At 51.8% G+C, this 70138-nt stretch overlaps 1 protein-coding gene across 1 annotated transcript; it reads left to right on the plus strand.

The window, feature by feature from the left end:
* Positions 1-1075: 1075 nt before the first annotated feature.
* Positions 1076-49723, plus strand: TNFRSF8 (TNF receptor superfamily member 8). Its single transcript, XM_032594570.1, has 16 exons — positions 1076-1349; positions 4925-5018; positions 5381-5544; positions 7809-7925; positions 15448-15600; positions 19176-19269; positions 19632-19795; positions 22065-22181; positions 24729-24881; positions 32435-32531; positions 32733-32878; positions 34746-34847; positions 34975-35028; positions 41656-41681; positions 44258-44462; positions 47555-49723. Exons 1-16 carry the CDS (start codon positions 1214-1216, stop codon positions 47800-47802), a joined length of 2070 nt encoding a protein of 689 aa, XP_032450461.1. The 5' UTR covers positions 1076-1213; the 3' UTR covers positions 47803-49723.
* The last annotated feature ends 20415 nt before the right edge of the window (positions 49724-70138 follow it).

A 70138-nucleotide genomic window follows, 5' to 3' on the forward strand; every position in this document is an offset into this window, starting at 1 on the left:
AAGTTCTACGCCAAACATGGGTCTTGAACTCATGACCCTGAGATAAATAGTCACATGACCTGCCAACTGAGCCAGCCAGGAGTTGGTAAAATTCACCATTTTAAAGTGTGCAATACAGTATTTATTTATTTTTTTAAATTCACAATGTGACACCACCACCACTATCTGATTTCAGAGCATTTTCGCCTCCCCCAAAAGAAACCCCTTCTCTCCCAATTCACTCCTTCTTCCATGCCCTTACAGTGACTCATCTAGGTTGTGTCTCTATGGATTTGCCTACTCTGGGCATTTCATCGAAATGGAATCATGCAATATGTAGGTTTTCATGACTGGCTTCTTTCACTTTGCAGTGCTTTCAAGGTTCATTATGTTGTAGTACCAGTCATTCCTTCTTTTCTTTTCTTTTCTTATTGTAGTGCTCATTTATTTATTTGAGAGAGAGCGAGAGAGAGAGAGAGAGAGAGCGAGCGAGCAGGGGTGGGGTAGAGAGACAGGGAGAGAGAATCCAGAGCAGGCTCTTTGCTGACTCAGTGCCCAGTCCCACAAACCTGTGAGATCCTGACCTGAGCCAAAATCAAGAGTCTGATGCTTAAGTGACTGAGCCACGCAGGCACCCCTTGGGTCATTGCTTTTCACAGCTGAATAACATTCCTTTGTATGGACACACCACGTTTTGTTTATCCATTCATCGGTTCATGGACATTTGGGTTATATCTACTTTGTGGCTGTTATAAACAATACTGCTGTGATCATTGGATTTAGGGCTCTCCTCCCTAACCGTGACAAGCACTGATCTTTCTAGTGTCTTTGTAGTTTGTTTTTTCCTGAACGTCGTGGAGTTGGAATCACACAGCATGTAGCCTTTTCAGATTGACTTCTTTCACTTAGCAATATGCACTCAAGGTTTCTCCGTGTCTTTTTTGCCCATTTTAATGGGGTCATGAATTTGTTTTTAATATGATGGTAATGACGTCTGGGGATATGAGCGGGGAGTGGAGGCTGCCTCGTAGGCCCCACCTGCCATCTTGCCTTTGTCGCAGGAACCCTCTGGAAAGAAGGGCCGGGTGTGCGGGCTCCCTGCCCGAGGGGAGGCCAGAATGATGTCTTGTCTCACGTGCCAGGCTGTCCCTGAGGGGTCCCTGGATCCCTTCCCCGGTCCTCCCTCTGCCTCCCATGCCCGTCTCTGTGTCCCTTAGACGATCTTGTGGAGAAGATGCCGTGCTCGGGGAACTCCTCCCGCGTCTGTGAGTGCCGCACGGGCACGTTCTGTGCCACATCAGCCACCAACTCCTGTGCCCGCTGCATCCCCCACACCGTCTGCCCGAAAGGGATGATTGTCAAGGTCCAGGGTAAGTATCCCCACCCTCAGCCCAGCACCAAGACCTGTGCCAAGCTGTACCCCGCCTCCACCACCGTCCCAGATCTCCAGATGACCTCTGACCTTCTCCTTCCTCCTTCCTGTTGGACTGACATGTCTCCTTTCGAGATGCTGTGGGTGTACCATTTACTCAGAGCCCCCCAGCCTCTCCCCTGCACTTTGGGTCCCAGGCTCAGAGAGACCCTGATGGCCTGAGACACAGGCCTGGCTGGAGGAGTGTTGGGTTAGTGGAGACTCGGGGCAGAAGTTCTCTGATGCCTGAAAAACAAGAGCAAAACTCCAGTCTTCTGTCCCGGGACTTTCCCAGGGTATTGGGGCTGTTTTTCCCAACTCACAGTCGAGACATTGGGAGTTAGAGGAGCGGAGAAACTCGGGTTTCTTTTCCAACTTGCCGTGTGAGTTCAGGCACATGCTTTACCCTCTCTGAGCTTCTGATTTTGTGACAGTACAAGGGGCCAGAAAAGAGGCCAGAAAAGAGGTAAGGGCCACAGATCCGGTGCAGGTGGTATTGAGAGCACGTTTCAGAGGGAGGTTGGAGAGTGGGTGGGCTTTGGACCATGGCCCACTAGTGGTGCCACAGCCACACGGGCTGGGAGGCTGCAGGGTGGAATCAGAGAGCTACACCCATTAGGGAGAAAAGTGCCAACACTGAGCCCATGGCGCTCCTTCTCCTCAGCTGGTCCTTTTCCAAAGCCCAGGCCTAGATTTTGCCCAGATTTTGCTCCCCAATTCTGTCTCCCGTTCCCACCCCCATTGCCTCCTGTCATTCCTTGCCCATGGCTGACAGGCAGAGCCACTCTGCTTAACCAAATCTGATTTCTCTCTGCCTGTCTCTCTCACCCCCACACACCTGCCATAAAAACACTTCAGTATTTTCTCATTTCTACAGCGATAATGACATGATCCTTTGGCAAAAGAGAACAGGTGTTTGGAGGGATTTCTTTAATTCTGCTCCCGTTGGCATTTCTGGGCTGCTGGTTTATCGGGCTCCATGTCTGGGATCTATGAACAAAGAGAAACCCCAGGGGACTTGCCACTGTGTCCTTCCTAGGGTTCCAAGGGCTACCCTCTCCTCTCCACTGTTCAGAGCCTTCTTTGTTTCATACATATTTTTATCTGTATAAAGCACGTATATGCATGTTTTATACATGTGCCCGGGCGTTTAGCTGTCCTTAGTGGGAGGACTAGGGAAAAGGGCACCCAGTCCAGGTTCGCACGAGCAGTCTCCAGGACGTGACCCTGCACGCGACCCCGCGCCGGGTCCCCCTCCCTCCTCCAGGTCAGACTCCCGCCGGCCCCCTCCTTTCTTGGCCCCACTGGTCTGCTCACTTTCGGCTCCGTGGATGTGCGGTGCTTCTCACTCCTACCAGGCGTTTGTGCGTGGTGTCCCCTCAGCACATCCTCTCCTCCTGCTCACTCGGTCACCTCCTGCTCAGCCTGGCCTCTCTGTCCACACCTCACTTCCTCAAGAGGAAGTGCCATGACTTGTGACAGGTCACATCTCCGTTGTGATCTCTCATCACACGGAGTCCTTTTCCAACACGGATGTGAACACCGGTGTCTGTCTTGGTTCGATCAACGCTGGCCTCCCTCCCTGGGCCGTAGATTGCGTGAGGGCCGAGGTCATCTATCTCCCCATTGCCTGCTCAAGGCCAGGCACAGAATCTTCTCTGCAGAGATCTATGCAGAAGGACGTGGGGGCCCCGGACAGTTCAGTGCTGCGGGTGGGTGGGGCTCAAATCTGGCCCAGTTCTCCCCGGGTCACACAAATGCTGTGCTGAGGGGCTTGCGGCAGCGCGCCACCTGCGAACAGGGCCGGGGTGGGTGGAGTGGAAAATGCTCTGGGCTGGGTCCCCGGGGTATTGTTCGCCTGCAGCCGTGGGGCATGTTCCCACCCCATCCTGGGCTTCAGTGTCCCATCTGGGAAATGTAAAGTTGCCACTAGACGGCCCTGGGGGACCTTCCAGCTCTGAAACAATTGCATCTCTGCTAGCATCGGTTTAGAGTTCTGTTCCAGCCAGGGCCCGTGGACCCGCTCCAGAAAGGAGGCCCTGTTTTGGTGGTGTTCCTGCGACTGCCGCATGGTGGCGCCCGAGCCCCCCCCTTTGCTGCCCCTAGACCGCTGCTGCCCCTAGCGGTACCATTGGCCACATGCCTCCACGGAGCGTTTAAAAGGTGGCCAGTTGCAGGCGTACAAAAATGTAAAACATCTCATTAATTATCGTTATGTTGCTCGTCTACCTCTGTAGTTTAGATATATTGGGTCACATACATTAAATTAATTTCACGTGTTTCTTTTTACTTTTTTAAAAATTTATCTTTCTTTTTACTTTTTAAAAAGGGGTTACTTGGAAATTTAAAATGACAGCGTGATTCACATCATATTTCTGTGGGACAGCGCTGCTGGCTGACTTCTGGGCTCCCACGTGGACGCTCCCAAGGGCAACTCTCCAGCTGCAAGATGGACAGTAGTTTCGGCTTTAGCGTCAGCCGGTAGCTAAGCCGCATGGGGCAGCTTACATAGGTGTTCCCTCCTGAAATTTTCAAAACTCCGGAAAGTAGACGGAAGTATCCCCATTTTAGAACGGGGGAAATTGAGGTCCAGGGATGGCAGGTAAATCGCTCAAGACCACAGAGCAGGGAATGTCTGGGCTAGACTTTGAATGTCACACCCAGGCCTCGTCACGCCAGGGCACTCGGAAATACGAGACACATGAGCATTGTTCAGGCCCCCTCCACTGAAGCCTTCAGATCATAATCGCACACGTGGGACTGTTTCCAAGCAATGGGACGGAGATCTAGAAGGGGAAAAGGACACGCTGTTCATGGGGCGTTTACTCTGTATCGCGCAGTGTGATGGGCACAGTGAGGACATGTTAGAGGTGGCAGGCAAACTCAGATCCACCTGATGGAAAGTGCTACGTGTTTTTCCTCTTTACCGTGTTTGCACCCAGGATTCTTCAGGAGTCTTTGGGTTGCACGTAACAAAATCTCAAATTTTTTGGCTGATGTAACTGCAAAGTCTGGGGCTGGCTCTGGGTAGTATCAGGCATGGCTGGATCCAGGAGCCCTGTCTTTACCTATTTGTCACCTCTGCTCCCCCAGATCCAAGCTTGCTTCCTACCCGAACCCAGTAGAAAGACGGTTTCTCCTTCCTGCAATTTCAACAGCCATGATTGAAACCATGATATTGTACCTCATGGGCGTGGCTGGGGTCACGTGCCCACCGCTGAACCAGCTCCTCGGGGTCAGAGGAATCAAAGGGATTGATTGGTCCAAAGTCGTCTGGGTTTACTCCTGGGAGGGTGGGGTGGTGAGTCGGCCTCAGCCCCGTGCACAGATACTGAGACTGGGGAGAGTGTTCCGGGGAGAATCGGGATGGCTTAGCCCGAGGGGGAAGGGGTGCTGGGCAGGCACAAACACCAGATGGCCGCTGCGTTTTCCAAGCACCTCATTCCGAACTGTGGGTCGTGGTGGGAAAGAATCTGTTCCTAGAGCCTCCAAGCTCCTCGGTAGCACATCTGTCCACCTTGTGATCCCCTGCAGGCACAGCGCAGATGGATACTGTGTGTGAGCGGCCTTCCCCGGTGACCAGCCCTGACCTCGGCACGGGCCCAGAAGACTGCCAGGCGCCCACCAGGTGACTCCCGGCCCTCTCCCTTCCAGCTGAATGTGGCATGGGGCTGTCCCAGCCCCCAGGATGCCCAGAGCACAGCTGGGCTGTGGTGTGGGTGGGGTTTGGCCCAGGGTATCAGGACTCCAGGGTGCCTCTCTGTCAACCCCACAGTCGCTTGACCCCCACCGTGTGCCGCGTGTTGCCCGAGCGCACGAGAGAAGGTCTAGACAGCACAGCCGTGGCTCCCAGGAGCGGACGGTGGGGCTGCCAGAGGCTGTGGGCTGAGGGGCTGGGAACCCCTCTGCTGTGGAAGCGGTTACCCCCGAGCACAGACCTCCCTGCGTCATCAGGAGGGTTGGCAGTGCCCTTTCCGGCTTCTTTCTCAGCGACACCAGCGCCCAGGCCGGGCCCCTGGTGACCTCCTCAGTGAGCTCCGGTGCCAGGACCACGCTCCTTGGAGGGGGCACTGCCATCACCCCCGAAGATGATTCCAAAAAGACGGGGGCCCCCGGCTCTCCGTCCTCTGTGAGGAAGCCCAGTCCAGATCCAGGTAATTTCTCGAGAGGCTTTGGGTTGTTTCCCAGGGCAACGGCGTCTCACTGGCAGGCGACCTGTGTGTGGCGTTCCCCTGGGCAGGTGGGTCTCTCCTGGTCCAGGGAGAAGAGGGTCTCTAGGTCCCTTGGGGCTGCAGGCTTCGAGGGCCAGAGGGGATAAAGGAAGAAGTCATTCATTTGACAGCTTAGTGCCTGCTGTGTGCCAGACACCGAGGTCCTGGCAAAGGAGCAGGTGTGGATATGACGCCCTCCTGGTTCCTGTGGTGACGGATTGGGGTCCTCAGTTCCCTCCTGTTTATCGCTGACCAGCCTTCTGTTGTATGGGTGTATACACCGTGTATATCCAGTAGTGTTTGGATTTGGGTTGTTTCCACTTTTGGCTACAGTTAACAGTGATAAACAAGTCTTTGTTTTCATGTCTCTAGGGTTTGTTCAGTTTTAATTGAAAAATTTTTTTAAGTGCATTGATTTATTTTGAGAGAGAGCACGGGGGAGGGGCATAGAGAGTGGGAGACAGACAATCCCAAGCAGGCTCTATGCTGTCAGTATAGATCCCGATGTGGGGCTCCATCCCAAGAACCATGAGATCAGGACCTGAGCCAAAACCAATAGTCTCTGCTCAACCAACAGAGCCACCCAGGTGCCCCGCTAAAGAGGTGTCCCTAATTTTAAAGTCATCACGTGGGTCCATCTTTTCTCTTTATGTCCTGCCTTGCGTTCGCTGAAGTCTCCACTGAAGTCTCAAAGACATCCTGCATTACTCTCTAGGATCATTGCTGTTTTGCCTTTCACGTTTAGATCCGCTGTCTGCCTACCTTTTGTTTGTGGCGGAGGCAGCGGTCATGTTGCAAGAGGCCACATGGATATGCAGTTGAACCAACGCCTTTTATCGAACAAATTGTCCTTTCCCCGCTGATTTGCATGCCTTGTTGGGGTAAATCTAAGGTCCGTAGGTGCCTGGCTGTGATGCGGACTTCATATTCCTTTCCGTTCGTTGTCTTTTTGTCTGGTCTGTGTGGATGCCATGCGGTCTCGACTCCAGGAGATTTTCTGTATATGGTGGAACAACTTCCCCATCTCTGTTCTCCAGCCCTGCCCTGGCTCTTCTTGGTAATTTGCACCTCTGCATCGACTTTAGAATCAGCCTTTCACATTCCACAAAACGTCCCGTTGGGATTTTGATCGGGATTGCACTGAATCTGTGGATCAGGTTAGAGAGAATCCGTATTTTTATAGCATCAAGTACACGGGAAAGCCGTATGTTTATTCAGGCCGTCTGTCTGTCTGTCTGTCTGTCTGTCTTTATTTATTTATTTATTTATTTGTTTGTTTGTTTGTTTGTTTGTTTATTTATTTATATGAGGCCCCGCTTTCACGGTCTGTATTTGTACTGGAAATCAAGATCGGCCGTCTTTATTTTTATGTATTTAATTTTACTTAGGGCAGCTGAACTTCTCTCTCCCAATGATGTTTTATTAGTTTCCATGTAGAACGATTTACATCTTTGTGTTAGATTTCTAGGTATTTGATGTTTCTGATGATGATGACAGTGGTGTTGTATTTTTCCGTATTGCGGGTTGTAAGTCTTCATTTTTAGTATTGTTTTGAACCGTGTGAGTAGTCAGTATGTGACAGCCTAACCTGTCACAATAGCAGTCTCATAGGGTTCAACCCAAATGTATAGACACTCAGCTGAGTTTGATGTAATAACATTATATCCAGTTACCTTGCTAAACTCACTGTGAGTCCTAATAACGTATCTGCCGATTCTTTTGTGTAATCTGTGCACCTAATGATGTCATCTGTCCCTGGCAGCCTGGTGTCTTCCTCTCCTGGCCTCACTTCTTGTCTCTCCTTTCCTTACTGCCTCGCCTGGGACCCCAGGGCCACACTGAGCGGAAGCTGTGGTAGTCGGCATCCTTGCCTCGTGGCTGATCTCAGAGGGAAGTGGCCCCAGGGTTTTGAGGAGGGTGGTGACATGGTGGGGCTGGGGAGAGGGCCCTAGCGTAGTGGCAATGACGGATCTCAGAGGGAAGGGCCTGGAAGCAGAGGGGCAGTTCAGAGGGAGTCAGTGCTCTTTTCCTGTGTGGCTGTAGACACATTCCTTCCCTCTCTGGGCTTCAGGACTCCCTCTGCAGATTGATCTGACACGTGAGGAGTCTGCCTTGGAGCTGGTGGTGGTGACTGGGTGAAGAGGTGGTGGTGAATGGGGCCTCTGCCAAGGTGGCCTGGGCTGGAGCTTGTCTGCTTCTTTCCCCAGGGCTGACCCTGCAGCCGCCGTGTCCCCAGGGGTCACCTGACTGTAGGAAGCAGTGTGAGCCCGACTACTACCTGGACAGGGACGGCCGCTGCACGGCCTGTGTGAGCTGTGCTCGAGGTAAGGGCTGTGTTCTCCTCTCCAGGGGCTACTTCTCAGGACGGGGTCCGTGGCTGGCGGGGGGTAGCAGAGAAGGTAGGGAGCATCAAGATTTGCTGCCTGGACTCTAGGTTGGCCCCTTGGTGCCTCAGTTTACCCCTCTGGATTTGTGAGTTGGTATCATCATGATGGTTTGCATCCGTTTTTAGAGAGACTTAGTTAACCTGTTTCCTCAAGGGAGGGACTCACATTCATTGAGTTCAATCTTCACAAGACTCCTAGGAGAAGAGTTTATGTTTCTTTTTTTAAGTAATCTCTGCCCAATGTGGGTCTCAAACTCATGACCCTGAGATCAAGGGTTGCACGCTCTACAGACTGAGCCAGCCAGGCACCCCGAAGGTTCTTTTCTCATCCCCGCTTTCCAGTGAGGTAGGCTTAGGGAGGTTAAGGGCCTTTGCAAAGTTACAGAAGTCCGGTAAGTGGCAGATCTGGAGTTTGAGCTGTGGTCTGACACCAGGAGCTGTGTTCTTTGCCTGCGACCACAAGTGCTTCCAGGAGATTCTTCCAATGAGCACTTTCATTGTTAATTTCTTATTATGGTGAGTGAATGTGGTTTGTGAGCTCTCTGGTGTTGGTTTTGTTTTGTGCGGGTTTTTTGTGAGGTGGGGCTGGGAAATTTGTTGAGATTTCTTGTGCCCTAATAAATGTGGATATTTTTAAAGCCTATTTTTAGTGTGTTTGGAGAAAAATATGTTTTGTGTACAAAATTCTCTACATACCTATTGGATCAAGCTTGTTAATTGTGTTTTCAAATAATATGCATTCTTTTCAACAATTTGTTTTTGAGTTTATTTTTTTCAGTAACCCCTACACCCAACGTGGGGCTTGAACTCACGACCCCCGAGATCAAGAGTCTCATGCTCTTCCAGCCAAGCCAGCCAAGCATGCCCCTAGATAATATGCTTTTTTTTTTTATTCTTAATTATATTTGTCTCCTTCCCAAAGGTTGATGTCAGAGATAGATGTGTTAAAATCCATCTTGCCTATACTTTCTTTCATCAGATTTTCATTGTGTTCCATTTATTTTTTCTCTCTATATGTCAAAGCTATGTTATTAGGTACAGTGTTTATGAATATTGTGTTTTCTTGGTGGGTTGGACCTTTTGTCAGCGTGAAATATACCTCTTTAATCCTTATAAAGAATGCCTTAATTCCATTTTCATTTGATATTAATATTGCCATTCTTCTTTGCGTTAGCATTTCTCTGATGTATCTTTTGAGTTTTTAAAATTAATGAGTGTTGTATGAAATGAAAGTTACAGGCATTCATTATAAAAAATTCGAGCAATACAGAAGTGTAAGGAAGAAGGCCAACTCTGCCCATTCCCCATCATTGGATGTCTGACTGACACGTCTCTGTGTATATATAGGGAGAGACGGAGAATGGGAAGATTCATAGCCAGCCAGACTGTACACACATGGAGAATAGGGATTTAAAAAAATATTTTTTTAATATTTTATGTTTTTTTTTTGAGAGAGAGAGCGCAAGTGGGGGAGGGACAGAGAGTGAGACACAGAATCCAAAGCAGGCTCCAGGCTTAGTGTCAGCACAGAGCCTGAGGTGGGGCTCAAACCCACAAGCCGTGAGATCATGACCTGAGCAGAAGTCAGACGCCCAACCCACTGAGTCACCCAGGCATCCTGAGAATAGGGATTTTTAAGAAGTTGGGATCATACTGTTTATGACATTCAAGTGATTGATTACATTTTCTTTTATTTAAACGTATCAGAGAAAGAAGAAAGTAAAACAAAATGATCACAAGAGACAGCACCTTGTAAATAAAACCCTCTAGGGTCCCTGGGGGGCTCAGTTGGTTAAGCATCCGACTTGATTTCAGCTCAGGTCATGATCTCTTTGTCTGTGAGATTGAGCCCTGCGTCGGCCTCTGCGCTGACAGCATGGAGCCTGCTTGGGATTCTTTCTCTCCCTCTCTCTCTGCCCCTCCCCTGCTTATGCTCTCTCTCTCCAAATAAATAAACATTAAAAAAGAAAAAACACCTCTAACATTAAGAAGAGGTGTTAAAAATCAAGAAGCAGTTAGGAATCATTTAAGGAACAACTATGTCTTATGGTAAAGTCATGTTCTGTTTGTTTCAGATTTTCTTTTTTTTTTTTTTAATTTTTTTTTTCAACGTTTATTTGTTTTTGAGCCAGAGAGAGACAGAGCATGAACAGGGGAGGCGCAGAGAGAGAGGGAGACACAGAATCTGAAACAGGCTGCAGGCTCTGAGCGGTCAGCACAGAGCCCGACGTGGGGCTCAAACTCACGGGCCGTGAGATCATGACCTGAGCCGAAGTTGGACGCTTAAGCGACCAAGCCACCCAGGCGCCCCTGTTTCAGATTTTCGATGGGATATTGTAGATTGGCTCCTGTCACAAAAAATGAAGTAATTAGCTTGTCACCTCCTTGTCCTCTTCCTGACTTTTATTACTTACGTATTTTTTTTACATTGTTACTTCCTGTGGCATTTATATTCTTTTTCTGTAACCCTCAGTCCCTTGGCATGTTAGTATTAGTTTGCTATTTAAACTTATTCACTGTGCATTATGAGCACATTGACCACAGCTTCTCCATTCCTGATTTTCTCATTTTGATTTATTGATTGGTTAGTTAGATTTCACTGACCTTGGGATTTATTAGTAAGGACTCATCTTTGCACATCCCTCAGAGGATTCTTTTATGTTTGAGAATGTTTCTTGCCTTTATATTCCAATGACAACCTGGGCAGATATATGATTATTCCTGGGACCTGTGTTCTCCAGAACTTTGTAGACATTGGTGCATTGTCTTCTCATGGTGAATATTGCTGGCGAGGGGTCTGCTCTCTGCCTTCTTTCTCCTTTGTAGGCGACTGCAAGAACAATTCTTTCTTTATCCTTAATGATAAAAAACTTTGAACCAGACTGTGCCTTGATATTAATTGTTTGGAAATAATTCTGGAATGTCTTTTTTTTTTAAGTTTTTACTTATTTAAATAATCTCTACACCCAACCCGCAGCACCTGTAGCCCTAAGATCAAGAGTTGTATGCTTCACCGACTGAGCCAGACAGGCACCCCTGGAATGTCTTTTTTCTGTCTGCACGTTTAGTTCTTCCTTCATTTCAGGGAAATTGACCTGGAATTTAATTTCTTTTTTTTAATATTTATTTTTTTATTTTGAGAGAGAGAGAGAGAGCAAGTGGGGGAGGGACAGAGGGTAAGGGAGGGGAGAATTCCAAGCAAGCTCTACCCCAGTGCAGAACTCGAACCCATGAACTGTGACTTCATGACCTGAGCCAAAATCAAGAGTTGGACTCTCAACCGAGTGAGGCACCCAGGCGCCCCTGGATTTTTATTTCTGCTAAATACATATCTCAATGTCAACTTAATGGACTCTAGTTATCCTTCTGTTTGATTGTGTTTGCCTTTCCTCCCTGTTTTATTTCATTGCATTAGTATCTTTGTCTCTTCACCTTGCATTCACAGATATTTTCTTGATCCTTTCTCCATGCTGTGAACTCTATTTTGTTTCTCATGTCTTCTGCTGCTTGCCTCCCAGCTGTCGCCAGGGCTCCTAAGACACTGCTAATTTATTTATCGGATATCTGTGCGGTACATCTCAGTTTGCTTTCTTTAGCTCTCTAGTCTTCCTTCTTAGCCCGTCCTTTTTGAAGATCAGCTTTTCTTTGAGCTTTTCCTTTGCCAAACTTTTATTCTTCTTAAGTTCCTTTATAGTGGGGAGCATGCTTGGGATGGCTTCTGTTTGTTTTAGACTGGGTTCTTTGTCTTTCCAAAATATATTTCTGTTTCTTTTAGATTTTCTATTTCTTTTCCTGTCTCCCTGTCCTGGTACAGTGTGACTTCTCCTTACATTCCCCCCACCTCCCCACCTACCTCACCGGGCTCTACTTGGTCCTTTCTGCTCAGAGCTTCACTGGGGACCGAGTGTTACTTAAAAAAAAAAATGGTGTAGTAAAATATACAGAACATAAAATTTAGTGGCACTTAATACTGTGGTAAAATATACGTATATAAAATGTATCATTTTGGCATTTTTAAGTGTCCTGTTTAGTGGCTTTAAGTGCATTCCCATTTTAGGGCAACAACCAACAATGTCTAGCTCCAACACTTGTTCTTTTGCCCCAACTGAAACTCGGTTCCCATTAAACACCGGCTCCTTAATGCCCCCTCCCCCACCAGCCTTTGGCAGCTCCCAGGCTACTCTCTGTCTCTGTGAATTTGACTACTCCAGGAAGTTCATAGGAGTAGAATCATAACATATTTATCCTTTGTGACGGCCTCATTTCACTTAGCATAATGTCTTCAAGGCACTGTATCATGTGTCCGAAGCTCCTTCCTTTCCAAGGTTGACTAATATTCCGTTGGATGGATCTACCCCATTTGGTTTATCCATTCGTGCCGATGAACACTTGGGGTGCTTCTGCCCGTCAGCTATTGTGAATACGGCTGCTGTATACCTGAGTCTACAAATGTCTGTTCAGGTCTCTGGCTTCAGTTCTTTTGGGTATACTTAGCAGTGGAACGGCTGGATCATGTGGTAATCCTGAGTGTTACTTTTGAAACTGATTTTAGGAGTCTGAGGACCTGGGTGGGAGGCCGAGTGCAGCCAGAGATGGGTGGCGTCCTTGCTGGAGCAGAGATCTGCCTTCCCTTCTGTGAGATGGTCATTACCAGAGCTCCTGTGGCTGCAGAGAGGTGTATCCACTTCCGGGGTCTCTACCGATTTCCACTGGGCCTGCCTGCCCAGAAGTTAGCCAGTCCAGCACCTTTCCCCCCTTTGTTCAGGCTTGTGATAATTATGTTTGGCTACTACTCTGGGGTTTAAAACCCTTTTTTTTTTTTTTTTTTAATTTTTTTTAAACGTTTATTTACTTTTGACACAGAGAGAGACAGAGCATGAATGGGGGAGGGTCAGAGAGAGAGAGGGAGACACAGAATCCGAAACAGGCTCCAGGCTCTGAACTGTCAGCACAGAGCCCGACGCGGGGCTCAAACTCACGAACCGTGAGATCATGACCTGAGCCAAAGTCAGACGCTTAACCGACTGAGCCACCCAGGCGCCCCAAAACCTTTTTTTAAAGTAGGCTAACGCCAAGCGCAGAGCCCAGTGCGGGGCTTGAGCTCATGATCCTGAGACCAGGACCTGAGCTGAGATCAAAATCAACCAAGCCACCCACGTTTTTACATGAATTTAACAGGGGTGTCCACTGTTTGTCCTCAGCCGGCCTGCCTCTCTCTTAGATTTTCTACACTTCTCAGGATTTTATTCTCTCCTCAGTACTGCTTCTGGGGTGCAGGCGAGAGTTAGGGGCTGCAACAGTGCAACCACAGCAAGGAAGAGAGAGATGATAGAGCCTCCTGCGATGGTTTTAGGGGCCAGGCCTGGGAGAAGCCCTTATCATTTCTGTCCACGTCCCATTGCCAGAATGCCATCATATGACCCAAACCAAACTGCGAGGGAGGCTGGGAAATGTAGTCTTTCTGTGAGCCCACTTGCATTGGTGAACACAACGTTGTGCCCAGGGGGTTTCTTTTTATGGCTTTTGTTTCCTTTGTGCCCTTCCTTGAGCTCCAGGGGATTCTGTTTTATAGCTGCCGATTCCTGAGAATATTAATTGTACTGATTCTAACAGCTCGTTCTGTTTTTGTTGTTGTTGCTTTGTTTTTTGTTTTCGATTACCTGCTTTCTCAAGAGTTTTTTTGAGTTTGGAGGTCTTTTTGCTTGGTGCTGGTTTTCTCTCATGGGTGGTGGCCTCTAGTTCTGCACATCCTATCTGATGACCACTGGGAGGGGTTCTGTTAAGTGGCTGATCTTCTGGGTCTGCAGGCTCCCTTCTTCCCAGGTATGACCAGCCAGGGCACTGTCCCGATACCTCCCCTGAGAGTCTCCTGGGGGAGATGCTTGGCTTCTGGGTCTGTGGCATCAGTGGATGAGAAGTGTGGGGAGACCCCCTGGGGCACTCCCCATCGGCTTCCCTGGGGCCTGCCCCTGCCCTCACCCACTTGGAGACTGGAGTACCCCACCCCAGAGCCGCTCCCAGAGTAATCCTCTTGGGTATATTCTGGGCTTTGGTCTCCTTCCATGCCATCCTATCTGCCTTCCACATTCTAGGAAGTCTTCATTGCTGCTTGACCAAGGGTGCCCTGTGTTGCTTTGCAGGGATGTGTGCATTTGTTAATTACTCATACCGGTGATTTTTTTTTCTCTTGAGATCAAATTCACCATTGTTTTCTTTTAAATTCATTTTAATTACACTCTTTGCTTATTTATTAGTTTCTGAAATAAGTTCTACGCCAAACATGGGTCTTGAACTCATGACCCTGAGATAAATAGTCACATGACCTGCCAACTGAGCCAGCCAGGAGTTGGTAAAATTCACCATTTTAAAGTGTGCAATACAGTATTTATTTATTTTTTTAAATTCACAATGTGACACCACCACCACTATCTGATTTCAGAGCATTTTCGCCTCCCCCAAAAGAAACCCCTTCTCTCCCAATTCACTCCTTCTTCCATGCCCTTACAGTGACTCATCTAGGTTGTGTCTCTATGGATTTGCCTACTCTGGGCATTTCATCGAAATGGAATCATGCAATATGTAGGTTTTCATGACTGGCTTCTTTCACTTTGCAGTGCTTTCAAGGTTCATTATGTTGTAGTACCAGTCATTCCTTCTTTTCTTTTCTTTTCTTATTGTAGTGCTCATTTATTTATTTGAGAGAGAGCGAGAGAGAGAGAGAGAGAGAGCGAGCGAGCAGGGGTGGGGTAGAGAGACAGGGAGAGAGAATCCAGAGCAGGCTCTTTGCTGACTCAGTGCCCAGTCCCACAAACCTGTGAGATCCTGACCTGAGCCAAAATCAAGAGTCTGATGCTTAAGTGACTGAGCCACGCAGGCACCCCTTGGGTCATTGCTTTTCACAGCTGAATAACATTCCTTTGTATGGACACACCACGTTTTGTTTATCCATTCATCGGTTCATGGACATTTGGGTTATATCTACTTTGTGGCTGTTATAAACAATACTGCTGTGATCATTGGATTTAGGGCTCTCCTCCCTAACCGTGACAAGCACTGATCTTTCTAGTGTCTTTGTAGTTTGTTTTTTCCTGAACGTCGTGGAGTTGGAATCACACAGCATGTAGCCTTTTCAGATTGACTTCTTTCACTTAGCAATATGCACTCAAGGTTTCTCCGTGTCTTTTTTGCCCATTTTAATGGGGTCATGAATTTGTTTTTAATATGATGGTAATGACGTCTGGGGATATGAGCGGGGAGTGGAGGCTGCCTCGTAGGCCCCACCTGCCATCTTGCCTTTGTCGCAGGAACCCTCTGGAAAGAAGGGCCGGGTGTGCGGGCTCCCTGCCCGAGGGGAGGCCAGAATGATGTCTTGTCTCACGTGCCAGGCTGTCCCTGAGGGGTCCCTGGATCCCTTCCCCGGTCCTCCCTCTGCCTCCCATGCCCGTCTCTGTGTCCCTTAGACGATCTTGTGGAGAAGATGCCGTGCTCGGGGAACTCCTCCCGCGTCTGTGAGTGCCGCACGGGCACGTTCTGTGCCACATCAGCCACCAACTCCTGTGCCCGCTGCATCCCCCACACCGTCTGCCCGAAAGGGATGATTGTCAAGGTCCAGGGTAAGTATCCCCACCCTCAGCCCAGCACCAAGACCTGTGCCAAGCTGTACCCCGCCTCCACCACCGTCCCAGATCTCCAGATGACCTCTGACCTTCTCCTTCCTCCTTCCTGTTGGACTGACATGTCTCCTTTCGAGATGCTGTGGGTGTACCATTTACTCAGAGCCCCCCAGCCTCTCCCCTGCACTTTGGGTCCCAGGCTCAGAGAGACCCTGATGGCCTGAGACACAGGCCTGGCTGGAGGAGTGTTGGGTTAGTGGAGACTCGGGGCAGAAGTTCTCTGATGCCTGAAAAACAAGAGCAAAACTCCAGTCTTCTGTCCCGGGACTTTCCCAGGGTATTGGGGCTGTTTTTCCCAACTCACAGTCGAGACATTGGGAGTTAGAGGAGCGGAGAAACTCGGGTTTCTTTTCCAACTTGCCGTGTGAGTTCAGGCACATGCTTTACCCTCTCTGAGCTTCTGATTTTGTGACAGTACAAGGGGCCAGAAAAGAGGCCAGAAAAGAGGTAAGGGCCACAGATCCGGTGCAGGTGGTATTGAGAGCACGTTTCAGAGGGAGGTTGGAGAGTGGGTGGGCTTTGGACCATGGCCCACTAGTGGTGCCACAGCCACACGGGCTGGGAGGCTGCAGGGTGGAATCAGAGAGCTACACCCATTAGGGAGAAAAGTGCCAACACTGAGCCCATGGCGCTCCTTCTCCTCAGCTGGTCCTTTTCCAAAGCCCAGGCCTAGATTTTGCCCAGATTTTGCTCCCCAATTCTGTCTCCCGTTCCCACCCCCATTGCCTCCTGTCATTCCTTGCCCATGGCTGACAGGCAGAGCCACTCTGCTTAACCAAATCTGATTTCTCTCTGCCTGTCTCTCTCACCCCCACACACCTGCCATAAAAACACTTCAGTATTTTCTCATTTCTACAGCGATAATGACATGATCCTTTGGCAAAAGAGAACAGGTGTTTGGAGGGATTTCTTTAATTCTGCTCCCGTTGGCATTTCTGGGCTGCTGGTTTATCGGGCTCCATGTCTGGGATCTATGAACAAAGAGAAACCCCAGGGGACTTGCCACTGTGTCCTTCCTAGGGTTCCAAGGGCTACCCTCTCCTCTCCACTGTTCAGAGCCTTCTTTGTTTCATACATATTTTTATCTGTATAAAGCACGTATATGCATGTTTTATACATGTGCCCGGGCGTTTAGCTGTCCTTAGTGGGAGGACTAGGGAAAAGGGCACCCAGTCCAGGTTCGCACGAGCAGTCTCCAGGACGTGACCCTGCACGCGACCCCGCGCCGGGTCCCCCTCCCTCCTCCAGGTCAGACTCCCGCCGGCCCCCTCCTTTCTTGGCCCCACTGGTCTGCTCACTTTCGGCTCCGTGGATGTGCGGTGCTTCTCACTCCTACCAGGCGTTTGTGCGTGGTGTCCCCTCAGCACATCCTCTCCTCCTGCTCACTCGGTCACCTCCTGCTCAGCCTGGCCTCTCTGTCCACACCTCACTTCCTCAAGAGGAAGTGCCATGACTTGTGACAGGTCACATCTCCGTTGTGATCTCTCATCACACGGAGTCCTTTTCCAACACGGATGTGAACACCGGTGTCTGTCTTGGTTCGATCAACGCTGGCCTCCCTCCCTGGGCCGTAGATTGCGTGAGGGCCGAGGTCATCTATCTCCCCATTGCCTGCTCAAGGCCAGGCACAGAATCTTCTCTGCAGAGATCTATGCAGAAGGACGTGGGGGCCCCGGACAGTTCAGTGCTGCGGGTGGGTGGGGCTCAAATCTGGCCCAGTTCTCCCCGGGTCACACAAATGCTGTGCTGAGGGGCTTGCGGCAGCGCGCCACCTGCGAACAGGGCCGGGGTGGGTGGAGTGGAAAATGCTCTGGGCTGGGTCCCCGGGGTATTGTTCGCCTGCAGCCGTGGGGCATGTTCCCACCCCATCCTGGGCTTCAGTGTCCCATCTGGGAAATGTAAAGTTGCCACTAGACGGCCCTGGGGGACCTTCCAGCTCTGAAACAATTGCATCTCTGCTAGCATCGGTTTAGAGTTCTGTTCCAGCCAGGGCCCGTGGACCCGCTCCAGAAAGGAGGCCCTGTTTTGGTGGTGTTCCTGCGACTGCCGCATGGTGGCGCCCGAGCCCCCCCCTTTGCTGCCCCTAGACCGCTGCTGCCCCTAGCGGTACCATTGGCCACATGCCTCCACGGAGCGTTTAAAAGGTGGCCAGTTGCAGGCGTACAAAAATGTAAAACATCTCATTAATTATCGTTATGTTGCTCGTCTACCTCTGTAGTTTAGATATATTGGGTCACATACATTAAATTAATTTCACGTGTTTCTTTTTACTTTTTTAAAAATTTATCTTTCTTTTTACTTTTTAAAAAGGGGTTACTTGGAAATTTAAAATGACAGCGTGATTCACATCATATTTCTGTGGGACAGCGCTGCTGGCTGACTTCTGGGCTCCCACGTGGACGCTCCCAAGGGCAACTCTCCAGCTGCAAGATGGACAGTAGTTTCGGCTTTAGCGTCAGCCGGTAGCTAAGCCGCATGGGGCAGCTTACATAGGTGTTCCCTCCTGAAATTTTCAAAACTCCGGAAAGTAGACGGAAGTATCCCCATTTTAGAACGGGGGAAATTGAGGTCCAGGGATGGCAGGTAAATCGCTCAAGACCACAGAGCAGGGAATGTCTGGGCTAGACTTTGAATGTCACACCCAGGCCTCGTCACGCCAGGGCACTCGGAAATACGAGACACATGAGCATTGTTCAGGCCCCCTCCACTGAAGCCTTCAGATCATAATCGCACACGTGGGACTGTTTCCAAGCAATGGGACGGAGATCTAGAAGGGGAAAAGGACACGCTGTTCATGGGGCGTTTACTCTGTATCGCGCAGTGTGATGGGCACAGTGAGGACATGTTAGAGGTGGCAGGCAAACTCAGATCCACCTGATGGAAAGTGCTACGTGTTTTTCCTCTTTACCGTGTTTGCACCCAGGATTCTTCAGGAGTCTTTGGGTTGCACGTAACAAAATCTCAAATTTTTTGGCTGATGTAACTGCAAAGTCTGGGGCTGGCTCTGGGTAGTATCAGGCATGGCTGGATCCAGGAGCCCTGTCTTTACCTATTTGTCACCTCTGCTCCCCCAGATCCAAGCTTGCTTCCTACCCGAACCCAGTAGAAAGACGGTTTCTCCTTCCTGCAATTTCAACAGCCATGATTGAAACCATGATATTGTACCTCATGGGCGTGGCTGGGGTCACGTGCCCACCGCTGAACCAGCTCCTCGGGGTCAGAGGAATCAAAGGGATTGATTGGTCCAAAGTCGTCTGGGTTTACTCCTGGGAGGGTGGGGTGGTGAGTCGGCCTCAGCCCCGTGCACAGATACTGAGACTGGGGAGAGTGTTCCGGGGAGAATCGGGATGGCTTAGCCCGAGGGGGAAGGGGTGCTGGGCAGGCACAAACACCAGATGGCCGCTGCGTTTTCCAAGCACCTCATTCCGAACTGTGGGTCGTGGTGGGAAAGAATCTGTTCCTAGAGCCTCCAAGCTCCTCGGTAGCACATCTGTCCACCTTGTGATCCCCTGCAGGCACAGCGCAGATGGATACTGTGTGTGAGCGGCCTTCCCCGGTGACCAGCCCTGACCTCGGCACGGGCCCAGAAGACTGCCAGGCGCCCACCAGGTGACTCCCGGCCCTCTCCCTTCCAGCTGAATGTGGCATGGGGCTGTCCCAGCCCCCAGGATGCCCAGAGCACAGCTGGGCTGTGGTGTGGGTGGGGTTTGGCCCAGGGTATCAGGACTCCAGGGTGCCTCTCTGTCAACCCCACAGTCGCTTGACCCCCACCGTGTGCCGCGTGTTGCCCGAGCGCACGAGAGAAGGTCTAGACAGCACAGCCGTGGCTCCCAGGAGCGGACGGTGGGGCTGCCAGAGGCTGTGGGCTGAGGGGCTGGGAACCCCTCTGCTGTGGAAGCGGTTACCCCCGAGCACAGACCTCCCTGCGTCATCAGGAGGGTTGGCAGTGCCCTTTCCGGCTTCTTTCTCAGCGACACCAGCGCCCAGGCCGGGCCCCTGGTGACCTCCTCAGTGAGCTCCGGTGCCAGGACCACGCTCCTTGGAGGGGGCACTGCCATCACCCCCGAAGATGATTCCAAAAAGACGGGGGCCCCCGGCTCTCCGTCCTCTGTGAGGAAGCCCAGTCCAGATCCAGGTAATTTCTCGAGAGGCTTTGGGTTGTTTCCCAGGGCAACGGCGTCTCACTGGCAGGCGACCTGTGTGTGGCGTTCCCCTGGGCAGGTGGGTCTCTCCTGGTCCAGGGAGAAGAGGGTCTCTAGGTCCCTTGGGGCTGCAGGCTTCGAGGGCCAGAGGGGATAAAGGAAGAAGTCATTCATTTGACAGCTTAGTGCCTGCTGTGTGCCAGACACCGAGGTCCTGGCAAAGGAGCAGGTGTGGATATGACGCCCTCCTGGTTCCTGTGGTGACGGATTGGGGTCCTCAGTTCCCTCCTGTTTATCGCTGACCAGCCTTCTGTTGTATGGGTGTATACACCGTGTATATCCAGTAGTGTTTGGATTTGGGTTGTTTCCACTTTTGGCTACAGTTAACAGTGATAAACAAGTCTTTGTTTTCATGTCTCTAGGGTTTGTTCAGTTTTAATTGAAAAATTTTTTTAAGTGCATTGATTTATTTTGAGAGAGAGCACGGGGGAGGGGCATAGAGAGTGGGAGACAGACAATCCCAAGCAGGCTCTATGCTGTCAGTATAGATCCCGATGTGGGGCTCCATCCCAAGAACCATGAGATCAGGACCTGAGCCTAAAACCAATAGTCTCTGCTCAACCAACAGAGCCACCCAGGTGCCCCGCTAAAGAGGTGTCCCTAATTTTAAAGTCATCACGTGGGTCCATCTTTTCTCTTTATGTCCTGCCTTGCGTTCGCTGAAGTCTCCACTGAAGTCTCAAAGACATCCTGCATTACTCTCTAGGATCATTGCTGTTTTGCCTTTCACGTTTAGATCCGCTGTCTGCCTACCTTTTGTTTGTGGCGGAGGCAGCGGTCATGTTGCAAGAGGCCACATGGATATGCAGTTGAACCAACGCCTTTTATCGAACAAATTGTCCTTTCCCCGCTGATTTGCATGCCTTGTTGGGGTAAATCTAAGGTCCGTAGGTGCCTGGCTGTGATGCGGACTTCATATTCCTTTCCGTTCGTTGTCTTTTTGTCTGGTCTGTGTGGATGCCATGCGGTCTCGACTCCAGGAGATTTTCTGTATATGGTGGAACAACTTCCCCATCTCTGTTCTCCAGCCCTGCCCTGGCTCTTCTTGGTAATTTGCACCTCTGCATCGACTTTAGAATCAGCCTTTCACATTCCACAAAACGTCCCGTTGGGATTTTGATCGGGATTGCACTGAATCTGTGGATCAGGTTAGAGAGAATCCGTATTTTTATAGCATCAAGTACACGGGAAAGCCGTATGTTTATTCAGGCCGTCTGTCTGTCTGTCTGTCTGTCTGTCTGTCTTTATTTATTTATTTATTTATTTGTTTGTTTGTTTGTTTGTTTGTTTATTTATATGAGGCCCCGCTTTCACGGTCTGTATTTGTACTGGAAATCAAGATCGGCCGTCTTTATTTTTATGTATTTAATTTTACTTAGGGCAGCTGAACTTCTCTCTCCCAATGATGTTTTATTAGTTTCCATGTAGAACGATTTACATCTTTGTGTTAGATTTCTAGGTATTTGATGTTTCTGATGATGATGACAGTGGTGTTGTATTTTTCCGTATTGCGGGTTGTAAGTCTTCATTTTTAGTATTGTTTTGAACCGTGTGAGTAGTCAGTATGTGACAGCCTAACCTGTCACAATTGCAGTCTCATAGGGTTTAACCCAAATGTATAGACACTCAGCTGAGTTTGATGTAATAACATTATATCCAGTTACCTTGCTAAACTCACCGTGAGTCCTAATAACGTATCTGCCGATTCTTTTGTGTAATCTGTGCACCTAATGATGTCATCTGTCCCTGGCAGCCTGGTGTCTTCCTCTCCTGGCCTCACTTCTTGTCTCTCCTTTCCTTGCCTTACTGCCTCGCCTGGGACCCCAGGGCCACACTGAGCGGAAGCTGTGGTAGTCGGCATCCTTGCCTCGTGGCTGATCTCAGAGGGAAGTGGCCCCAGGGTTTTGAGGAGGGTGGTGACATGGTGGGGCTGGGGAGAGGGCCCTAGCGTAGTGGCAATGACGGATCTCAGAGGGAAGGGCCTGGAAGCAGAGGGGCAGTTCAGAGGGAGTCAGTGCTCTTTTCCTGTGTGGCTGTAGACACATTCCTTCCCTCTCTGGGCTTCAGGACTCCCTCTGCAGATTGATCTGACATGTGAGGAGTCTGCCTTGGAGCTGGTGGTGTGACTGGGTGAAGAGGTGGTGGTGAATGGGGCCTCTGCCAAGGTGGCCTGGGCTGGAGCTTGTCTGCTTCTTTCCCCAGGGCTGACCCCGCAGCCGCCGTGTCCCCAGGGGTCACCTGACTGTAGGAAGCAGTGTGAGCCCGACTACTACCTGGACAGGGACGGCCGCTGCACGGCCTGTGTGAGCTGTGCTCGAGGTAAGGGCCACGTTCTCCCCTCCTGGGGCTCCCTCTGGGTGCAGGGGGTCTTGGCCGAGAATCTGGGATGGAAAACCTTGAGTTTGTTCTGGGACTGGTGAGTCCTCAGGAGCCTAGCTCTCCATTCTAGCATTTTTGAGCAGTTAGATTTTCTGAGTCCAGTTGTGATTATAGGGTTTTAATGGCAGTGATCCCTTTTCAGAGAGCTTCCGTTTTCTCACTCCTGCAAGGAAGCATTTGTCATAACCTACCCTGTTCTAAACTTGTCTCGTTATTTTTGGTAGCTACCTTATGGTGCATGGATTACAAATATCCCTGTTTTACAGAAGAGAAAACTGAGGCTTTGGGAACTGAGGCGTTACAAAGGCCACACATCCTTGTGAGAGCCAGAGCTAGAGTTTGAACTTTGAGGTTCTCAGTTGTGGTCATTCCCTGTGCTGTCCCTTAGCGCATGCCCTGGACCGGCACTTGCTGGGTGCCTGCTGTGTAGACAGTCAGCTCACTTACGGCAATACCAGCTGCCCCATGATGTCTGTGAGGGCCACAGAGGGCAGAGGAAGCTGCCCAGGACCCGAGGAATGTGTGATTATGTCTCCTTGTCCAGAGTTTCTTTCACACAACAATGCAGCCTGAAGTCCAGGGAGGCCTGAAGAGGAAAGAACACTGTTTGTGGTCACCAGGGGCCACTGTTCCAGTTATGAGGCCACATAGCAAGTTTTGTCAAAGCTTGTGTTAATAAACAAACCATTCTTTGTACTCGTGAATTCTGTGGGTCAGAATTCAGACAGGGCACTATGGGGACAGCTGGCCTCTGCTACACGAGGTCTAGGGTTTCCATTGGAAACTGTGAAGGCTGGAGGTTGGAATCATCTGGAAGCATTTTCATTCATGGGTCCGGGTTTGATGCCAACTGCAGGCTGGGGCCTCGATGCTCTCTGTGTTGGCCTGTATATGGCTGACTTTGGGCTTCCTCAAGGCCTGGTGGCTGGACTCCAAGGAAGGGGGAGGGGTGGGCACAAGCCATATCCCTTTTGTTGACGTTACCTCAGAAATCACACGTCGTAACTTCTGCCGGTTTCTACCTGTTGAGGCAGTCGCAAATCGCACTGAGTCATTGGAAGGAAAAGAAATCAGGCTTCTTGATGGCTAAGTGGCAGAGGCGTAGACGAGCAGATGGGGCCAAAATGTTGCTCTGGCCGTTTTGGACAAATGTAACCTGTCATAGCCACCATGTCAGATAGAGAAGCAGGAGGTGGCTGTGGGTCTGAGAATTCCTTTAGCTCTAAGGCTGAAGCCCTGCAAAGCAGTGGGTGCAATACAGGGGCTAAGAGCACAGACTCTGGAGCTCAAGTGGCTGGGTTCAAATCTTGGCTCCACCCCTTTCCACTCTTAAACACAAGCACGTTTCTTAATTTCTTGTGCCTCAGTTTCCTCATCTGTAAAATGGGTATAATAATAGTACTCTCCCAGAGAGCTGTTGCAGGAATGAAATAGGTTAAACCAGGTTAATCTGAGCAGAGTGCTAAGAGTACTACCCCCCTCACCTCGATTGTATTAATGCTGCCTCACAGGCACTCAAAGGTATCAATAGCTATAATCATGAGAATAGCTATTACTGTCCTGTCTCACCTCTCTCACTGCTGAGCTCACTCTTGCCCTCCACACAAATTCTCCAGAGCCTCTCTGCTTCCCACTCTCTCTGGAGGTTTCAGGAAGAAAGTGTGAGGTCCTTTATCATTAGAGGTCTTTTCAGTATCCTGCTGACTGAGAAAAGCCCTTAATGACCAAGTCATATTTGTCTAATCTAATAACGCCGTAATTCTGTTTTCACCCACGTACAGCACACAAACTATTTCTGAACATATGTAAATGCATTATTATATGTTTTCTGTTCACAAAACCTCTAATATTTTAATTTTGGGGGAAAACCCCTTTCTGTCATTGAAAACGTCAGACCTGTTGAGAAGCAGAAAGAGTCAGGAACGGTTATGGAATATTCCCCAGTTTTAAAGAATGATCAAGGCGTGGCCAGTGTGGGTCCACCTATGTGCACGCCCACTCACCCTGTCCTCTAGATTATTTTCTTTTAACAGCTCTATTGAGGTATGATTGACAGGCAATGCAATGCGATGTCTAAAGTGTGCCATTTGATACGTTTTGACATATGCACGTAGTGGTGAAACCATCACTACAGTCGAGGTAGATGAACTCTCCATCCCCCCAGAAAGTTTCCTTGTGCTTCTTATCATCCCTCCCACGACTGTTCACCCCACGTCCTTTCCCAGGTCACCATTCTGCTTTCTGTTACTGTGGAAGAGTTTGCATTTTCTAGCATTTTCCATAAACATAATCACATAGTATGTACTCTTTTTTCCTGCCTTCTTTCACTTAGCATAACTATTTTGAGCATGCCAAGAGATCCGCTCAACGGAAGAGTCATATGAGCATTTGCTTCTGGACAAAGGAATTCTCTGCCCTCCTGGGTTCTCTGGAGCCCCTGCCCTTGCCATCCCAGATCCTTCCCCGTGACCCTTCTGTGTCCCTTAGGTGACCTGGTGGAGAAGACACCCTGTACCTGGAACTCCTCTCGTGTCTGCGAATGTCAACCTGGCATGTTCTGTGTCACACCAGTCACCAACTCCTGTGCCCACTGTGTCACCCGCCCCGTCTGCCCACCAGGTATGGCCACCAAACCCCAGGGTAAGCAGTCTGTACCCCCAGCCAAGGGGCTGAGGTCTGTGCCCTTATAGCTCTACTTTTCCCTACCCCCAGCTGGGCAAATGACCTTCAACCCTAGCTGTTAACTAGGTCAGGTTTGGGCTTTGGTTTTTCTTTTAATAGCTAGATCCAGTAAGTAGTAAAATCTGGATTTGGGGGCGCCTGGCTGGCTGAGTTGGAAGAGCATGTGACTCTTGATCTCGGGGTTGTGAGTTCAGGCCCTGAGTTGGGTGTAGAGATTACTAAAAGATAAATCAATTTTAAAAAATGTTTATGTATTTGTGGGGGGGGGCGGTGGAAGAGAGGGAGAGAGGGAGAGAGAGAATCCCAAGCAGGCTCTGTACTGTCAGCTCAGAGCCCAACGCAAGGCTCGATTTAATCTCGTGAACTGTGAGATCATAACCTGAGCAGAAACCAGGAGTCGGATGCTTGACCGACTGAGCCACCCAGGCACTTCAAAACATAAATAAACTTAAGAAAAGTCTAGATTTGGCATTTTGGTAAGAGATTCTGATAATATTTTTTAAAATTCTTCCTTCTGAAGGTGTTGGGTTTGTAAAATTTTGACTTGTTTTTAAAAGGCTGTTTGATGACTCAAGACAGATAAATGAAATTTTTGAAGATGGTTCCAACTCAGATGGTAGACATTTGGGGTGCCTGGCTGTCTCATTCAGTAGAGCATGGTGCTCATGATCTCAGGGTTGTGAGTTCAAGCCCTATGTTCGGTGTAGAGCTTACTTAAAAAAAAGAAGAAAGAAAAAAGAGAAAAGGAAAAAGAAAAGATGGTAGACATTTGCCAGAGTGCAGAAAATTATAAATTCTTGATGGTGGGGGGAAAAACCCAAAACACGGTTCATCAGTAGATGAGATTTCAGCAAATTTCTAGAAGGTAGAAAACAGAGGGAAGGGTGGTGATGGATGAAACCAGGGGGAGGAAAGCTCCCCCCAGGATTCAGTGTTGCAGGAAATGTGAGAGGTAACTTGCTTTGAAGACCCCACAGAAGCTCTGCGCTCAGAGCAGGCAAGTAAAAGGAAGGATGGGATGGGAGCAAGATGGAGAATTGAAAGGTACAGAGGGTTGCAACTTCAGCTTGAAAACAAAAATTAAAGCCTGTAACAGAGGCCTACCACGGACACTGACCAGTCTGAACAGACGGTACCTGAGTTTTCATCCTCTGGTGAAAATTGTCAACTTTTTGGCTAAACATACTGAAGGAGTATCTAGGGAAACATAGGGCTACTGGTGGGGGTACTGCCACCCTGCTGTAAAGCCCTCTTTGGTTGTGTATTTGGGAGTACGCCCTGTCGATAGGCTACCCCTGCCGAGTCACCCTGGAGTGAAAACTGCTAGCCTGCACTCCCCCCATGGGCCCAGAGTTCCTGGGTGGATCTCCTACTCAGGGAAGAGACCCACTTTGAAAAGGACATGCTGGAATATTCAGCATCATTCTTTTTATTATTATTATTTTTTTTATTTTTTAAATTTATTTTTCAGAGACAGAGGGCGAGAGACAGAGCACAAGTGGGGGAGGGGCAGAGAGAGGGAGACACAGGCTCCAAAGCAGGCCCCAGGCCCTGAGCTGTCAGCACAGAGCCCGATATGGGGCTCAAACTCAAGAACTGCGAGGTCATGACCTGAGCTGAAGTTAGAAGCTCAACCAACTGAGCCACCCAGGAGCCCCTCAGTGTAGTTCTTTTTAAGTAAATATGAGTGAGCAGTAAAGATATCCAGACTGGTAAGGAAAACCAGCAGCATGAAAGAGAATAGCAAGATACATTGACAGAAACATTTACTATGGATGGAGCAATAGGAATTGCTTCAGGAATAGCAATAGAAGTTTAAAAATTTAAATTAGTGTCCACAGGGGGTGCCTGGGTGGCTCAGTCCGTTGAGTGTCTCTTGATCTCTGCTCAGGTCATGATCCAGAGGTTCATGGGATAGAGCCCTGCGTCGGGCTCTGTGCTGACAGCGTGGAGCCTACTTGGGATTCTCTCTCTTTCCCTCCCTCCCTCCCTCTCTCTCTCTCTCTCTCTCTCTCTCTGCCCCTCCCCCACTCACTCTCTCAAAAGAAATAAACTTAATATAAATAAATAAGTAAACTAGTGTCCACAGAAAAATTCAAGTTGCTACATCCATAAAGTGAGAACAGAACGCAATGAAAAAGAAATAGTAAGAAAATAGAGGACCAAAAAAAAAGGCTTTTAGAAAGTGTGCCTGTTACCAATGGTGGCCTCTCAACTCTCATTGCACCCTCAGCTCCTGCTGTGCAGTAAAGGGCTGGACTCTTTCCGCATTTCTCCTCGTGAACGTGATGTTAAGCTTTGCCCGTAGAGGGTGCTGGGGAGCCACTGCAGGAAGAAGGAGGCTTTTCTTGGCTGCATTTACTTTTTCTTGCTCTTGCTGCATACTCTCTCAGCAGGGCGCATGTGTGGGGTCATCTGGTCCCAGTCATGCTCCCAGAGTCGACGGTCCCTTGCAACCTCATAGCCCCAGCCTAGGTCTGGTGACCACCTTGGCATGGCCCTTCCAGTGGGGACACTGGTACATCCCAGGCCTCATGTCAGCAGAAGTGCCATAATTCCCTCGGTGCACTCCCAACCCCAAGTCTTAGGTCTTCTGCATTCCCATTTCTCATGGCCCTCTTGACTTGGTCACTGTGTGCTCTGGGCCTTGTACCCACAGCGGTGCCCCAACTTTCCTTGCATACTTGACCTGAAAAATACAAGATTTCAGACTGAAAGGACTTACCAAGAGCAAAGCAGGATGAATGAAGATTACCCACACCTAGACATAATAGACGTATTTATTTATTCATTCACTAGTTGACAGACACTTGGATTATTTCCAGTTTGGAGCTATTTTTTAAATTTTATTTATTTTTGAGAGAGAGAGAGAGAGAGAGAGAGAGAAGGAGGGAGGGGTGCAGAGAGAAAATCCCAAGCAGGCTGTAGGCACAGAGCTTGACGTGGGGCTAGAACCCACAAAACATGAGATCATGACCTGAACCAAGACCAAGAGTCAGATGCTTAACCAACTGAGCCACCCAGGCAACCCTCCAGTTTGGAGCTATTATGAATACAGCAGTTACAAACATTCTTGTACAACTCTGTGTGAATATATATTTTTGTCTCTCATGAGTAAATACCCAGGAGAGGGATGACTGGGTCACTGTGCTGGCCACACAGAATGTCTTTAAGGGTCAATTTAGAACCTGCCACCACCTGTGATCTGATCTCACAACCTAGTTTTACAGATGGAGAGAATCATAGGGCCAGAGCTAGAGCTGGAACACAAGGATACTGAGTTTTAGCCCCGAGTACTCTCCACCAGACCACATCAGCTCCTTCTTAGTTCTGAACCTAGAATTTTCAGTTAAGATACAATTAAGTTTGAGAGCAGAACAAAAACATTTCAGACATAAAAGGGTAGAAAGATTTTCCCTCGTGTCCTCTTTTAGAAAGTACTTGAAAACGTAATCCAGCTAAATGAGGGACAAGAAACAAAAATCCATGAATCTAGAAAACAGTGACTCTGTCCCAGGGGAGCAAGAAAGGGAAGTCCCAGAATGATAGCTGTGTTGCAGACCAATTGAACCAGATAAGAGGGGTAAAATGAAAGAGGGCTCCAGTGAATTGTCTTGTCTGCAGGAATGAAAGAAAGAATTGCAGTGAACTTTATGAGTAGTACCTTTGAAAAACTTCATATGGTGAAGGCACATTATTCTTTTATCAACAAGAAAAAGAAAGGCAATTGAAAACTCCAGGGAAAATAGAAAGCTGACAAGAAATTTACACTCCGAATATGAAGATGAAAATTTCATCTGACTTTAAGCACTTGTTGGATATACAAAAAGATAATCCATTTTATCTTGATGCTAAGACCATTCTCCTTCAAATGGCCCAAGGATCAGGTGTTTGGATTTAAAGAGAAATATTTCAATCTGGTAAATAATATCCTTTTTAGTTCTAAATTGGGACAAAGAGTAGGTAGGTTCTTTTTTTTTTTTTTTTTTTCTCTTTCAGTGGGTCCTTACCAGAGAACACAGACAGGCAAAGTAGTGGCTAAACAATACCTTCTGTTTACCTCCAGATTGAAAGAAGGAAGAAAAGGGGAGGGTCACTAACCCAGGGAGGAAGGAGGAAGGTATGGTACACATAGAGAGGTTGAGAAGCATCCAAAGACCACTGGGTCCATCTTCTCCACTTAGAGAAGTTCTATTGCTGGATTCCAGCAGGTATTCTAGTGGGAGCTCAGACTGAGGCTGCCTTAGAGAGACACCAGAGGGCTCTCTGCTCATGGTGCTACCTGCGTGTATCCATACATGGTATATTTGAACACAAGAATTTCTCCAATCCTCTCAAAGTCAACTCTTGTTGAAACCAATGACATCTTAAATGTAATTCAAATACTGATTTACAAATAAATAGAAATTATAATAACAAATTGCATCATGTTCCTCATAGGCTAAAGCCTCCAGGCTTCAGCTAATTCAGGTAATAGTCTGGTGGCCATGTGGAAAGACATAGCATCTATTTGGAGACCGCCAAAAGAGGAGAGTTCCTCAGGACCCTACTAATCCAAAAAGGAAATTAATCCTTGCTTCGCTTTCTCTTCAAGGTATTTCAGGAAAAATCTGAGAGGCAGCACGAGAGCTTTTTAGAAGGGAAATGAATGTGGGTGGGGGATTTGCTTTGTACCCCATCAGAGGAGGGGTGCTGTCACCAGGAACATGGGGGTAAAGAGGGATAGTGATCAGCTTCAAATGTGGGCCAGTTTTTTTAGCCCTACAAAAGCAGTTAATTATAAACTTGTAAGAAAGTGCTCATTCCCAAGGCAGGAGGTGTGCTCTGGGCTGGGACTAAGGAGCCCTGCCTTCTGGCTCTAGCTCTGGCTCTATGATTCTCTCCATCTGTAAAAAAGAGGTGGCTGGGTCAGATCAGAGGAGATCATCTCTGAATGGTCCTTAAAGACATTCTGTCTGGTCAGCAAAGTGACACAACCTTCTCCCTCCAAGGTACTCAACAGGAATGAAATTCTATGTCCTCACAAAGACTTGTACGAGAACATTCAGAGCTACCTTATTTATAATAGCTTCAACCTGGAAACAACCCAAATGTCCATCAGCTGGTGAATGAGTAGGTAAATGGTGGTACATCTCTACCATGGAACATTGTTCCATGGAACATGTTGCTCTGTGCAACATTAATGAATCTCAGAAATATTATGCTGAGTGAAAGAAGCCAGACGCCAGAAAGTACATACTGCCTGATTCCATCCTGTGCAGTTCTAGAACAGGCAAACCAATCTACAGTGACATAAAGCAGACCAGTGGTTTCCTGAATGTGAGGGGAGGATTTATGGCAGAAAGGCACTAGGGAACTTTCTGGAATGATGGGAATGTTGTAGATCTTAAATGGAGTTAGAGTTACATGGATGTATACGTTCTTCAAAACTCATCAAACTGTACACTTAGAGGTCATTTTCTTCTATATAAATTATGCCTTAATGAAGTTGATTTCAAAAGAAAGACTTTAAAAATTGAGGCTACATTTAAATATCAGGGGATAGTATTTAAATTTATTCATTTATATGTATTTATCCGTTATTTATATAAAAGAGTGAGCGAAGGTAAGCAGGGGAGGGACAGAGAGAGAGGGAGAGAATCTCAAGCAGGCTCCTCACTGTCAGTGCAGAGCCTGACATGGGGCTCGGACTCATAAACTGTGAGATCGTGATCTGAGCTGAAATCAAGAGTCAGATGCTTAACCGACTGAGCCCCCCCAGGCGCCCCCAGGTTTCTCTTTTAAATAAAGTCAGAAGACCTAGAGCCACCAAGCCACCTTCCTATGTGACCACAGTTGGCTGGAGATAAGGAGCAGCCTTTTCACTTTGATCTTTTGAGACACGAACCAGACCGTCTCAGCCAGCTCTAGCTGCAGGAATAGCGGCTGACAAACAACGTTGACGTTTCAGTGTTCAGCTCCTGCTCCTCCGTGGGTCAGCTGGGCACTCTGTTGACTTGCCTGGGCTTACTGGTTTGGTGTGGGTTTGCTTCCAGCGTTTCTCATACTTCTGGGGCCAGCGGGGGCCCCTCCCTGCCCAGAGCACCATCTCCTTATGGCAGCGGTGGAAGTGCAGAAATGCCCAGGCTGGAAACAGGCACTCTCTTACTTCCGTCCTGCTCCCCTGACCGTCAGAGTCGCATGGCGTTGGTGAGGCAGAAACACAGGCCCCTCCTCCACCCGAGGAGTGGACCCTTGATTCAACCTACCACACGGATCCCATCCTATATCGCTAATTAAATCGTTGCTTTGGGGAGAAAGACAATTTTTTTTTAAATTTATTGATTTATTGAGAGAGAGAAAGCTAGAGAGTGGGGGAGGGGCAGAGAGAGAGAGAGAGAGAGAGAGAGAGAGAGAGAGAGGGAGAGAGAATATCCCAGGCAGGCTCCGTGCTGTCAGCACATAGCCCAACCAGGGGCTCCAACTCACAAACTGTGAGATTATGACCTGAGCTGAAATCAAGAGTCAGATGCTTAACCGACTGAACCCCAGGCGCCCTGAAAAAGCCCCACTTTTTAAGAACAGCTTTATTGCAGTATACTTTACATACCACAAGATCTGCTGGTTTTAGGTGCGTATAATTCAATGATCGTAAAGAAATTTACAAAGTTGCAAAACCATCACCACGATCTAAGAGACCTCACACCTTTAGTGGTCAATCCCCATGTCCCTCCCCAGCTTGGACAAGCACTGATCTACTCTCTGTCCCTCTAGATAAGCCTTATCTAGACATTTCCAGAATATGTGTTCTCTATCGGGGTTCTTTCACTCAGACTAATTCTTTTGGGGTTCATTCAGGCTGTCACATGTATTAGTACTTTTGTTCCTCTTATGTCCACACAATATTGTGGTACTGATATACATTTTATTTACCCATTTACCAGTTGATGGGCATTTGGGTTGTGTCCACTCTTCTGGCTGTGATGAAGAACACAGCTATGAATGATCATGTACAACAGACAGTCGTGTACACGTTTTAATGCGGCTGCACACCAGCCTCCCCTATGCGCTCGCTCTCTTCCTTCCCCCACCTATGAGCCTCCCCACTTTCAATTTCCTCTGCTTAGATGGCCCTACCCGTACACACATCCCAGCAACAGCCTCCCGAGGGAAGCCTTCCTGGTCAGATGAGGTTGAGTCTCCCATTAAAGGGAGCCCATGTGCCTTTGTGTGACACCTGCATCATGTCTGTGAGCCCCACCAGCTTGCAAGCCCCTGACGGTAGGGATCGGTTTTGTGCACTGCTATGTCCCAGACTGCAACACGGTCCCTGGTACACAGTAGGTGCTCAGTAAAGAGTTGTTGCATGGAGGGAAGGAAGGAGGGAGAGAAGGAAGGAGACAGGGCCAGAACACTAACCTGGGTCTGCCTGGCTGCAGTGTCGTTCCGGCCTCACCGTGTCGCTTCCCTGGAAGTTACCGGTCCTGCTGGGTAAGGCTCCTTGACACTGATTCTACGACCACTCCCTGCAGGTACAGCTGAGAGGGATGCCACCCATGAGCCGCCGCCTCCCCTAGAAGCCCACCCCGAGTGCAGCACCAACCCAGAGGACAGCAAGGCGCCCACCAGGTGACTCCCTGGTCCATTTTGGGGGAAGCTGGGCTGGGGTTGGAGGTGGGGCCTGGGCTGGATCTCTGTGCCGAGCTCACAAGTCATCTTGGAGGATGTGTGCCCATTTCTGTGCTGGGGTGGCTGGGAATGGCTCCTGTGTACACACTTCCCTCTTTCCATCTCAATCGTCAGTCTTACCTCTGGCTTCTCTCCTGGCAGCGCCACGGCCTCTCCGGTCTCCGCAGCAGACCCCCAAGGCAGTAAGGAGCATGGAGGGGGCAACACCCACACCTGGGGAGACACCTTCACATCAACGAGCTCCCCTATCTCTTTCTCCTCCACGGGAAAGCCCATTCTGGTTTCAGGTAATGATTACCCCCCAGAAAGGAGGGTCTGCCTCCCAGGAGGCCAGGAGGAGGGAGGTTTCTTCCTGGGCAGCAGCATCCATTGGGTGGGGGAGCCCAAGGTTGACCCCAGGTTTCTGGCTTCTTGAGCTGGGCCTGCGGCTCGGTCACTAGCTAGCGATTGTTCCTCAGTTCTTGTGAGCAGGGACTTTGTTCACAGCTTCATCCCCATGGCCTGTAATTGCTACTCAGAAAATGTTTGTACCTGGTTAGCTCAGTTGGTAGAGCATACAACTCTTGATCTCAGGGTCATGAGTTGGAGCCCCACGTTGGATGCAGAGTTAGTTCACTTAAATAAAACTTTTTTAAAAAGAAGAAACACGAGAGACGATTAAACGTATTTGGTGAATGGATATATGACCTTGACTAGTTGCTTAATTCCTTTGAACCTCGGTTTTCTCACCTGTAAAATTGTAACGCCATGTAGCACGCAGGGCAGCAAGCATTGGAATACATGCAGCTGGTCCAGTACGGACAGGGCTCCTTCTGGACAGACATTCCAAGTGCGCTTCATTTTAGGGCTTGCAGTTCTCGTGCCAAACACTAGGGGGCGGCAGTTCTCCAGCCAGCCGTCCTCAAAGCGCCCGTCCTGGACTTGCGGTCTCAGCAGCTTGTTAGAAGAGCAAATTGTGGGCTCCACCCCAGCCCCACTGAACCAGACTCTGCATTTGAACATGGCCCCCGGAGATCCCTATGCACATCAAAGTTTGAAAAGCACACATATGGCGCATGCTACTTTTTAACATCTGAAACTGGACTTAAAAATCAGTAACTAGGTATGCGATCTTCATAAGGGACAAAGGATAAAAGGAGCAATTTAAGTACTAGGTTGTAAAAAAGTATATACTTAGCTAGCGGTTACGCGTGTAGGCGCTGGAGCCACCCTGGCCTGGCCCAAGCCATGATTCTGCCGTTACCCTTTGCCATTTAAGTGAGTTACTCAATCTTCGCAAGCCTCAGTTTCCCTCGTTTGTAAAAATGGAGATGGTAGCGGTGCCTACGTGATATTCAGGGAACGCTTGCTGAGCATGTTTATGTTCTCACGGAGCTTCCCATCTGGAGGGTGGCTGGGAGTCCTCCCAGACTCCCCATGTCACCCGCCTCGCTACTCTGCCCGCCCCCGCCCTGACTCTGGCCACACCGGAGGCGCCACAGGCTGTCGGGGACGCACATGGCATGTGCCCTCCTCCACGGCCACTGAGACTGTGACTTCTTTGTTGTTGTTGTTTTTAAATGTTTATTTTTGAGAGAGAGAGGGAGAGAAAGGGAGTGCGAGCCTACAAGCAGGGGAGGGGCAGAGAGAGTTGGGCAGAAGATCCGAAGCAGGCTCTGTGCTGACAGCAGAGAGCCTGATGCGGGGCTCACTCCCTCCCACGAACCATGAGACCATGACCTAAGCCAAAGTCAGATGCTCAACTGACTAAGCCACCCAGGCGCCCCTAGACCGTAACCTTTTGGACCTCAGTTCCTTCCCTCTGGCTCTGTGACTCCTCAATTTCTCACTGTCTAAAAATGGTTTGCTCTTCTGTCAACTATTCAACTCCCCCGATGGGCTCCCTAGAGCCAGGTGAGGGAAGGCAGGTCGATAAGGGCCTGGTGCCAGGGAGATACAGGGTCTGGGTTTCAGTCCCCTCTCAGGGAAGGACCTGGTCCTGCCAGCCTCCATGGCATGTGTCCCAGGAGAAGGAGAACATAGTCTGGGCTCGTGAGGGCCGTCCCATGTGGTTGCAGCAGGGCCCCTGGCACACCGCGATGGTGGAGACCTCGGCCCCCACCCCCCCTCCCCCCGCATCAGGGCGGAGAGTGCAGGGCCGCCTCTGTGTTCCAGGACCTGTGCTCTTCTGGATGGTCATGATCCTGGTGGTGGTCTTGGTCTCCATCTCCTTCCTCCTGTGCCACTGGAGGGCCTGCAGGAAGTGGATTCGGCAGAGTGAGTAGATGTGTCCTGGGGGCCTTGGAAAGGGCCAGGCGCCCTGCACTAGTCTGGCTGGGGCCCTGCCCTGCCCCCTGAGGCTCCCTGAGGCTGGCACCTCCAGCCAACTCTGCTGTCCTTCCAGAGCTCCACCTGTGCTACCCTGCCCAGACCTTCCGGCCCACGCTGGAGCCTGTGGGTAAGTGTCCACGTGTCCAGAGGGGCTGCTCGGGCCACACGGACACAGCAGCTCTGGGCCCTGGGTTTGGGGCCCCCTCTGTCCGCAGCCTCATCTGTAACAGGAATGTGATGCAGGTGGGAACTGCACGGCCCGTGCCTCACGGTCCTCCCGGAGGGCTGGCAGGAAGGTTTAAGATCCACCTCGTCTTTCGTTCTTTCCTCCACGGTGCCTCCCGGAGAGGCATTCCTGAACGCCTTCCCCTCCTTCCTGGCCTCCCTACGCCTTCCTTTCTCCCCTCTCCTGCTGGCAGCGAGGGGCATAGTGGTCTGTAGGGCAGGCTGATAGGGCTGGGATCCTGGGTCTACCACTTACCAGCTACATGGCCTCGGGTGAGTTTCTTAATTCCTGTGTCTCCGTTTCCTCATCTGTAAAAGGAACAGTGGGACTTCGGAGGGCGGGCGTGTGGATCCGTCGAGGTGGGCCTGTTGGTGCTGTGCGGAGTGCGTGGTGGGTGGGGCCGTGCAGCGGGGGGACTGCTGACTGACAGACCGGCCAGTGTTGGGGGCCTTTTTCCTCACCAGGAATCTCAGGGCTTTCTGAATTCTAGGTTGTTCTGAAGCCCTCCCTGGCCCTTACTCTCTGATCCCTGCCCGGCTTCCGGGTCAACTTTTGCAGGCCACCTTTCGGAACCCCTGACCTATTTCCAGCTCTCACCTGGTGTGTGTGTTGTGGGGGAGGGGTCCCAGCCATCTGTGCCCCAAGTGCCTTTTCTCCCCTGTGCAGCCCTTTCCAGGCAGAGCAAGGTCTTCATCAGCACTCCATAAACACTGATTGAGCACCTGCTGTGTGCGGGCCCTGACCATCGGGGAAGGAGTGAATGGGAATTGTCTGAGCTTCCCTTTCTGGTTTCGAGGAAGGCTCCCATAGAGGGTCTCACTGACCCAGAAACCCCAAGGGAGGTGGGTGATGATCGCCATTCCACAAGGAGGCAGCCAGGCTCAGAAAAGGTGGATAAGTGCCCGGGGCCACACAGCCTTCAAGGCTCAGGTGTGGTCCTGAGCCTCAGATTGTGGACTTTGTGGAGTACAGACCTGTCACCTCCACCTTCCTCCCCTCAAGCTGTGTCCACCCCCAGAGTCCACTCATGAGCCCAGTGGTCAGCCTCAGGCCAGGTCACAGCTCCTTTGTCCCCCGGGCCCCCATCTCCCCAGGGCCCTTGGAGACCCTCACTGTGGCCCGCCTTTTGACTTGAGCACAAAACCTGTCCACTGAAGCCTGTTTTGAATTTGATGAGTTTCACAGCAGGTGCATGTGCTCCCTTAGCAAGGGGGGTTTTCGTGTTTTGATAGTTTCAAGCCTTTTTCCATGAGCTGTCAGCCCTAATGTCTCATTGAAACCTGTGTTTGCTTTCTTGACATTTTTCTAGTATTAAAATTTCCATTGCCGTCAGTTTATTTTTTTCTTCAAACCTTCTTGATGGCAGTTTTGCCACAGAGAGAGAGAGAGAAAGAAAAAAATCACCTCTTAAGAAGCCAGACCTACAAGGAACCAAGCTCTGAGACTCAGTGGTGGCCATCCTGTTTGGGGCTGTTTTCGGCCCTCTGGCTTCCGGTGGGTCCCTGGGCAGGGGGCGGGGGGGGGGCTGGGTTCCCAGGCCTGAGATGGAAGGAAGGCGAGGCCAAGATAAGCACCCAGGGCCCAGGATGAGAACGGCCAGCGGGGTGGATGCCCCATTCCCTCCCGAGCAATGGGTGCTAACGGGGGGAAGCGGCTTTCATTCCTGTGCTTGCTCATTCGTGTATTTAGATCGTCCTCCAAGTGGCTCTGTGCTGGATACCGAAACGGTGGTAGCTCTCCCAAGCCTTCAGACCAGTGTCAGTTCTTTCAGGGGACGGAAGGCTAGCAGGATGGGAATGCGTGACCCAGCCCTCCCTATCCTGGAGCCCCAGCGCTTTACCAGCCTTCACTTGAATTGATGTGACTTTATGGCACGTGTCCTTGGTGACAGGCCTTTGCAAAACACATACGTGTACAGGGGGTCTGTGAGGCGTCTGCTATTTTTATTCCCATTTCACAGACCAGGAATCAGAGGCACAGAAAGGTGGAGGAACCTGTTTAAGGCCACTTGGTTAATAGGCAGTATGACCAGGATATTGTTGTTGCCGTTGGTGGTGAGATTTTTGTACAAAGGGCCTCTCACTATTGACGTGTGGGGCCAGGTCGTCCTTTGCTGTAGGGGCTGTCCTGTGTGTTGTAGAAGGTTCTGCAGTTTCCTCGGTCTGTAGACCCACCAGATACCCGTAGCGCCTCCCAGGTGTGACAGTCAGGCACATCTTCAGGTAGCTCACTGTCCCCTGGGGGTGGGAATCACGCCTGGTTGAGAAACACTGACTAAAATTCTTTTAATCCTTGCTTTTAATGACACTGAAGTCATTATCTGCTACTTCAGGCAGGTCGAAGTTGAAAAACATTTTGTGTTGTTTTGAAACAATTTCACACTTACAGAAAAGTCACAAATGCAGTACAAAGAACTTAATTTTTTCTGAACCTTTTGAGGTAAGTTGCCCACTTAATGCCTTATCATCTCCAAATACTTTAGCGTGTGCTCATACAAACATGGGCGGATTTTTAGACAACGTAGTGAAACCATCAAAATCAGAGAATTCACACCGATGCATTTACCACCAACTAATTCTCAGACCCCTTTCAACTTTCTTCATTTATCCCAACAACATCCTTTATGGCAGAAGAATCCAGAATTTCGTGTTGCATCTGGTTGTCATGTCTCTTGAGTTTCCTTCAGTCTGGGTGCATTGCCGCCTTTTCCTCCATGTTCACGACTTTGCCACTTTTGGGGATCCCAGCCCTGGGTTTGTGGATGTCCCTCACCTTGGGTTTGCCTGATGCGTCCTCACTACTGGAGATTGGAGTCCGGTCATGCGTCTCTGGTGGCGGGAAGATCCTAGGAGTGACACCCAGTTCCCTGGTGGCATCCATCCTGCCAGGCTGCAGCACCAAGTTGCTCTTTTCTCCTTGGCAAGTGCTAAGCACTTTCAGGGGGGGTACTCTGAGGCCCCGGGAATGACCGCTTCCTCAACAAACTGTCTTCTTTTTCCTTTGTGTTTATAGCTGCCTGGACTCTTGGATTGCTATTTTATTCTGTTGCCATCGTTATTTAATTTGATGTTCAAGTTGCCTCAGATTAGGCCAGTGGGGGCCCTTGAAGCTGGCTCCTGTGTCCTTTTGTCCCATCCTTTCCTGTTTTGAGGACTTCTTTAAGATGATCCCAACTTGCCTGGTACTTTCCTGCCCTCACCCTGGAATCGGGTATGTCTCCAAGGAGCCTAGGTCTTAATCTCGGGGTGCCCATTGCCAAAGCCTGGCTGAACCTCTGTGCCGGACTCCTTCCCTGGGTCCGGTCTGCTGCCCGCAGCAGCCAGGACCCCAGGCCACATTGGGGCTGGGACTGAAAGGGGAGAGTGACCAAGATGGAAGGGACCGATAGTGTGCGCGTCAGAACCCCTGTGCTCGGCTACGGTGGCCCTCAGAGTGGCCCCGGGGATACCATGCACTTGTCCCAGGGGTGGCCCCGATGCTTAGTGTGTCCCTGGACTCAGGTCCTAGGGTGCCAGATGCGTTTATAAGAAGATCACAGTTATTCCCCAAAGCAGGAAAACAAATCAATGAAGACAGTGGACTGAAGCAACGTTTTTAGGGGAAACGCACTTATGAAATCTGACCTCTGTACTTGGCATGACTGGTTCTGGGTCTTTAATCAAAGCACACACGTGGGTTGTAACGAAGCTGTAGGCAGACATTAGTACCTCTGGATTCTGCCTTTTCACCTTTGTGTTATTTTATGCTTGTTTCCAAGAGTCAGTATCAAATGCTGATTTTCTCTTTGGTGGGATGGAGTGCCGAGCCTCGTTAATGTCCCGGGACCCACTATATGCCAGGCAGCATCCTGGGCACAGTCCCTTTTCCACGTTTAAATTTTTAAAAATTTTAAACACTTCATTTTTTAGAGCATAGGATATTTGAAAAGATAGTACAGAGAGTTCCCTTATCACACCCAGTTTCCTCCGTTATTAATGTCTTATGTGAACATGGCGTATTTGTCACAATAAACAAATCAATATTGATACATTACTATTGACTTTATAAAGTCCGTACTCTATTTAGGTTTACTTAGTTTTACCCAACCTTTTTTTTTTTTTTTTTTTTTTTTTTTTTTTTTTTTTTCCAGGCTCCCACCCAGGAAACGATGTTACAAATAGTTGTTGTCTCTGCTTGGGCTCCTCTGGACTGGGACAGTTTCTGACTTTCCTGTTTTTGATGACCTTGGCAGTTTTGTCTTGTTTTTTTAATTTTAGAGAGAGAGTAAGAGCATGAGCAGGGGAGAGGGGGCAGCAGGAGAGAGAATCTTCAGCAGGCTCCATGCTCGTCACAGAGCCCAACACAGGGCTTGATCCCATGACCCTGGAATCATGACCTGAGCTGAAATCAAGAGTCGGATGCTTAACCTACTGAGCCACTCAGGCGCCCGTCCACCCCCATGACCTTGCCAGTTTTGAGGAGTACTGGCCAGTTATGTTGCAGGATGCCCCTCTGTTGGAATGTGTCTGACATTTTCCTCCTTTCCTCCTTATTAGATTGGACTTAAGGGGTTAGGGGAGGAAGACCACGTGAGTACAGGGTCATTCTCATCATATCACATCAAGGTTCATGCTCTCCGGGTGATTAATCATTGGGCACCTTCACGTATGAGATCTCATTTATCGTCACAAAAACCCTCCAAAGTTGGCATGATGTGTCCCATTTTCCAGACATGAGGACTGAGCCTGGGAAGGTGAAGTAATGTTGTGTTGGCCTTCCTGCCAGGAAGGCCTCTGCTTCAAGACTGCTAAGCAACCTCATTGTTTGGCATCTGGCTCGTTCTCAGTTTTTTGTTTATTATAAATACCACCTCTGTGCACAACCCTGTTGTGTTCTCTTGGGTTATTTCCTGAGGGTGTGTACCCAAAGAGGGATTACTGGGTCAAAGGGTGTGAGGTTTTCCTTGCCAGTTGGCTCTTGAGAAACATGGAACCGGTTCACAGGGCATGAGAAGCTGTGTTCCTTTTTACCCACATCCTCTCCAAGACTGAATTTTATCACTTTTATTTATTTTATTTTATCTTGTTACTTTGTTGTACTTTCTCCCTGTGGCCACCCAAATCAAAGTTGGCTGTTTGCAAAACTCAAACTCACTCTCAAAGGACAAAGATGAGGCCTCACTGACATCATTTAAAGGAAGCTGCCTCGGGCCAGAGAGCATTTGGTGGCTTGGACTATGGACAGTGGCTACCTAGTGGGAATGAGCCACGGCCTCCCAAGGTGACCACTGTGCTGGGAACACCAGTTACCAGAGGAAGGAAACTCGGTGCATTTGTTAAGTCAAGAATCCAGAATTGTGTCATTTTGTACACGTTCTCCTTTTGACCGTCATTCTGGTTCCTTTCCTCTTTAGACACTTTTTAGTGTCCGGTTCCTTTCCTCTTTAGACACTTTGTTGATGGTCGCTTAAAAGGTACATGTAAGAGTGTTCCCCAAACTGACCTAATGTCTACACAGCATGTTCACACCACCTGTCTTGTTTGTATTATCACAGCTGGCGGGCCTCCAGTGAAGTGTTTCAGCTAGGATTCAGGGCTCATGGTTCCCAGAGCTGCTGAAATCAGAGAGTGTTCTGGAGGTGACTTAGCTCATTGGCATTTTCAGAGCAGATCTCTCTGGTCAGGTGTGCACACCCACAGCAATCTATTCCAAGTCTCCGAGAGGGCCTCCTCAGGAGTCCGAAAGGGCTGTGTGTCCCTAGAGGACGGTCTATGCCGGGAGTTGATTTGCCCTCGGGTAGACCAGATGCCTGGGCACCATCTCCAGCTGTCTCAAATGGCCAGTGGGCCGTGGCTAAATACCAACATGTGCTTGGCCATGACCTGGCCCTGTATTTGATAGGAGAGAAAACGTGGGGGTGGGGGTTTGGGATAAGAAGAAGTTGTGCCCTGAGAATCCCTGAGTCTGTGCCTCCTGAGCCCACCAGAGGGGGATGGTAGGTGGCAGGCTGACGATGAGCAGCTGTCTTCCTTGAAGGTGGTCATATGGGCTCTTCCAGGCACGAGTCGTAGAAACCGAGCTCCCACAGAAGGCCTCCAGGGTCGCCTGGCTTCGGTGTGCCCGGAGCAGGTTCAGCAGAGGTCCTCAGGATCGGTCATCTGCTCTGTGTTACCAGCCCTGAGGTCTTCCGTGAGACCTTTGCATGGGGCTCTGAGGAGTTCTGGGCTCTCTAGACCCTGGGGGCTACAAGATAGTGTCCGCAGCCACAAACCAACTTCTGAGCCCGTGGGCTGGGGGAGGGCGTCAGTACTGTGATTGGCTTAGTGGCTGGGGGAGAGGTGGTTCCCAGTTCTCCCATTGCCGCTACAGAAGTGAGTGCTGGGAAATGAGTTTCTGTGCCCAGGGTTGGGCGCGGACTCTGAAGCCATCCACTGCTCTCCAGCCCGAGGGCCTAGTAAGTGTCAGCCGCCGTCCATGCGCGGGCTGGGACGGGACCAGGTAGCTCCCAGACCCTCCTTGGTGAAGTCCCTGCTCTGCTTCTTTTTGCAGATTCCAGGCCCAGGAGGAACCTGACCGTAAGTAGCCCTTCTTTGCCCCGCCTCCCTGGCTTTGTGCCCCTAACTCTGACTCCTTCGCTAGCAGATCTGCCAGGTCTGAGAGCTGTGGGTCATTCCCCAACCACAGTGATGGGGTGCGCCCCCCGCCCCCGCAGGTTCAGGCTGGGTCTGCCCCCCATGGGATGCTCTGAGCACAGCGGGGCGAAGCCAGGCTCTGGCAGTGGATGGGGAGCCCCACCCGCTCAGCTGCCTCTGGCTCCCGGCTCACCCTGCTGGGGACTCTTCCAGAAGGGCCGTGGACTTGGTTTGGGCCGATTTGGGTGCCAGGTGTGGTCAGAGGAAGGCCATGCTGACCTCCCCTTTTCTCCTTCACTCCTCTGTGGCTCTCATCCTCACAGCTGGGATGGCAAATCCCAAGCATGACTCTGAAAATGTAGCCATCACACATGGGCACTTCCCAGGAGCCAGGCACCTCACTTGCGACTCTTAAAGTTACCTTGGGTAGGCCGTACAACACTCAGAGGTTGGTGCTGTGGTCCATTTTACAAAAGAGGAAACAGAGGCACAGATGGGGAAGGATACTCCACAGCTGGAAAATAGGTCAGCGAACCCTGGTTTGATTTGAACCCTGGTTTGTATGGCTCCAAAGCTGGTACCCTGGGCTCTAAGGACCTCTTCACCTGCCTTTTACAAGCAACTTGCTGTGGGCAGGCACTAGGCCAGGCTTTGCAAACTTTACCGTTGATCCTACGATTACCCCAGATGGGGCTTCGACACCTGGTCCTCACTGGGCTTGGCCTGGTGCCCTGCTATGCACCCAGCCTCCAGGAGCAACCTTTGGGGGGAAGAGCAGGGGTGTTGCCATCGGGAGCTGAGGGACAGGGCAGGACATATGGATGAGTCTCATGTGTGTATGGTTCACCTATTTTTGTTTTCTTTGATCAAGTTTTCCATACCCTTTTTAAAAAAAAAAATTATTTATTTTGAGAGAGTGTGCATGCATGCAGGTGGGGGAGGGCAGAGAGAGAGGGATGGAGAGAATCTCAAGCAGGCTCCCCACTGTCATCGCAGAGCCCACGTGGGGCTCAAACTTGTGAAACTGTGAGATCATAACCTGAGCCAAAATCAAGAGTCGGATGCTTAACCAACTGAGCCACTCAGGCGTCCCCCCTCACCCACCCATGACTTTCTTTTGACTCAGACTTTCACCCTTGGAGAAAGGTTTCCATCCTTTAGTCTTTAAATATAATAGAACCACAATGTGAGTTCAGTTTCACATTATGGGAGGTCACATTCAAATATGCTTGGGTCAGATAAGTGGCTATTACAATACCAGGAAATTTCATGAACAAGGCATTTAATGATTTCTAAGATAACCAAACATCTTTTGGCTACGGGAGTCAGTGCTTTTATAGTAACTTGTTTAAAATGCTATCTTTTGGACTTCAAATTAATATAAAAGAATATTTGGGGTTATGTAGATATACTTTGTGAATTACTCAGACTCATTCCCTAACTAGTATGTGTTAGAACATTTCATGAGGGGCGCCTGGTTGGCTCAGTGGTTAAGCATCTGACTCCTGGTTTTGGCTCAGGTCATGATCACACGTTTCATGAGATCGAGCCCCAAGTCAGGCTATGAGCACAGAGCCTGTGCTATGAGCACAGAGCCTGCTTGGGATTCTCTCTCTCCCTCTCTCTCTGTTCCTCCCCCATGTGCTCATGTGCTGTCTCTTTCTCTCTCTCTCTCTGTCTCCCTCCCTCTCAAAAATAAACTGAAAAAACCCAGAACATTTCATGAGACCACTTCTCCTTTATGCTTACTTATAAAAGTAAAAAACTAAACCATTTTCCTGAAAATGTACAGAACGCATTGATGTAATCATGAACGACCGCTGTCCCAGGAGGTCAGGGCTGGGGAGTTGGGGTGGGTCTGGAGCGCACACTTACCAACAGGTGCTTTATGAGCATGGATTCCGGAGCGAGGCGCCAGGGTTCAAGTACTGGCCCAAACACTTACTAACTAACCTGAGCAAGTTCCCTGACTCCTCTGTGTCTCTGTTTCCTGATCTGTAAAATGGGGAGGGGGCTATTCTCAGCGCATCGCACTGAGTGATGCATTGGTGAGTGCAGTGTGGGATGCTGGCTACTGTCATTTAGTACAAGTTAAAAGCAACACGACTTCTAAAATTCTCCACAGGGACATCAGGCTCTCAAACCTGAGAAGCCTTGGGGCACCTGGGTGGCTCAGTCGGTTGGGCGTCCGACTTCGGCTCAGGTCATGATCTCACGGTTCATGAGTTCGAGCCCCACGTCGGGCTCTGTGCTGACAGCTCGGAGCCTGGAGCCTGCTTCTGTGTCTCCGTCTCTCTCTGCCCCTCCCCCGCTCATGGTCTGTCTCTCTCTCTGTCAAAAATAAATAAACATTAAACAAAAAAAACAGCTGAGAAGCCTTGGGTGGTGTGTGGCAGCTTTAAGGCAGAGAGGGAGACCCACTGGGGTCTACAGACATGAAGAAACAGGGGCTTCCCAGCTCAGAGCCCGAGGGGAGGTTGGGGCACCCCGCATCAACTCCCCATCTTCTGTGTCCACAGCAGTTGAGGAGTTGCATATCGGTGGCCAAGCCGGGCACAGAGGAGCTGGGATTAATGGGCCCCCCGGCCGTGGAGACCTGCCCCAACGGGGACGCCTACCTGGAGAGCATGCGGCTGCTGGATGCCAGCCCGGCCGGGAGCCCCCCGTCCCCCAGGGACCTTCCCGAGCCCCGGGTGACCTCAGAGCATACCAACAACAGGATCGGTGAGTCTGCCGATTTGGGGTGTGGTCAGGGCCGAGGGGGCAGCGGGGAGATGGGCACTGGCTCAGGGTCCAGTGCCCCCGACCGGAACCAGAGACCCTAGGGCGCGAAGGCCCAGCGAGGAAGAGGCCCTTGTAAGCAGGAGATGCTTGTTGTGAGAGAGTTAAAGCATGCTTAGGTATATTACGAAGGCTGTTCCCCCTCGTTACCCCAATTCAAATTTCTGTAAAACAGGAATGGTGCTAATTCTGCCTCATAGGGCCATTGCGAGACGTGGAATCATGCGTGGGAGGTTGTCCTGGTGGGTGGGGGTGAAGGTTGGGGGAAGGGGCTCCCCTGCCTGGTGCCTGTTGTTGAGGTGAGATGTGGACGCCGCCCCATCCCCCAGCAAAGAGCCCCGTGAAGGGAAAGGAGGACACCTTGAAAGGTGCCGGTGACAATAAGACCTGCCACTTGTCTAGGTGAAAGTCGTCTCTCGTTGTCCCATGGCCTCTGAGGACAGTGTCTTCCTCCTCTTTTTATAACTGGGGACACTGCAGCTGGTGGGGGGGGGGTAGGTGCGTGAAGAGATCTTCCCTGTCACACAGCCACTGAGTGGCCCAGCTGGGACACGGCCCCCCACCTGCGGGGCTCCGAAGCCTTTGACTTGCCCACGGCGGCCTGGAGGCCAGCACTTCCCAAACTGCAGCCGCCCTCCCACTCAGGCGGACCTTCTGCTTTGCCTTCCCAAGGGCCTCCCTGCCTCCTCTCCTTCTGCTCTCCACCCTGCTACACCCAGAGTGTTTGTGCCAGAATATATGCCCGTCCGTTGTGCACCCCTGCTTAAACCCCTGGGGCTGGGGCAGGGGTCCCTGTTGCTCTCAGGATGGATTCCAGGACTCTTATTCCGGCCTTCGGACTGGTCACCAACTGCCTCCTCCCCACCAGACTCACCTGCCTCCTGACCCCGCAGGCCTGCTTCTCCTACCCGCTGGCAGTTTCCCGAGTTCACAGAGCCCTCCCTCCCTCTGGAGCTTCTCTGTGGAAGCTGCTTCCTCACCCTGGATGGGCAGCTCCCTCTTTAAATCTCGTCAATTCCTGAGCTCCTGAGGCCCCTGCCCTTTTGCCTCCTCCTCCAGGAAGTCTTCCTGGCCCTCTGCACTCTCCTGTCTAGACCAGATGCCCCTCCGCTGTGCTCCCCCAGACCCCAGGCCTCCTGACCTAGTATCCTCAGCACCCAGCAGTGTGACTATTTGTAGCCTCCCTTCCCCCCTCCCCTCACCCCTCCACCTGGCTGTGAGCTCCATCTCTGTCCTCTGGAGGGTTAACCGTTGCTGGGTGATACCAAAGAGGCTTTGTTCTCCACATTTCTGTCGCAGTTGCTGGTGGATTGAACTCTTTGGGGCTGAGTCTTTCATATGAAAACAAAACTTTTGGAATTGTAGCTTTCAGCAAGGTTTTTTGTTTTTTCCCCATTTTTAAAAAGAGGGTTATTTGGGGAAATACCACCAAAGACATCTCCTTTAAATTTCCTAAGAAGTCCTAATTTGAACGTTTGAGTCCCTGCCGAGGGCAGTGCCCGGAGCTGCGGGGGCAGGTGGAGGGAGGTGCCGAGCTCCCGGGATGGGAGTGGGCAGTCTGCTCCAGCTGGCCTGTTAGCCTTGCTGGCGAGCGTGGTGGTTGGGAGCGAAGGCCTTGGAGGTCCTCTCAGGAGCCCTTTGTCCTTCTCATACCACCCCAGAGGGGCCCCTGCTGCCCTGTCCAGCACCCCCGGGGGACCAAACTGCAGCTTGAGCTTTATCCCTCGCCCCCAGGGCACCAGGCAGGGAGAGCCCCTTCACTTCCCACCAAGATAACTTGCCTGGGTTCTAGAACCCTGGGTGGGCTGCTCCACCCCAGCTTTCAAGTTCCTTCTTGAGCTTCCTCGTTCAGACTCCAGAGATAGTCACGGGGCCGGGCTGCTGGGAGGCCCTGAGTGCAAGGCCACGTAGCTGGGCCGGGTAAAGGCTCCTCGCTTCTCGGCTTACTTAGCTCCCCTGAGCCTCCAAAGCTGATTCATCCAAGCAACATACACCAGCAGCCCTACTACGTGCTACTCAGGCACAGCTGTGAAGGCCTCGGGTGGGCGATGGGAAACACGTAGCGAACACCTGAAGACCCGAGGTACGGCCCCGAGAAAGACTCCCAGGCTGCGGCTAATTATCAACAGGGCTGAGGTTTCTTTTTTTTCATTTTGTTTTTAAGGTTTTTCATCTTTCAGAGACAGAGAGACAGAGCGTGAACGGGCTCTGAGCTGTCAGCACAGAGCCCGACGGGGGGGGCCCAAACTCACGGACAGCGAGATCATGACCTGAGCTGAAGTCGGACGCCCAACCGACTGAGCCACCCAGGCGCCCCAGGGCTGCCTGGGTTTACCTGGACCTTAAGAGGTTCATGGGGCTCGGGACTGTCATGGCCATGTCCCAGGAGTGCCCCCAGGCAAAACCGGGACAAGTCCGTCACCCCTGGTTTCTGATTTAGGCACGTGGATAGGAGCGGAAAGGGTGGCCAGTCAGGTGGGGGTTTCTTCTGAGACTTCTAACTACCTGGTGACTTTGGGCAGGTCTTTTAACCTTTCGGGGCTTTAGGTTTTTTATCTGTCCACGGGGACAATCCTAGACTCTCCCCCTGGCAGCCGGGATGTGAGGATTCGGGAGTAACGCATGGAGGGTGTCTGGACAGTGTCTGCCACCGGCTAACCTCCTCTGGAGCTTCCCGGGGCTGCCACTTACCGGCTTCTCTCCCCAGGGCTCGCTTTCTCTCCCGTCTTTACTCTCTCCTTCCCTACCAGATCCCCACTGAAACTGGAGGAGACCGTGAGCCTCTCCCACAAGGAGCAGGCGGGCCGGGCCAGTGCTTAACTTCTCAGTGCATGGTTTCTAGCTGTTTTATTTCCTTTGAGCCTCAGGACACCTGTGAGGTTGGTGGGGCTTACCGTGGATCGGAGAGATTGTGTCATCTGCCTGAGGCCACACAGTAGGAGTGACGAGGCTGGGGCTTGCACCCACCTCCGCCTCCTCACTCCGTCCAGCCAGGGCTCCCGTTCCCTCACTTCAACCCATCCTTTTGCTTACAGAGAAAATCTACATCATGAAGGCTGACACAGTGATTGTGGGGACCGTGAGGACCGAGGTGCCTGAGGGCCGGGGCCTGGCGGGGCCGACGGGGCCTGAATTGGAGGAGGATCTGGAAGCGGACCACGCGTACCCCCACTTCCCGGAGCAGGAGACAGAGCCGCCTCTGGGCAGCTGCGGGGACGTCATGTTCTCAGTAGAAGAGGAAGGAAAGGAGGCCCCCTTGCCCATGACTGTCTCTGAGAAATGAGGCCTGGTCTGGGTTGGGGCTGAGAGGGCAGCTGGGTGGCCCCGGAGAGGCCAGGGTGGCACTAGTGGCACCAGGCTGGCAGCAGAGGCCTGTGTGGCCCGAACTGAGGTTCCGGCATCCGGTGGAAGACCAGCCTGGGCAGGGGGCTTCTGGTGGTTTCCAGTTGCGCCCCGCCCAGCTGCCCCCCCAGCCCAGACCCCGGGGAGCCCGGCTCGTGCCGTGGAGACAACCCAGGGGCTGGATCCGCACGGCAGTGTTGGAGCAGCAGGCAGACAGCAGGGACTGGGCGCCCCGTCTCCCACCACTGCCAGGAAGACGCCCTCGGAGCCCGGAGCATCAGACGCACGCCGCCAGGGCCGGAGCTCACTGGCGGCAGAGATTGTGAGGCACGGACCCCTCGGCCTGCTTCTCTCGCCCGGGGCCTCGGGAGCAGTGCCCCCCTGACCTTGCTGCCATGCCGGCAGCCCCCAGTTACTGTGGTGTGGCCCCCATGGGCACCGAGCCAGCGCCTGTGGTGGTTTCTCCTGAGTCAGTGGGGAAGCCAAGGGACGAGGCATCATCCCCCATCTTGGCAACGGCTGCCACGCTGTGCTCTGTGCCAAGGTGTGCGCCCAGCCTGGCCTCCTGCCCTGCTAGGGCTGAGCGAGACCCTCCTGGTGCCTCCAGCCCCTCCCACGGTGGGCTGAGGGCCTGGGGTCAACTGTCTCAAAATGTCCCCACCAGTTCTCCCAGTGGGAAGCATCTTGGGACCCAGATGTCTGTAGATGCTCCAGTCGCGGGGTCCTGCTCCAGCCGGAGACCCCGCCCACCCGGCTGCCCTCCTGGAGAATGGCCTGCTGAAGGGGAGCCGTGGGCCCTTCCTGGATCCTTGCTGCTGTGTCCTGGGAAATGAAGATGCACCTTCCCCAGCTCTGCCACGCTTATAGATCCCGGCGGCCCCCCGCCCTGCCCTCGGGCTCCCCTGCTCAGCACCCACGGTGGGGATATGGATGTCAAAAAGTAACGCGGTTTCGCCCAGGCATTCAAATGCCTTCTTCTGGATTCTTGGAAAAGCAAGTAGTTCAGTCCAGATTTCAGGATCTTTGCAATTCACGAGAAGGAGAAGTTGCCCTAACTTGGGTCCGCTGGCCTGCTCTCCCCAGGGCTTTCAGACTCCTGTAAACACACGAGGGGCCTTGGAGAGGGGCCTGTGGGCAGAGGACAGGTCGGCCGCAGCCCAGGGCATGGAGTCTCAGCCACCTAGAGGCTCCTGGAATTACCCCCTGCAGGAGGCCAGGCCCGGGAATCTGCTGTTTACCCACCAGCCTGCTCACTGTCAGGAGGAAGTCGAGGCTGGGTCAGGAATCACAAGGGTAGTTTCTGAAACTGCTCAGATGTTTTTGGGAAAGTTGGAGAGGCTAGGACGCTGACAGACATACCAGCAGCTGGAGAAGTTTACGTGAAATTTTAGAGACAGCACCCGCACTGTGCCCTGAGCTTTGGCTCTGAGGGGCCCCGAGGACGCCCCACCCCGCCCAGCAGGCCACCCAGCAGGGTTCTGGCAGTCTTGACTTGAAGATACTGACGCACGTCTAATGAAACGGAGCATTCCCTTGCCCAAAGGCCCCTCACAAAACTTTCGATCCTCCAAAACTTTTGATCCTCAGAAAATTAGTAAGGTCCCTTAAAAAAACTAATCGTAAGGCTCAGGAAACTATCTTTGGATTAAGAGTATTTGAGAACCTCTGAGCAGGAAGGGTCTGGGCAGTCTCTCTCCCCACAGGACAGGGAGGTCCCTCTTCACCTATCCACCTGGGCAACCAGCCTCTGGTGACAGGGAGCCCACTATCTGCTGAGGCAGCCCTTCCTCTGCGTACCGCCTGCTCCCTGGTCCCAGACCTGTCCTCCGAGGATATGCAGAATAAAGCCTCTCTTGTCATAAGGCTCCCTTTGGGTATTTGCAGAAAGAGATCCCTGGCCTCCCCATGACCTTCTTCCCTCTGGGCTGGGCTGAGCAGCCTCCCAGCTTGGGAAAAGGGGAGTCACAAAGTAGTAGCATAAACACGTAGTCTCCGGAGGCGGGGGATGGAGGGGGCGGGCAAGGGGAAGACGAAGGGGTAAATGTGAGACTTGGACTTCGGGCCTGAGCTGGGAGGGAACTGCCCCCACAACAGGCAGCCAGCCTGGAGCCCCCCTCTGACTGTGGTTCCCCTGTGGGGTGGAGGAAAGAGACGGAGGGCTGTGGTCAGACCTCACCCACCCCATCCCCAGGACTCTAGCTGATGTCCAGACCTGCAAATCAACCCAGCCGTTTAACCAGCGTCTGCCTGCCATGTGGCCGGTCTGAGAGCCACGGTGAATTTCCCTGTCTTGACCCGTGATCAGGGGCCACTTCTCAACCTCTGTCTGTTCTGATGTCCAGGTGGGCAGACGGGCAAGGCCCCACCTACTCAGGCTAGCACTTCGTAGGCTGTAAGGATCCCTCCCGTGCACATGTACATCCCTCTTCCTGAAGAGTTTGTATTCGGGGAGTGACGGTAAGTGATGTGTCCTACGGAAGCTATTGCACTCAAAGGAAATTTATCATTTCCCAAGCTGTCTGGTAGGTTGTAAGCTGTTCTAGGTTCTGAGAATCTGTAAGTAAGGCCAGGGCCGGTCCCCGAGATGGAACAAGAGGCTTCTGTCTCATCTCACCCCTCCCCTGGGTGGGGGGAGATCCTGAAGACCAGTCACCGGGAACTGGCCTGTTGGGCTAAACAGAAATGAAAATCGGTGCTGACAGTGCAGGAAGTGGAGGGCGGGTGGGGTGGAGACTGAGACAAAGTGCAAGTGGGGGAATAAGGCTTGATTGGAGGCCAAAGTGAGGATATTAAAAGTTTCGAGGTCCACTCCGTGACCCTCCCCCAGGCCCCTCGCCCTGGGCCAACACCCCATGCTGGGTGCACATCCTGGGGCCGTGCCCAGGGGCCAGAGGAGCACAGGTCACCAGTGTTTGAGAGCGAGGTGCAGGCAGGGAGGTCTGCCCACCGCTCTCTGGGGCGTGGGCACAGAACAGCAGCAGTGTGCAGGTGGGGATGGGTCCTGGGGTCAGACCTGGGTTCGAGTCCTAGCTCTGCCACTTACCAGATGGGCACTCTTGGTTATGTGCCTCTATCTCCCTAAAGCGATTTCCTGGTCTTCGAGGTGAAGGTATCAGTCTCTATCCGGTACGGTCATGGGGTTGCATTAGACGCCACCTGATACGTGGATTGTGCTTGCTGCGTGGAAGCTTCTGTCCTGGGTGCAGCCTGGCTGCCACTTGCCAAGAGCGAGCCCTTCCTAGGCTAGCAGAATTCAGCTCCTTCCAGCCTACAAACAGGTCACCCTCAAAAGGGCATTATAAGTGGTGGTTGGTTCCAGCAAGCCTGTGTTTGCTCTGGTAAGGTTAACCGGGGCTTTCAGGCTCTCCTGGGACCTGGCCTCCCTTGGGGCCAAGTTGCAGTGGGAACCCCTCACATCATGGTCATAGGACTGGGCTGTTTATTAGATGTCTGGAACTCTGGGTATTTGCGATGTGCTCTGGGTCCCTCTGCAAGGGGTGTCCTGCTCGTGGTTCTAGTGCATTCCAGGCTGCACTGCATTGCTACTCAAGATTTTTTTTTTTTTGAGTGGCCTCCCTCCCTCCTCCTTCCCGCCCTCCCTTCCTTCTGAAAACACCTATGGTGACCAGGCCCACATCTAGCTGCAGAGGGACCTAGGAAGGCCTAGGTCTGTCTGTCTAGCGCTCAGACTTGCTGTCCTGGGTCCTGGGTCCAGTGGATGGCGACTGATGAGTGTACACAACTGATCAGTGAACAAGGTCATTCCAGGATTAATCCCACTGTGTGCTACAAGAAACCCCAATCTGGAGCCTGTGTCACAGTGTCTGGAAGGGAGGGGCAATTCTGGCCAGGTGGCCGGGGAAGTCTTCTCTAAGGAGGGGTCCTCTGAGCTCAACCTGAGGTGACATGACAAGAGGGAGTCTGGGGACCTGGCGGCAGAACATTCCGGCAAGTCAGGGGAACAGCAACCACAAAGGCCCTGAGGTGGGAATGGCCAGGAGATTCAGGATGCACGGGGCATCTGGGTGGCTCCGTGCACTGAGTGTCCAACTCTTGATTTCGGGTCGGGTCACGATCTCGCGGTTTGTGAGTTTGAGCCCCTCATTGGTCTCCATGCTGGTGGTGCAGAGCCCGCTTGCATTCTCGCTCTCTCTCTCTCTCTCTGCCTCTCTCTCTGTGCCCTGTGCACTCTCTCTCTCTCTCTCTCTCTCAAATAAACTAGAAAAAAAAAAAAAGATTCAGGAAGCACAGCACCCTGGTGGAAACACAGTGAGCAGAACAGAGAGAAGCAGGAGGTGAGTGTGGAAAGCAGCAGGCAGGTCACGGGGGCCTGCCGGGCGGCTGTCAGGCACTTAGACTTCATCATAAAACATCATTATTTCTATTTTTCTCCTATTAGAACAATAAACATCCTGGTATTATCTCAGGAATAGGCGTGAAGGGCCGAAGCAGAGGCAGCAAAGGTTGTTTGAACCTATTTCAGAGGGAAGCCTGGGCCAGGGGCAGCGGTGGCCAGGAGCCAGGAAGCAGTGGGACGGGTGGTCTCAGGACACAGAGAGAAGCCTGCATTACTGATTCATGTGGCCCTGGTTGATGTCACCACAGGAGGCTGGCCGTCAGTCAGTCTAGTTCCCCCTTTCTCCGGGTGCCTTCCAGGAGAGTAAAAACCACACCAGAAATTCCTGGGGGAGGCTGGAGCCTTTGTTTGTTTTCGGGTGTGGGGGCGTGGGGTCTCTCCGAACCACGGCCTGCACTTTCTTCCTCGGTCGGCCAGCACGCGCCCCCTTCTGTTTCATCACCGTGGCTTCGCCTGTCGGGGAAGGAATGGCTCAGCTCGGTCAGGATTCACCTCCTGCTCCAGCGACTCCGGCTACGGGGCCTCCAGCAAAGCCCTTAAGCGCCTTTAACTTCGGTTTCCCAATCTGCAAAATGGGCACAACAGCTGCCTTCCGAGGTGGTCGTGCAGCCCAGCGGTAACGCGGGGCAAGTGCTCGGCCTGGTGCTAGGCATGGTCCCTGCTCAGGAAATAGCAGTCCAAGTAGGCGTTTCAGGAGCCTTACAGTTGGCTCCAGCCTGTCTACATTCTTTCTGTATTTGAGCTTCATGATGATAGCTGAAAAGCCAAGTATCAGCGCTCCCTTTTACAGACCGGAGCTCAGAGAGGCAGACAAACTGACCTACTGTCACACAGCCGGGAAGTCCCCCTCCCGCCCATGTGACCAGGATGCCTCTGTGGTTGGGCTGTGTTTATGTAGAGCCATCATCTGGCACTGTGCCCTCTGGACAAGTTTCCTTTCACTTCCCAACTCTCCACAGCTGGGAGATGGGAAGGAGGTCGGTTTCATTCCTCCTCTTCCAGGGAGGCAGAGATGGTCACAGGAGGCCGGGGAACCTGCCCAAGGTCAAGTGGCAGGCCAGTTGTGGCTTTCTGAGTCTCCTGGTGAGGCAGAAAGGACACGAGGCTAGCCCAGTCAGAGCCTCTGTTCTTGGAGCTTCTCCCCCTGATCCTGCGGGCAGGGGAGACCCAAGGCTGGGAGGGCAGGCGGTGCAGACAGCATCTTCTGGAGAACCACCTGACCCCGGTATTGCCTTGTGCATCCTCAGTCACCCCTTGTGCCCTGCTCTCTGCCCCATGCCCCCGAGGAGCCCTCCCTTCTGGGAGCCCCAGAAGGAAGACCAGTCGAGAACAAGCCTCCCCATTTCACAGATGGGAAAACTGAGCCCCACAGAGGTAAAGCAATTTGCCTAACAGCTTGGTGCTGTGTGGAGACAGGGTGGGGGGAAATCACTGTTCAGTCCAAGTGAACAAGTAAAGATTACCTGCTGACTTTCATTCTTCCGTTCTTTGTTTTTGTTTTTAATTTGGTGTTAAAAGTAACTGTGGTGAGTGAGTTGGGTTCTTATTTATGAGGCAGCTTTGCAGGAGTCAAAGTAGTTCCCACAGTCAGACGAGAACGTCGTGGGAGCAGGGCTTCCTAAGCACGCAGCTTGTTTGGTCCAACAGGGCTCCTGCTTTGAAGGGCCAGCGCTGGGTTTACTGCTTTGCTGTGCTGTCTGATAAATTATTAACCTTTGGACAAAGGGCCCTGTGTTTTCTTTTTTTTTTTTTTCCACTGGGTCTCACAAATGACGTAGCTGATTCTGCATAAGAGGCAGCGAAATTGTTAGGAACTTACTCAGTGCCAAGGCACTTTCCATACTTTGCCACTTACCCTCATGGTGGCCGTGATTATAGATGAGCTCGCCGGGCCCCAGTCTGCAAAAATGTCGAATGGCTAGTAACTGACCTCAACTGTCCTGGTTCTCTCTTGCTACATCATAAACCACCTCACGACTTAGTGGCTTAAAACAGCATCCGTCGTTGATTGTGCTCACAGATCTGCAGTTTGGCCCCGACCTGGCAGGAGAGTCCACCTTGGTTCACACTGGTGCCCCGCGGCTGGCCCGGGGATTGTTGCGGGTTTCTCCCCACGGGCCTCTCCCCACGGGCCTCTCCCGTGTTCCTAGAACAAACCACCCCAGCGTAGGAAATAGGACCCGCCAGGTTCCTGAGATCTGGACCCAGAAACAGGCACAGCATCACCCTGGCTACATTCTGTTGGTTAAGCAGCCGCAGAGCCCAGATTCAAGGTGAGGGGTTGTAGATCCCCCAGCCCTCAATAGGAGGGTCAAAGAATTTTGAGATCTTACTGTGTGACAGGCACTGTGCTTAATACTTCGTATATTGCCTCATTTCGTGTTCCCAATAATTCGACCCTTACTGCTCCCAGAGTTGCCTCAAGGAAGCTAAATATAACCTGTCCAAGGTCATCTGGATGGAATTTGAATTCGAGTTTTGTCTGTCTCCGGAGTGTGAGCTCTCACCTTGGGGACGACCTGACCTGTGCATTCAGGAGCCCCCGCAGTCGGAATGAGGCAGAGCTGGAAATCCAGCCTACGTCTGTTTGATTCCATAACTTTGGAGACATTCAAAGTAATCAGCTCAACACCCCAGTTTCCAGATGGGGAAACTGAGGCTGCAAGAGGTCTTGCTGGGCCTCCCCTGAGAAGGGGGGCGGCGTCTGGCACCTTCTAAGGCAGGATGGGTTCCCCCCTCCACACCCTCACCGGGGCTGCGCACCGGGGCTGGTCAGGAAGTTACAGAGAGCTGTGGGCAGGTTATGCAAGAGGCTGTCGCAGGGATATTGTTTTTCATTGCGATCACACTTCACTCAGGAAATACCCACAGCTTCGGTGGGTGCCGAGGGAGGAGGTGTTGAGGCAGGTGTCAAGGGAGGGCCCCTCACTTCGGGCAGAAGACCCCTTGTGAACTCTGGGGCACTCCGGAGATGGCCTGGCCAGGTTCATTCACTCAAAGTTCTCTGAGAGCCACTCTGTGTCCCTGTGAGCTGGGCTCTGACCAAAGAGGTAGGGTCTCCATCCCTACCTTCCAGGATGTCCTGCGTCAGTGAGAAAGACAATACGGACTCTTACTTATCGAGGCTTTTTGTGTTCTCGTTTAAACCCCACAGTGCCCTAGGAAGTGATTGCTATTAATACCTCTCTGTTACAAATGAGGAAACCGAGGCACGGAGTAATTCGTCACTTTGCCTGAGGTCACACAGCTGCTAAGTGGTGCAGCCAGCATTCAAAACCCAGGCCATCCGGCTGGAGTCCAAGTTCCCAACCACTTGGCCATGCTATTCCGTCATAGCTGAGGCTGCGGTCACCGCTGTGCTGTGGCTCCGCCCTCAAGTCCCAGACCCTGCAGAGCACACCACCCGGGCATCTGCCAGGCTCCAGGCTCCAGAACCATACAGCGAATGGAGTTTGCCTCCTGGCTTTCATCCTCCCTTTTGGAAGCCCAGCTCCGACTGGGCTGTTCTCTCATACAACCTTTGATGGTTCCCCAGTACCTACAGGCCGGAGTCCGCCTGCCAATCTGGCCCTCGCAGGCATGTCCTACTACCTCCCGTGGCTCCTGTATCCAAACCAACCCGCGACCCAGCTGCGTCCCCTCTCGATTCCACCCCACCTGCCCCTGCCACCAAATACAGAAGACACGTCTCGCCGTGAAATCTCGGCCCAGCGCCCCAACTCCCAAACCTCCATCCTCCACTTCCTCCTCCTCCCCCTCCAGAAAGCCTTCCAGGACCACCCAGGACCAGGGCTTCTGTGTCCCCCAAGTTCCCACAGCCCTGACTTGTGAAGAGGGTTGGGGGTCAAGTCCCGGAAGGCTCACAAGAAACATCTCTGTGTGGAGAGAAGAGTTTGTTCACCCGTTTGGCGGAGTCGTTTGAGCAGCAGACCTGTCTAGAGCACCTATTGTGTGTCAGGGACTGTGCTGGGAAACACTGTGGGCTGGGAGAGGACAGGGATAGACGGTACTGCTCCCGGGCAGTCCAGGCTAACCACAGAGGCCGGCCTGGGGTCGGGCAGTGGCTGAGGATGTGACCGTCGCTGGGACTGAGGGAAGTGTGGGGCGTGGGGCTCTAGTGCCCACGGCTTGGCACGCGGCCCGGAGGGTGGGCCTCCTCGACCTCCTGTGTGGAATGGGTTTCACGAGAGTACTTGTCCCAAAGATAGATTGCAAAGATTAAGCCCTCTCATGGGTTTGTGAATTATTGAGCTCACACTGTATGTGCTGCTGGGTGCTGGGGACGTAGCCCTGCCCTTGTGGAGGCACAAGAAAGGGAGCATGAGACAACTTTAGCCAGTGGTACCCGCTATAAAGACAAAAACCTCAGTGGTATGCGTAGGGCGCTCAGGGATGCAGCCAGGGCTTGGGGATTTGGTCTGAGGGTGGGGTGAGAAATTCGGGGCATGGTGTGAGAAGCGGTAATGGGGGCGTTTGTGGGTCTGGGGCAGAGGCCGCCTCTCTGCCGAATTCCCACCTCTGGGCGAGATGCCGGAGGCAGTGTCCTAGGGGGCAGCCCTGCAGGCGCTGGGAGGGAGGCGGAGGGGCTGGGCCCCTGGTGACAAGTTGCCACGACCTCACGAGGGTGGGGGAACTGCAGGGGAACGGGGCCTGCAGGGGGTTTCCTTTGAGTGTGAGGGGGGAGGAGAGGGACTGAGCACTTCGGGAACTTCACAGGGAAAACTTCCCCTGAACTTGTGGCGGTGGAGGGGGGCGGGGGAGGGCAGCGCGCCGTTCTGGGGAGGCCGAATGCATGGCCACCGTCAAGTTCTGAGTCTCCATTTATCGAGCACCTACCACGTGCCACGTGCTGCGGGCTCCCAAACCCTGATCTTTACAGTATCCCTGCAAAAGGGACTTTTAAAAAAGATGATTTATTTATTTATTTTTGAGAAAGAGAGAGAGAGAGAATGAATGCAAATGGGGGAGGCACAGAAAGAAAGGGAGACACAGAATCCAAAGCAGGCTCCAGGCTCTGAGCTGTCAGCATAGAGCCCGACGCGGGGTTTGAACCCATGAACCGTGAGACCATGACATGAGCCGAAGCCGGAAGCTTAGCCATCTGAGCCACCCAGGAGCCCCGGGGCTTATTTTTATTTTTTATTTATTTATTTTCTGATGTTAAAAAAATTTTTTTTTAACGTTTATTTATTTTTGAGAGACAGAGAGAGATAGAGCATGAGCAGGGGAGGGACAGAGAGAGAGGAGACACAGAATCCGAAGCAGGCTCCAGGCTCTGAGCTGTCAGCACAGAGCCCGACGGGGGGCTCGAACTCATAAACCGTGAGATCATGACCTGAGCCAGAGCTGGACGCTTAACCGACCAAGCCACCCAGGCGCCCCTATTTTTTGATGTTTTAATTTATTTTTGAGACAGAGAGAAAGCACGGGCTGGGGAGGGGCAGAGAGAAAGAGAGACAGGATCCAAAGCCGGCTCTGCACTGACAGCAGAGAACCCGATGTGGGGCTGGAACTTACAAATCGCAAGATCATGATCTGAGCCGAGCCCCGCAGGTACCCCGTAAAGGGGACTTATTTATGCCCATTCCATAGATGAGGAAATGGAGACTCAAGGAGAAGAAGTGATTTGTCCAAGGTCAAGGTCACATGCCAGTAAATGGCCTGAGCTAGGACTTGAACCCAGGTCCAGGTGGTGGCCAGGTTGAAGCCTTCTTGGTGCTCGAAATTCCACCATTCATTCCCAGGAGCTGAAGCGTGCTGGGATCTCATTTGGGCACTTGGCCGGAGCAGGGTCTCCGTGGGCTGCGGGCGAAGGGGCGTGAGAACTCTGCCCGGCACACAGTAGGCACTCAGTAAGTATGTACGGGGTGTGCAGGGAAGGCAGTGCGGGCCTGGGGGCGGTGAGGGACTCTGGCTCCCTGGGAGCGAGGTCCTACAGACAGCTCCACGTGGACGATGGACTAGAGGTGGCCAAGTCACTGTCACCTAATTCAAGGAGCCCCCCGGCTCCTCAGCCAGGTACCCCTGTCCCTCCCACAAGCTCTCTGCAGAGGGTGTACCCACACCGGGTCATCCCTGTCCGGCCCTGCCCAGCTCTGGCCAGTAGACGTGTCCACGTAAACATCCGAATGAGTGAAGATTGGGAAATTGTACCAGGGGAAAAATTCTTTCTTTCTTCCTCCTTTTGAGTTGGGGAAGGGAAAAGTTGCTGGGAAAATGAGGTCAGCGACTTGAGCGTTGCGTGCTCCTTGCTGATGAGCAAGGAGAGGTTTCACGTGCTGCGTTTCCCAAAGGAGAGGTGTCGTGTGCTGGGTGCCACGTCAGGGAGACAGGCACAGAGCGACCCGGTGTCCAGCCTGGCTGGGCACTGCACCCCTCCCCCCCAACCCCAGCCCTGTCGCTCCCTCCTCGCTCCCCGCCTGTTCCCGCTCTGAGCCAAGGTCTTGCAGATGAGAAAAACACGTGCCGGTTCTCCCGTCTGCAGGCCATCCGGGCTGGTGGCTCCCAAGCAGTGCGCTGACATGGCCGGAGGCAAACGGGGGACCCAGGGCAGGGCTGATACGCAGGAGGATTTGTGGCCCCCAGACCTCAGAGCCCCCTGCAGCCCCTCTCTCTCAGAGTACAGATGGGGAAACTGAGGCCTGGAGAGGAGGGTGACGTGTCCGAGGTCACAGGCCTCAGAACTAGAGGTCAGGGGCCACCTGGGTGGCTCAGTTGGTTGAGCGTCTGACTCTTGATTTCGGCTCAGGTCATGAACTCGGTGTTCTCGGGATGGAGTCCTGCATCGGGCTCTGTGCTGACAGCTCGGAGCCTGCTTGGGATTCTCTCTCCCTCTCTCTCTCTGCCCCTTCCCTGCTTTTGCTTGTGTGTTCTGTTTCTCTCTGTCTCTCTCAAAACAAACTTAAAAAAAAAAAAAAAAAAAAAGAACTAGAACTCAGGTTCCTGGTGCCTTAAATAGTAAAACAAAAACCAAAATCCTTACAAATAAGGAAGTAAGTAAAATCTGGGAGGAGAAAAAACTAACAAACAGAAAAAGTATAAGGAAAATAATAAACATTATGCGTGATCCCATCACACGTTACCACTACTTCAAACATTTTGGTTTCTTTCCCTTCTAAGTAACTTTTTTAAAAACTATCTTCAGGGGCGCCTGGGTGGCGCAATCGGTTAAGCGTCCGACTTCAGCCAGGTCACGATCTCGCGGTCCGTGAGTTCGAGCCCCGCGTCGGGCTCTGGGCTGATGGCTCAGAGCCTGGAGCCTGTTTCCGATTCTGTGTCTCCCTCTCACTCTCTGCCCCTCCCCCGTTCATGCTCTGTCTTTTTCTGTCCCAAAAATAAATAAACGTTGAAAAAATAAATAAATAAAAACTATCTTCAGTGATTTCTTAACCAAACTAAACTTTCCAACCTATGGTTATGAGTGACGTGGCCATTTTTCATAGCCCTCCTCACACTGTTAAAATGGTCTCCATCCTACGATTATAAACGATGAGCAATTCATGACTTGGACTGTTGGTATGAGTGCCAAGAACTTCACGTACCATTGCATTTACCCTTCATGACACCTTTTGGAGGCCAGTGTAGTTATTACTGCCGTTCTACAGATCAAGAAACAGGCTCAGAGAGGTGTAGTGACTTTTCCAAGGTCACACAGCCAATGAGTGGCAGAGTTGGGATCCAGACCCTGGCAATCTGAGAAAACTGAGTTCTCTCTCCATATAAGATTCCACTATAGGGGCACCTGGGTGGCTCAGTTGGTTAGGCAACTGACTTCAGCTCAGGTCATGATCTCTTGGTTCGTGGGTTCGAGCCCCGCGTCGGGCTCTGTGCTGACAGCTCAGAACCTGGAGCCTACTTCGGATTCTGTGTCTCCCTATCTCTCTGCTCCTGCCCCGCTCACACTCTGTCTCTGTCTCTCTCTCAAAAATAAAAATAAACATTAAAAATAAGCCCCACAAAACTTGAAGATTCCACTACAATAAATAATTTTATGGCATATATATGTATATTATGTATATGTCCATATATATATATATATATATATATATATATACACACACATGTTTGCTAACAAATATATATTTGCAAGTCTCTGGTTTAGCTCATTTTCTTTCTCTCCAATGCCAGACTTCCTGTAGAAAGGGCAAGAGACCCCTGTGGACTGGAGACATCTTGGAGGGCTTCAAGAAGAAGGTGGGGTTGGAGCAAAGCCCTGAAGAATGGCTCTGCCTCAAATGGGAAGGCATTGCATTTCAGTGTGAGAGTGTTTAAGCCCACACTTCCTGGGGGTTCAGGTGGGAGCCCTCTGGGAAAGTACTTTGGAGGAAGCTTTGGGGAAAGGTGAGGTAAGGACAGGTTTAGGAAAGCGATTCTCCCCAGGAAAGGCCAAAGGAGATGTGCCAGGTAGGCCTTTGCCTCCTAGCCGGGCTCGTCTGAAGAGCTGGGGCCACCAAGTCGGTACAAGCTCCTGGTGATGGGGGAGATGGGCCTGGTAAGCCCACTGCTCCCTACGGGTCAGGCTGGAGAAAGCCCTGTGTTCGGGACACCAGAAGAACCCCAAGTTCTCCATCTATGAAGTGGCGCCTCTTTAGAATGAGTGGTACAACTCAACATAAGAGATCATGGCCTCGGGGTTCAGCAAATCCCTCAAAACTGACATTTTAGATTTTAATGATATCAGTCGTAGGATCGATTTGCTGTATGTTATGTGTTCGCACTCTGTGTGCTGGCTGTGAGGGCTTGGACGAGCCACTTAAGATCGTATATTGGATCATCTCTTAAGACTACTAGGCTCTGGGGTGCCTGGGTGGCTCGGTCGGTTGAGCATCCGACTTTGGCTCAGGTCACGATCTCACGGTCTGTGAGTTCGAGCCCCGCGTCGGGCTCTGTGCTGACAGCTCAGAGCCGGGAGCCTGCTTCGGATTCTGTGTCTCCCTCTCTCTCTGCCCCTCCCCTGCTCATGCTCTGTCTCTCTCTGTCTCAAAAATAAATAAAAACATTAAAAAAAAGTTAAAAAAAAAAAAAAAGACTACTAGGCTGTGCCATTGAGCTTGCCTGGAGGAGATACGGCGGCGATCAGCTGAGAGCCCAGGGGGTAGAAGGGGCGAGTTAGGGAGGGGTGCTGATGCCTTTCGCCTCTCCACGCCCGGATGTCCAGAGAAAAATCAAACCAAACGGAAGATAGAAGGTGCTCTGCACAAATGAAGGACGCATCATGGTGGCGGGCAGGTTACACCAAATAGGTGCAATGATGTCAGGTTTTTTTCATATTCACCTGTCAATTCAGTGCAAATGCCAGCTGGAGCTCGAAGAACGGAACGAGTGTGTTCTAAAATATATATGGAAGAATGAAGAACCCTGTATACGAGCAAGGAGGACTCACTCTACCAGGAACTGAACAGTCTACAGAGCGCTACCGATGAAAACCACGGGGAACTATCCCAGGAGCAAGGCGGGTGGAGGCGAAGAGACAGTCCAGCCACAGTGCCGTGTAATCATGATCGGGGTTGACATCCTGGGATGGGAGAGGCTCTGGAGGAAAATGAAGTTGGGGCTCTAGATTTTATACACCACATATAATCTGGTTGTGTTGAAGACCTTGGTGGGAGATGTCAAAAGCATAAAGTGAATGAGAACAGCCGTGGAAAAATATCTTTTTATCCTACGGGTTGGGAGGGAACTTTTGATGAAGATCTAAATAGGCAGAAAAAAAAGAAAAGAAAAGAGAAAAGGAAAGAAAAGAAATCGGTGGATTTGATGATTACGTTAAACTGAAGGATTTTTTTTCTTTTTAATAGCAAAGGGCACCATCAACCAGGACACCAGACCGAGGGCAGGATAAGAGAAATGTTTGTGATGTCTCAAATGACAAGGGATTAATATCTAGAATATACAAGGAATTATTGCAAAGCTGCAAGAAAAAGACAGGAAATAATAGAAATATGGTCAAAGGATGTGAATAGGCAGTTCACAGAAGGGGAAACCCAAGTGACTAACAAGTAATGAAGAGGTGCTCAAACCCACAAATATTCAGAGAAATGGAAATGAAGCAAGAGGCGGTCCCACAACACACCCATTGAATTGGCCCAAATCAGAATGGGACCCTCATGACAGGGAGTGTGGCTGGGGTGGCCAGCCTGGGGCGGGGGGGGGGGGGGACGATTGGCAGCTTCAGGGAAATAGGCCCACAGCAACGCCCAGACCCGGCAGTCCCACCCCAGAGAGATCCCAGACCCCACGGACACCACAGGATTTTTGGACTGAGCTCACAGTGGTGGGGAGCGGGGCGGGAGCAGGGATTGGGGAAAAAAGAAAGCAAGTGTGGACTCTTTGTGGAAGAGCGTGATTCATCGAACCCCCTGCAGGTGAAGTTCAAACAAACAGAGCCAGGGAGAAGTCATACAAAAAAGATTCCATTCACACCAGCTACCAAATTATAAAATCCCTGGGAATTATTTACAAAGCAGGGGATGGGGGGTGGGGAGGGGCCTCTCCAGGCCAGAGCGGCCCAGTCTGTAACGGGGTGGAGAACTCAGAGGGGACCCAGGGGAGGCAGGGAAACTGAGGCCAGGGTAAGGCGGGTCTGGAGAGATCAGGGAAGAAGGCAGCCATTGTGTCTTTAACTTTCACCAGAAAGTGGGGACGAGCCGGAAGCGGCTTCCCCAGGAGGAGGGGGGTTTGGAGAGTGGGGTGGGGGATGGGTGGCAGGTGGAGGGTTGGGGGCTAGTGGGTAGAGGAGTTAGGGGTTGAGGTTTGGGGGACTTGGGGGCACGCATGCCTCAAGTGAGAGGAATTTTGGCACGGCCAGGGCGAGGTTCTACCCTGAAAGCGGGTAGGAGAATTGAAAGCACTTTGAAAATACGAAGGGCTATAAAAGGAAACCCACTGACAAGATCAAAGGTCCTCGCACTTGTGGGCACGCGGGAGTCTCACATGCCGCTGGTGGGAGTGTAACTGGGTACAGCCCCTTGGGAGAGGAATCTGGCAGGACCTAGTGAAAATGAAAATGTGCAAACCCCACCATCTGGCAGTTCGACTTTCTAGGTTTAGGACCTAGGAGTCTAGGAGGCGCTCAATCCCGTGCTTCTGGGAGGCAGGCGCCAAGAATGGGCATCCCCAAGCAGGGATGGAGGAAAGTGCAGGCACCCAGGCGTCCCCTAGCAGGGAGCAGGGAGCAGGCTTGCGGGCCAGCACCACACAGCAGGTACAGAGGACGGGCCAGGTCTGAACTCATCAACACGGAAAGTTCTCAGAAACATGTCCGAGGGGAGGGGAAGCGATCAAGGGGCAGAGCGGCGAGCCTGGTTTTCTACCGTTTGTGTAAGTGCAGAGGCATAGAGAACGATACTCTGTGTTGTTTGTTTAAACGAGAAGGCAGAAGACAGACCAGAGAGCCATGTAGGGCCACTCGGAGACTCAGAGTAACAGGTGCCTTTGGGGAGAAGGAGATGGGGTGAGAACTGGGCGGGGGAGTGTCAAGAAAGGCTTCGATTTTAATTATAAAATAAAATAATTTGAAGCAAAAATTAGTCAACAAATACAGAGAACCTGCTATTTTTTTTTAATTTTTTTTTCAATGTTTATTTATTTTTTTGGGGACAGAGAGAGACAGAGCATGAACGGGGGAGGGGCAGAGAGAGAGGGAGACACAGAATCGGAAACAGGCTCCAGGCTCTGAGCCATCAGCCCAGAGCCTGACGCGGGGCTCGAACTCACGAGATCGTGACCTGGCTGAAGTCGGACGCTTAACCGACTGCGCCACCCAGGCACCCCTGAGAACCTGCTATTTATTTTTTAATGTTTTTACTTATTTTTGAGACAGAGAGAGACAGAGCATGAGCAGGGGAGGGGCAGAGAGAGAGGGAGACGCAGAATCCGAAGCAGGCTCCAGGCTCTGAGCTGTCAGCACAGAGCCCGACGTGGGGCTCGAACTCACAGCCCGCGAGATCATGACCTGAGCTGAAGTCGGCCGCTTAACCGACTGAGCCACCCCAAGAACCTGCTATTTAAAGAAAGTATCTATCTAATGTCTGTGTTGCTATTCTAGGTGCTGGGGACCCAGGAGAGAACAAAAAAGGCGAGACCCCAGCCATCGTGGGAGAGACAGACAGACACTACACACACAGAAGTTCTAGAACTGCTAAGAAAAAAAGTGAAGCAGGTATTTTAGTTAGGGGGTCAGAGGAGCCTGTCTGAGGAGGTGACATCTGAGCAGAGGCTGGACTGAAGTCAGGAAGTGATTCATGCAGGTATCTGGAGGAAGGGTGATCCAGACGGAGAGGCCTGCAAGTGCAAAGGTCTGGTGGCAGGAGCGTGCTCTGTGCGCTCAGGCCGGGCCGGGAGGGCAGAGGGGTCAAGAGTTAAATGATATGATGTCAGAGAGGAATGAGGGCGGCCACTGGATGTTAACATTGGTCAGTTCCGGGTAGTGGAAGTATGGGTGTTCTGGATCCTCGTCTTTGAAATTTTTTTTAATTAAAAAAAAAAAATCTGAAAATGAAGACGATGTAAGGTAAAAAGATAGATGGGTGTTGGGGCGCCTGGGTGGCTCAGTCAGTTGAGTGTCGGACTTCGGCTCAGGTCATGATCTCACATTGGTGGGTGCGAGTCCCGCGTCGGGCCCTGTGCTGACAGCTCAGAGCCTGGAGCCTGCTTCGGATTCTGGGTCTCGGGAAAATCAGAATCCTCAAATGTCAGGACGCCGGCAGGGACTCGGTCCTAGTCCACAGAAGGCAGAGGAGCCAGGTGGTCATGCTGTGGCTGCCCCTTCCCCACCCAGGGCACGCCCGGTCCTCAGCCACGCGTCCTTTCTTGCAGAGGCCACACGCGAGCTCCCGCTCGCTGGGCCCCGGGCGGCCACCATCATGCAGAGCTGGCGGTGAGGGTGAGCTCAGCCTCTCTCCCCTGACTCTCAGCTGGCCCCACTTGACTCGGCTGAGAAACTGAGGGTCTTCAGGTGGTTGGGGGCTGACTTGGGGGCTGGTTCTTGAGAAGAGGCAACCTAGGACAGGGAGGTTGGGGCAGAATGGTGGGGGGGGGGTGCGGGAGGAGGACTGGAGGCCCTCTTGACTCCATTTCCCCAATTGCCTGGGGTCCTCTCTGAGGGTCGGGGGAAGGGAGCTCTGCACTCCTCGGCCCTCCTCTTCTTTGGCAGGAAATGGGGACAGGGGCTGGCTGCTTGACACGACCAGGTTAGCCTGAGGTGTGGCCCTGGGATGGTGGGAGGGCCAGGGGAGGCACAGATAAAGAAGACAGTTTCAGAGCTGTGGCTAACACTGTGTTACTTCCTGTTCGTGATTTTAGGACGTGAGTCATCCAGGGGCTGGCCCAGGGCATTTAGGGTGCTGAGATAAGCAGGACAGTGGAACGAGAGAAGGTTGCCTGCTCTGGCTGTGGGCCAAGCTGGGTGGGGATGGGGAGGTGGGCAAGGTGGGGGGGGGGAGGGCCAGGCTGCCCGAGCAGCTCCTGCGAGACAGGATCCCACTGGGCGCCCAGACCAGGTGAGAAGGTACTGGCTTTGTGGCTGGTTCTGAGACCTCCCCACAGCGTGAACTGCCGTTGCCAACCCAACCACAGCTATGCCTTCCAGACCGCCCTTAGCCACAGCACCTGCTGCAGCTAAACCCTCTCTGCACAGGGTTCCCCAGAAGATATCCATTAGTCACCCGAGGGCACGTTAAAAAGCCAGATCGTCAGGCCCTCAACAGACACGGGAGTGGGGCCCAGGAATCTGCACATTTAACAAGCCTTCCAGATGACTCTGATGCTGGCTAAAGCTGGAGAGCCATATTCCTCCAAACGCCTGGCACGTAGCAGGTGTCCAGGAAATACCGGCGGACAGACTGGCTGTTCTTGGGCCCGATGCCTTCCACCACACCTGCTTGCAAAGCACAACCATCAGCTCATTGGGGTGAGATGGTGGAGGGCCCTCTGAGAGCTATGGGCTGCACTGGGAAGGGAGGAAAGGCTCCAGGGAGCCCCAGGCCAAGGGTATATACTGTGCGTGCAGCCCCTGGGTTGGGGACCAGAGGGCCACAGTCCTACCTGCTGGAACCTGCTGATTCCCCATGACCGAGGAGCAAAAACAATGGGCGGTGGGACTTCGGGGTCTGAGACATGCATGGCCTGGGAGACCACGTTGAGTGGGTAGGGTCTGGGAGGGAGTGGGATGGGCTAGATTCCTGGGTCTTGACCCTGACATCCGCTCACTCACTCACGTCTTGGCCCCTGTGCTGTCCAGCTTTACTGAGCCCCTCCCTCTGGGGAAATAGCAGGGACCATGACCAAGTGCCTCTGCCCTCAAAGACCACACAGTCCAGCGGCGTGAGAAGCAGCTGGCTGAGCACTTGCTTGGCAAACTAACTCGGTGGGAGCCCACTGTTGCCTTCACTAGCTGTACAAGCTTCCTACGAGGCTGGGCCCCTCCGCTGCAAGACCATGTCTGTAAGTCGTCTGGCCCCGAGCAGACTTCCAATAACCGCTAGTCTCGCAATTACTAACAGAGGAGAGGGGATGTGAGCAGCTAACCATACGGAGGTGAGGGTTCTGCTAAAGGTCTGCAAAAGTACCAACACCTGCCTTGGCTGGTGGAGTGCGGTTAAGGGCAAGTTTCACAAAGGAGAGGGAGTCGGTGATCACCAAGCAGATGGAAGAGGAAGCCGTCCCAGGCAGAGGAACCCAGGGGCAAAGGCACGGAGGTGGGGACTCAAGGTTATTCAGGGAGTCCAGGGTGGTTAACGTATGGGGCTGGGGGGGATCTGCCTGGCAGGCAGTGTGGGCCAGGACGTGAAGGCCTCCAGCATCTCACCGAGGAGGCTGAGCTCGATTCAGAAGGCTGCGGGGAGCCATGGGCGAGGGCATGGAGGGCCCCAGGGGTTCTCCGTGTTGGCACTACCCACATTTTGGGCTGAATAATTCTCTGCTGTGGGGGCTGTCCTGTGTATCATAGGATATTTAGCAGCATCCTGGCCTCTACCCCCACGAGAGGCCAGTAACACCACTCTGCCCCCGAATTGTGACAATCCCAAATGTCTCCAGACACGGATAGATGTCCCTTGCAGGGCAGGGGGCAAAATCGCCCCTTGATTTTCAAACCACCGGACCAGGGGGAAATGGCATGACCGCCTTACGCTTTTGGGAGCTGGCCCTGACCACACCACGGAGCACAGATTAGAGGGACAGAACCTGAAGGCCAGAGGACCAGTTGGGAGATCACTAGAGCATCACGAGTGAGAAATGGCCATGGCCAAAGACACGGCTGGGCTGTGGGGCAGGAGGAAAGGAGCCAGGGATCCAGACCAAGGAAGGGTGTTAAGGGGACTCTCTGTGCATTTGCTGAGTTTTAGCAGATTTCTCAGCGGCAGGTACACAATGGTGGGTGCCAAGACCAAATCCCATCTTGGAGGGAGAGAGAGTCCGGGGCTACCTGTGCAGGTGTGCTGACACTGAATGTCGAATGGCTCACCCAGAATTTGCCATCGCCCATCCCTAGCCTAAAGAAGGCGTTGGGTCTGGAGAAGCCAAGAGAAGAGATTTGGGGAAGGGTGTCGCCATTGTACTGAGCGCCCCCTGCTGCTTCTTGGGGGAGGGGGTGCTTACCTTGATCTCGGGCAAAGCAGGAGGGGCTACAAAGGACCACTCTGACAGCTGGATTTCCAAGGAGTTTAGGGCCCACAAGACTGACAGGAGATTCTCGCCTGCTTTGTGCCCTCCTGAGTGCCCAGCACCCCAGGGCTGGCCCCACAGATGCTCGATAAAAGTGTGTGACCTGAGTTAGAGCCTGAGGCTAGATGGGCCTGAGGTGACTGCGCCTTTTCCCTTGGACCGGTGCCAGCTGGTGGCCTGTGTTCAGCCACAGGCCCCACCAGGCCCCTGCGCGGCTCTCTATGGCAGTGGGCTGACCGCACAAACTAAATTTCCCAGGTTCCCTTGTCAAACGTTTTCCGTCTTAGGTTCGGCCAGTGGGAGGCACTGGTGGGAGACGAGGGCACGAAAGGAAGGGAGAAGCCAGAATATTTCCCTTCATTGTGCTTCACATGGTGTCTCCTGCAGTGGCTCTGTCTCCTCCGTGGTTCCAGATTCCCCCAGACGCCCTGGCTCCTGGCACTGGTGGTGCCATCTTCAGCCACAGGGGTGGTGGCAGCATCTTGTAGTTGTTAATCTTAGGGTTATCTCCCCTTCTTCTAATTGTCCTTTTAATTCCTTTAACACCTTTCTAACTAATGCCTCTGTATTAAATCCACTATATAGAAGGGCACCTGGGTGGCTCAGCTGGTTAAGCATCCGACTCTCGACTTCGGCTCTGGTCACGATCTCATGGTTCGTGAGATTGAGCCCTGTGTTGGGCTGTGCACTGACAGCACAGAGCCTGCTTGGGACTCTCTCTCTCCCTCTCTCTCTCTCTCTCTCTCTCTCAAAATAAATAAATGAACTTAAAAAAATAAATACCCTTGATAGAATCACTAGGCAGAGGTTTGCTTTTCTCTCGACTTGGCTGCCACCTACCCTTTGGGTCCGCTGATGGAGTTGGGATGGGAGGTGGGGTCCCAGGAGGATCCCCACATTCGGGTGGTGAAGGAGCCATTCACTGGGATGGGGAGCCATCGGAGGAGCCAGTGGGACCCATTGGGTTTGAGAGGTACGTGGGTCATCCATGGAGAACCACTTGTCCCTGCATCCACCAGGTGACCCCCCACTCCTGGTCTTTGGCTCTCTCTTCCGGATCGGGGAGTCCTCAAAACTGCCAGGTGAGACAGGTAAGGGCCAGAAGAAACCTTTGTGCTAGTTTCAGAGGCTGACTCTCTGTACAGAGTCAAGTTTGTGGGTTGTGCCAGCCGCACCCTCAGCGTGGCCTATCTCTTAGAAATGTTTGGGAACCAGGTAATTTCCCAGACTCCTGGTCAGGAGATGGGATTTTCCACCTCACAAGAGTCACTTCCCAGTTTCATTCAGTGCCTAGACGCACCAACCTTGCTATCTCCATCATGGGGGTTGGTGGCCCAGAGCAGAGGTCCCTGAACCTCTTGGCAGCCTGCAGTGAGGGAATGGGAGAACAGAATTGTCTCCTGCGGCCCTGCCCACCCCACTCCTCCGAAATGCCCTGTGTGCTGGGGGCAAGGACTCCCAGGCCTGGGGGAGTGAGTTCTGGCCACACGGGGCTGGCCCTTGCTTTAGAGTTGTGGCTCGGGGCGCCTGGGTGGCTCGGTCGGTTAAGCGGCCGACTTCGGCTCAGGTCATGATCTCGCGGTCCGTGAGTTCGAGCCCCGCGTCGGGCTCTGTGCTGACAGTTCAGAGCCTGGAGCCTGTTTCGGATTCTGTGTCTCCCTCTCTCTGACCCTCCCCCGTTCATGCTCTGTCTCTCTCTGTCTCAAAAATAAAAAAACGTTAAAAAAAAAATAGAGTTGTGGCTCAACGAGGAGGAAGATGGAAGATGGCGAAGAGGGCAGGGAGCGTGCGTGCCCGGTCGTGATGCGAGCCCCAGGGGAGCCCGCGAGCCCTCGCGGCCCTTGGCCTGGGCTCCCTCTGGACGCCCTCAATTTCCCAGATGGCTTTCTGTCCTAGCCTTGTTTACTTGTTCGTCACCTGGACGGGAGACTTAAGAAGGAAGGCAGGGCAGGGTCTGGCTCGGTCTGAGAAGGGCTTGAAGAACATTTAAGGACAGGGGCACCTGGCTAGATCTCAGGGTGGTGAGTTCAAGCCCCACACTGGGCATGGAGCCTACTAAAAAAAAAATGTTTGAGGATAAATGAACAAATGGATAATAGTAATAACAGCCAAGTCAGTATACACAGCTTATTAAGTTACATATACATTTTGTGAGCTTTTAATCTTCAGAAAATGTAACTCTGTGAGGTTAATGCAGAGAGACACCCTCAGACGGTCTGGCTCGAGTCCAAATGAGTGAATTATATAGAACACTGGT

Source organism: Lynx canadensis, chromosome C1, assembly GCF_007474595.2.
Source record: "Lynx canadensis isolate LIC74 chromosome C1, mLynCan4.pri.v2, whole genome shotgun sequence".
NCBI lineage: Eukaryota > Metazoa > Chordata > Mammalia > Carnivora > Felidae > Lynx > Lynx canadensis.

Excerpts from the sequence above, each read along its gene's own strand:
- TNFRSF8 (XM_032594570.1), top strand. The coding sequence starts at position 1,214 with ATGCCGTGCTCGGGGAACTCCTCCCGCGTCTGTGAGTGCCGCACGGGC. Across the intron at positions 7,926-15,447 it reads CTGTGTGAGCTGTGCTCGAG|ACGATCTTGTGGAGAAGATG; the intron begins GTAAGGGCTGTG and ends TGTGTCCCTTAG. Across the intron at positions 44,463-47,554 it reads GCATACCAACAACAGGATCG|AGAAAATCTACATCATGAAG; the intron begins GTGAGTCTGCCG and ends TTTTGCTTACAG.